We start from the raw sequence: 72,089 nt of genomic DNA, 5'->3' as shown, positions 1-72,089 counted from the left end.
ACTAAGCTAACCACTTCATCCCAAATTTAAATGATGGCTATAGACCTATCCAACACTTTGTGAGTCTGAGTTGTCCAAAGAATTGCCAGTAATAAATGGACTAAGTACATTTGGGCTGAAGAAACTTCACATGGGCAGAGCAACTGTGTCTCTTGCTGATAGTCCACATTTATGTTAGGATGACCTTGTCTACCTTGTTTTAATGATTTAACAACCATTCAACAAGAACAACTGATTCCTCAGGTTCTCTGTCAGGAGCTGTGGTGAGGGGCACTTATTTTTGCATTGTATTTCTATTCGTTAGTCTTACTTTTCAGTTACATTTGACAGGTTTTATTATGTACTTATGCTCAGCACCATAGTGGTTGCTGAACAAGATAGAAGAAAACCCATGGTGAAACAAATACAAAGCTAGTCTTGGCTTCCTAGGGATATAAACGGTATTTTAGGTAACTCTGAATACTAAAAATATAGCCTAGTTCTTCCTAAGTAAAGGATACATCTTTATTTTTTTTTAAATTATTTTTAACGTTTATTTATTTGTGAGACAGAGAGAGACAGAGCATGAACAGGGGAGGGTCAGAGAGAGAGGGAGACACAGAATCTGAAATAGGCTCCAGGCTCTGAGCTGTCAGCACAGAGCCCGACGTGGGGCTCGAACTCACGGACTGCGAGATCATGACCTGAGCCGAAGTCGGACGCCTAATTGACTGAGCCACCCAGGCGCCCCAAGGATACATCTTTAAATAAAAGGTGGATCTTTAATCTCCTATTTTGGAAGAGTTAGCTAAAAATTGTTTTATCTTCCTTCCAATAAATGATGCTGAAAAATTTGTAGGGATACAATATAGATGTTGATACAAGAAACCATTTATGTATAATACATTGTATTTCCATGTAAGTCTCTTCTATTGCTGAATTGCCTACTTCAAGTGGTCACAGGTTTATAAGTAATTATTTTTGCTTTAGGCCTATCATTTGGGAAAGTTTGTTAATGTATTGTTTGTTTTCTTTGTGTATGATATTTCTAGATTTAGAATGATCTATTACCTACTACCCCTCAGTGTGTTTACACTTTAACTTAAGTTTCATGTTTAGACTGAATATCAAGTGTATGTGTCATCCAGTAAATAAGACAAGCTCTATAAACTCCAGATTGACACAAAAATAAACATCCTACGTTATAGAACCAGCATCATTCAGGATGGTCAACATCTTGGGCATTCAAACCACAAAATTCATGATTTCAAAAGGATTTTTCCAAAGTTTCAAATATGTGTAATTTGAAGGCACAGATATATGGGTAAACATTTTCCATCTGCAAGAGAAACATTTTTGCTAACTTCGTGAATATGCAGTGTGTATCTGGAAAAAGTAAACCAACTGACAGAAATTAGTTAACTACCTGCAAACACCTGGATTTCAGAAAGGTATCATTCACACTAGTAATTGACATGACAGTTTTTCTATTGCTAATCTAGCCATACTCAGAAACTCTGAATCCAGGTTGATACAAAAGCACTTGTCTGGGTAGCTGGCATAGGGCAAATGTGGTCTGGCATTGAAGTGAATCACAATTCATGTATATTTAACACATGCGTGCACGTGTGCACACACACACACGCACACACACACACACACACACGGGTAGGAAACAACCTTTTATCCAAATGCTTTAAAAAAGATTTAATACCCATAGCTCTATTTTCTACTGTTGTTTTGACAGGCCAACGCATCACTTATATTTGATGTTTTGAGGCAATTATTTTTATGGCTGCTAATGAAAAATGGGTTGAAAACACACGAGGGAGCACAGCTCAGAGGCATAATGTTAATGGAAAATCCAAACGAAGGGGATTAACTTGTACGTATCCAGTGTTCATGTCTCCTACCTTACTTGAGACAGCTGAAGGACATGTCATTGTTCAATTATTGTAGTCCCTTGGACACTGCGCCTTCCAAGTCTCTTCCCCTACCTGGAAGTGATGGGTCTTCTGGGAGCAACTTGTAGGGTTAGCACATTTTTAAATCAACAAAAATGCTGACCCACTCAGAAAGGAGACTAAGTATTTCCTATAAACTGTGGTTCTTTATTAGGTCAGGTGCTTTTGCAGTAGAAATGGTTTGAAAATTATGCTGGTCTCATCAGAGGCAACCTGAAAAATGTTCTTTTCTCAGCAGTAGCATCCTGACCTATAAACCCATTGTTAGCACAGCTTCAAAATCTTCTGTTTTCTGGCCATTTATGGATAGTAGCAAGCTTCAAATAAGGCTTCTTTTTACCCCTTTGAGCCTCACTTGGCCTCATGCAGCTTTAACAAGATCCCTGAAGAACCCAATTCAAAGAGATAAAAGGATGTATATATGCACATCTGTTTTATGAGTAGATGAGAGTCAGAGCCAAAGTGTTTTCTAAATATTTTAAGGGAAATTAAACAACAGGTATTGTTTCCTGCTGAGTCTTTATTGCAAAGTGCAGGCATTTGGGGAATCTATGTATACAAAAACAATTAGATAGTTGTACTGTAAAATGTGTCAAATCCGTAACCATAAAACCCAAACCATAAAACATCTGACAGCATTTCCAGACATCCTTGAAAAATACCTTTCCCAACTTAATCTCTTAATTCTTTTTCTGTAAGCCATTAGCTAATAGGAGGGAATTTACACTTCAGAAGATTTATTGTATCCCATCCATCTATTGTGGCTGTATCTTTGACCACCAAAGACTAAATTAACCATAAAAATATGGAGTGAATGAGTAGAAAAATATGAGTAGGAAAAGTACACAAGTAGTGTTAGCAACATCTGTATCATTAATTATGTTTACACCTCATGAGTGGTAGAAAACAAAGAAGATATATTCATGGAGAAGGGCGCCAAGTCTCCTCTTTTATGAATAATTATTATGACTATTTCATTTCTGGCACATTTATCATAAGTTTGGAAAGAAAACATGGTTTTAAGTGTTGATCTCTCCAAAGAAGAGAAATAAGTGATTCTGAGGCCCCTGATATATGTTCTGGCTGAACTAAATGTCCACTGAGACAGACAGAAGGCAGATCAAGGCTGAGAATATTTTCAAGATGTTTGAGAAACAGAATAAATATGTGGGATTATCTTGGAGTGGAGCCTCCGACGTGGCAGTGAGTGACACATATATGGGCAGAGATGAAGACAATCCACTTAATTGTAGGCGCTGAAGAGCTTATATTCTGATATACCCACTGAGATAGGGCAATGGATTAAGGGGACAGATGCTATTTCATCTATTTGTAGTCTGTTCAGATTTAGAATGTATTACTTGAACGCAAGTAAGAAAACCCTATGGCTGATAGGATGTGCACCAGTTATGAATTATTGCCTCTCAGCTCTCTCTGCACCCTTCCTTGTCCTGGTGATACTGGAATATTTCTCCTGTAACGGATGTCACAGTGTCAGTAGAAGGTTCTGGAAGGAGATTAGAGGAGAAAGGAGAATCTTCTGGTTTCCTCATGCTTCCCTTCCCCCTTGTTCTCATGGCATTGAGCTGGTGCACCTGTGTCCAGGTTCTCGGGGCATTGAGCTGGTGCACTTGTGTCCAGGAGAGCTTTGTCTTAATGTTTCAGAAGCACCACTGGTGGTTTCATGAGATCCATGGACAAACCCAGCTGGCTTCCAGTGGCTTCTGGGTGATGACTTTGTACTTAGTTATGGAAATGGCCTGCCCAGTTTCCCAGAAAGTTCAACACACATCCTCCCCTCCAGCCCCATAGGCAACTCCCTGGTGAATGTCACTGGCATTCTGGCAGGCTGTTCCCAGACCACCAGCCTTAGTCACCAAATATGGGTGAGCTCTGGTCCGGAGCAAGCCAGCAAACTCTGTGGCCAGTCAGTGGGCTGCACACACGATCTCAACAATGTCTGAATCCCAGGCATCCCTTTCTATGTTTGTTCTTCCCTGTATTGATTTACTTGGGCTACAGTAATGAAATACCGCAGACTGCGTGGTTTAAACAACAGATGTTTATTTTTGCACAACTCTGGAGGCTGAAAGTCTAGGAGGTAGGTTCCTGCACATCTGGTTTCTGGTACGGGCTCTCTCCCTGACTTGTGAATGGCCACCTTCTCACTGTGTCTTCACAATGGCCTTGCCTCTGTGCAAGAGCATATCCCTGGTTTCTCTTCCTTTTCTTCTTCTTCTTCTTTTTTTAAATATTTATTTATTTTTGAGAGAGAGAGAGAGAGAAAGAATGAGAAAGGCAGAGAGAAAGGGAGACAGAGAATCCCAAGCAGGCTCCTAGCTATCAGCTCAGGGGCTCAAACTCACAACCATGACCTGAGCCCAAATCATAAGTTGGACGCTCAACCAACTGAGCCACCTAGATGACCCTGTCTTCTTCTTTTAAGGACATCAGTTATATGGCATTAAGGTCCCACCCTTATGAGCTTACTTAGCCATAATCAACTCCATAAGGGCCGTATCTGCAAACACAGTCACATGGGGGGTTGAGGTTTCAACATATAAATTTGGAGTGGGGGGAGGGACACAATTCAGTCCATTATAGGCACTCACCTTTACTATAGAGTATTCTTTACTATTCTCTTTTATTCCCATTTGCTAAATAATTTCCTCTGAAGAATAACTCCTTATATATTAAGTATTTTCCATATAAATTGCTGTGTGGTCTCTGCCTGCTGACAGCACCTGCTTCATGTAGGAGATAAGGAGATTGAACAGGCCCAAATCCCCCTTTCCTGATAACACTTTAGTGTATAGACATGAGCCTTTGTTTTGCTCCCTTTTTGATATCCCACCTAGTTACCCTAAGTGCCTTGGCTTTAAGCTACACCTGAAGACTTGGTTTCATATATTATTTATATCTATTTGCCTTTCCTGAGACTGGATTAAACCACATATGGGAAGATACCTGAACATTCCCTGATGAAGTCATTGCCATGGTCTCTGTGACCTAGAATCCTTTAATCTTTGCTGTGGAGCCTAAGTAAATTCAACACAGTGGCCAGTCACCACAAAATGAATTTCCAAATATGATGACTGTTGAGAAATTTGAAATCCCATGCTCTTGTTGCCTTACTGATTGCTCCAAAAATCATTTAAGAATTAGAACCAGTGTGTGTCTCTCTCAGAAATCAGGATGCTAGGATTTCCTTCCCTGATGAAATTGCTGTAAAATAACTCCACTTTTTTGTGATTATGTCTGACCCTGCTCTGTGTTATGAGGTTGCTTCTTGGCCAACTCAATTAAGGGAGAATGCCATGAACCCACTGCTACCTGCTGGTTTGCGAGTTTAACTGCTACCTTCAATTCCGATTTAACCAGGTTTACGAAGGAGGCAATTTCTGGCTTTCTAATGCCTCGTGTTGAGATCATATAGAAAATACAATCTGTGTCCCTCTCCACTACCCCAATTCCAGCTCCTGAATTTATACTAAATAATTGAGGTGCTTCACACACTGGCATAAATATTGCCTATCATATCATAACCCCAAATTCCTTCCTTCCATCCCTCTCTCTTTCCTTCCATCCCTCTCTCTTTCCTTCCCTCTTTCCTCCCTCTCTTTCACTCCCTCTCCCTCCCTTCTTTCCTTCATTTTTTCTTCCTCCCTCACACCTTTCCTTCCTTCCTTCCTTCCTTCCTTCCTTCCTTCCTTCCTTCCTTCCTCCCCTCCTCCCCTCCTCCCCTCCTCCCCTCCTCCCCTCTCTCTCCTTCTCTCCCTCCCTTCGTTCCTTTATTTTTTTTTTTATTACTATTTCAAACAACGGTGGGCTGCACTAACTAGGGGCCCATTCTAAGGTCTAAGCATGGGTATGAAAGTTTGGAGGATCTGGAATAGAATGAAATCCCCTATCATAGAAAAGAGTAAATTGGGACAGAGAGGACAAGGTTTACATCCAGGAGCTACACAGGTTGGCGCGGTGAAGCGGGAGCTTCAAGGGGAAAAGGAGGGTCACTAGGCTCCATGCCTGCATCCACTCACGCAGTAATGTTGCCGGAGTCTTGGGAGAAGAAACACAACCATGGAGGAATTTGAGGTATCTTTTAAAAGTCTTTTGGGGCGCCTGGGTGGCTCAGTCGGTTAAGCGGCTGACTTCGGCTCAGGTCATGATTTCGCGGTCCATGAGTTCAAGACCCACGTCGGGCTCTGTGCTGACAGCTCGGAGCCTGGAGCCTGTTTCAGATTCTGTGTCTCCCTCTCTCTCTGACCCTCCCCTGTTCATGCTCTGTCTCTCTCTGTCTCACAAATAAATAAATGTTTAAAAAAATGCTTAAAAAAATAAAAAAACGTTTACAAAAATTTTTTTAAATAAAAAAATTAAAAAAAATAAAATCTCTCTTCTACCTTGCCTTCTCAATCTTCGGCAAATGCTGTCTTGCTCACTAGCTTTTAGAGCCATCTTGGAACCATGCATTGTGGTACTGAAATCTGCTTTGGGTATTGGCACTGGATGGAAAGACTGCAGCCGAGGCTCACCCCACATCCGGGAGCATAGGATACCCAACACTCTCAAGATCCAGGAGTCAGAACTCTAACTGGTCCTGACACTTGAATGCTGATAGGGCAAGTGGCTTAGCCCCTCTGTGCCTGTTTTAGTTTTCTCTTTCATGACATGAAGACAATAATCATCATGACCTCAGAGTTATGAGGATTGAATATCAATACTTACAGTCAAAAAGACACCAACACGTAATAAACAGGCAACAGATGTGTCTATTTTTAGTTTGCATGCTTTTGAAAGATATGGTTGTTTGACTCCAGGCATTAATCTCTCCCAAAATATATGTTCTCTTTTTAAGGACATTTGTTGGTTTGACAGATTTATGCATAAAACACAAAGTTATAAAGCAAAGAAATGCTATCTTTACCAATGAACCCAATTTCTGTGTACTAGTTAAGTCACTTAAAAACGTAATATAGTCCGGGCACCTGGGTAGTTCCATCATTGAAGCGTCTGACTTTGGCTCAGGTCATGATCTCATGGTTCATGAGTTTGAGCCCTGCATCGGACTCTGTGCTGACAGCTCAGAGCCAGGAGCCAGCTTCAGGTTCTGTCTCTTCCTCTCTCTCTCTCTGCCCCTGCCCTCCTTGCACTCTCTCTTTCTCTCTCAAAAAAATAAAATAAAATAAAATAAACTTTAAAAAACCCTGATACAGTCACAAGTTCATTTGTTTAATTCAATGAGACTTCTCTCTGGGCCTAATATCTTGATACTTTAGTCACTATTATAATATCATTAAGTCAGAGTATGTTTCTTGGAAATTGCTCTGATGATTGTATGAAATGAAAAAATAAGTGAAATCTTAACTAGAATTCCCTCAGTTTTGCTAAGTTGGGAAAATCCAATTTGGTAAAACCAATACTGAGAAATTCATCTTGTTAGAAAAAGAGGAAAGAAACTAACACAGGAGTACCTTATAATGTTTACATGAAACCTAATTTAATCCAGTCCTCATGTGGAATAAATAAAACATTATCACATCTATATACATTTAAGAAAATTGGTTTTTAAAGCTGGTTTTAAAAGGAGGGAATCTGAGGGGCACCTGGGTGGCTCAGTCGGTTAAGCATCCGACTTCGGCTCAGGTCATGATCTCGCGGTCCGTGGGTTCGAGCCCCGCATCGGGCTCTGTGCTGACCGCTCAGAGCCTAGAGCCTGTTTCAGATTCTGTGTCTCCTCCTCTCTCTGACCCTCCCCCATTCATGCTCTGTCTCTCTCTGTCTCAAAAATAAATAAACGTTAAAAAAAATAAATAAAAGGAGGGATCTGAACATTATGCATACATCACCCTTGGAAGTGGATCATTGGGCATATTGGACATTCTCACTAGATTCTTGCTTTTCTTGCTTGTCACTCCAGTCCACTGTTAACCCAGCTTAAGGTCTTGTACCTTCATCTTTTGTTTTCAGGAGTTCCTTCTGTATCCCTGATAACAGACATGTCTGCTCTGGTCTTGCCTCTCTTCTTTCCATCTGTTTCTTCCTGGGTTTTCTGAGTAGCCACGCACTTGAAAAAGCCTCATTGCCACCTCCTTTCAGGAATCAAATCATCTTCTCCCTGGGCTCCATTCAAAACAGGATAGGAAAGATATCAAAGATCATTTTAGAAATATTCATTGTACAGTAATTTTCACTGATATTTTAAAGACAATCCACATGATTAGGTTATCTCTGTCATTATATAATTCGTTTCAAATATCGAAAGACCAAAATATGAGAACCACATGGGCTCTGTTTCACTTAGCAACATACAAATTACTTGTTGGTAAGTTGCCAATGTGTGTGACTAAATAACCAAATAACTTTAGAGAAATTATCTCATTCCCATAAGCACATCTAAGAAGGATGCTTTGTGAAGCTGAAAATGTTCAAAGTCTTGTTTTCATTGAACGTTCAAACCATAGGGAAAACTAAAAAGGAAAGAAAAATACAACAGAAAAACCTCAGCAACATATAATTTCATAACCTTGGTGACAGAAACATGTTAAAAATATCGAGAACATTTATTTATCCCAAGGAAGGTGATATAATCTTCTTGGTCCTACATTCTCCTTCATTCTTCTTTGCTTGGAAGATGATACCCCTGAATTCCTCCTTCTAAATTATTTTAGGAGCACCTGGGTGGCTCAGTCCATTGAGCATCTGATCTTGGTTTTGGCTCAGTCATGATATCAGGGTCATTGTTGAACATGGAGCCTGCTTGGGATTTTCTCTGTCAGTCTCTCTCTCTCCCTTTCTCTCTCTCCCCTACCCCGCTCCCTTGTTCATGCACTCTTTTTCTCTCTAAAAAAATGATAATAATAAATAATTTTATTTCCTGGCTTTATTGAGATTAATATGTAACATTATGTAAGTTTAACCTGCACAATGTGATGATTTGATACACATATAAGTTGTGAAATGATAATGATAGTAAGTTAGTACCACCTGCAAATCACATAATTACAATTTTGTTATTCTTTGGTGAGAAGGAGCATTCAGGATCTATCCTGTTAACTATTTTTAAGCATACAATATGGTACTGTTAACTATGGTCCCTATGCTGTACATTAAATCCAGACTTATTCCTCTTACACTGGAAGATTGTACCTTTTAAACAACATCTCCTTTATTATACCCACCCCCTAACCCCTGACAGCCACCATCAATTCTGTTTCTCTAAGTTCAGATTTTTTAGATACCACACAGAAGTGCATTCATACAGTATTTTTCTGACTTATTTCACTTAGTGAAATGCCTTCAGGGTTTATCTGTTGTCACAAACGGCATAGTTCCTTCTTTTATATGGCAAAATGTTACTGCATTACGCACACACACACACACACACACACACACACACCCACATCCCACATGTTCTTTCTCCATTTACTTGGCAATGGACATTCATGTTGCTTACCTATTTTGGCTACTGTGAATACTGTTGCAGTGAACGTGGGACTGCAGATACCTCTTTGAGACAGGGATTTCATTTCCTTCAGGTATATACCCAGAAGTGGGATTACTGGATCGCGTGGATAGGTCTATTTGTAAGTTTTTGAGGAATCTCCATGCTATTTCTGTAATGAGTGTACCAATTTACAGGCATGTTGACAGCACACCAGGGTTCCCTTTTCATCACATCCTCACCAGCATTTGTTCTCTCTAGTCTTCTTTTTTTTTTTTAATTTTTTTTTTAACATGTATTTATTTTTGAGACAGAGATAGACAGAGCATGAACGGGGGAGGGGCAGAGAGAGAGGGAGACACAGAATCAGAAGCAGCCTCCAGGCTCTGAGCCGTCAGCCCAGAGCCCAACGCGGGGCTCAAACTCACGGACCACAAGATCGTGACCTGAGCTGAAGTCGGACGCTTAACCGACTGAGCCACCCAGGTGCCCCTCTGTCTTCTTATTAATAGCCATTCCAGCAGGTGCAGCATGCTGTCTCATCGGGTTTTGATTTGCATTTCCATGATGATTAGTGATGTTGAACATCTTTTCATATATTTCTTGGTTATTTCTTTAGAAAAGTATGTATTCATGTCCTCTCCCCAGTTTTATCACATTATATGTATTTTGCTATTGGGTTGTATGATTTCCTTACAGATTTTGGATATTAGCCTCTTTTCAGATAGATGGTTTGCAAAATTTTGCTCTCATTCCCTAGCTTGCCTTTTTGGTTGGTGATTGCTTATTTGTGTAGAAGGTTTTTTTTAAGTCTGATACAGTTTCACTTGTGGACTTACACTTTTGTTGCTTGTGCTTTTGGTGTCATAAAAACTCACTGCCAAGAGCAAGGTCAAGGAGCTTTTTCTCTCTGTTTTCTTCTAAGGGTTTTACAGTTTTATGTGTTAATGTTTAAGTCTTTAATCTATTTTGAGTTAATTTTTGTGAGTGGTGTTAGATAGGGTCAATATCATTCTTTGCAGGTGGACATCCAATTTTCCCAGCACCACTTACTGAAGACACTGTCCTTTACTCATTAAGTATTCTTGGCCCCCTTGTCAAATATTGCTTGACCATGTATGTGAGGGTTTATTTCTGGGTTCTCAATTCTGCTCCATTGGTCTATGTTTTTATGCCAATACTATATTATCTTGATTACTGTAGCTTTGTAATGTAGTTTGAAATCAGGAAGTGTGATGGCTCCAGCTTTGTTCTTCTTTCTCAAGATTGCTGTGGCTATTCATTGTCTTTTTTTGGTTTCATCACCTATAGATGGTTTGGAGTAGTACGGACATGTGAACAATATTAAGTTTTCTGATCCATGAACATGGTATAGGCTTCCATTTGATTGTGTTATCTTTAATTTCCTTTAATGTTCTATAGTTTAATTGCCTTTAATATCCTACAGTTTGTGGTGTATAGATCTCTCACTTTCTTGGTTAAATTTATTCCTAAGTATTTTATTGTTTTTGGTGGTATTGCAAATGCGATTGCTCTTTTTATTTCTTTCTCAGATATTTCATTGTTAGGGTATAGAAATGCAGTCAACTTTTGTATATCAATTTTTATCCTGCAAATTTACTGAATTTATTTAATATTTTTCATATTTTTTAAGTTATTCATTTATCTGAGAGATAGAGACACAGCGCAAGCTGGGGAGAGACAGAGAGAGAGGCAAAGAGGCAAGCAGTCTCTGTGCTGATAGCAGGGCTCGATCTCATGAACTGGGAGATCATGACCTGACCCGAAATCAAGAGTCGATGCTTAACCAACTGAGCCACCCAGGTGCCCCTCTAACATTTTTTTTTTTTGATAGAGTCTTTAAAATTTTCTACAGATAAGGTTATGTCATCATCAAACAGAGATCATTTACTTCTTCCTTTTCAATTTGGATAATTTTTCCCCCTTATGTAATTGCTCTGCCTACGTCTTCCAGTACTGTATTAAATAGGAGTGGTGTTAGCAGGCATATTTGTTTTGTTCTTTTTTTTAATGTTTATTTATTTTTGGATCAGAGACACAGAGTGTGAGTGGGGGAGGGGCAGAGACACACACACACACACACACAGAATTTGAAGCAGGCTCCAGGTTCTGAGCTGTCAGCACAGAGCCAGATGCAGGGCTTGAACTCACAAACCATGAGATCATGACCTGAGCCAAAGTCAGACACTTAACCAACTGAGCCACCCTGGTGGACCTGTTATGTTCTTGATCTTAGAGGGAAAGTTTTGAACTTCTCACCCTTGAGTATGTTAGTTGCAGATTTATTGTATATAGCCTTCATTATTTTAATGTATGTTCCTTCCATACCTACATTGCTAAGAGGTTTTATCATGAAAGAATATTGTATTTGTCAAATGCTTTTCTGCATCTATTGAGAGGATAATATGACTGTTCTCTTTCTATTAATGTGGTATATCACATTTATTGATTTATGTGTGTGGAACAATCTATGCATCCCAAGGATAAATCCTGCTTGATCATGGTGTATAATCTTTTTATGATTTTGTTGAATTTGGTTTGCTAGTAATTTGTTGAGAATATTTGCTTTAATGTTCATCAGGGATATTGGCCTGTATTTTTATTTTCTTATAGTGTCCTATTTGGCTTTGATATCAGGGTAATGCTAGTTTCATGAATGAGTTTGGGAGTGTTTTTTCTTCGATTTTTTTTTGAAAAGTATGAGAAGAATTGGTGTTAAGTCTTTAAGTGTTTAGTAGAATTTATCCACAAGGCCATCTGTTCCTGAGCTTTTCTTTGTTGGGAGATTTTGTATTACTAATGTATTCTTCTCACTTGTTATAGTTCTGTTCAGATTTTCCATTTTTGTGTGTGTATGTGATTCAGTCTTGACAGGCTGTAGTTTCTAGAAACTTGCCTAGTTTTTCTAGGTTGTACAAACTGTTGGCATATAATTATTCACAGTAGTGTTTTATGATCCTTTGTATTTCTTTGGTATCAGTTGTAATGTTTCCTCTTTCATTTCTAATTTTATTTATTTGAGTCTTCTCTCTCTCTTTCGCTCTCTCTCTCTTTCCTGATTCGGTAAGTCTGTTAAGGGTTCATCAATTTTGTTTATTTTTTCAAAAAGCAACTCTTAGTTTCATTGATTTTTTTTTCTCATTCTCTATATTTTTATTCTCTATTTCCTTTATTCCTGCTCTGAAATTTGTTATCTCCTTCCTTCTCCTAACTCTGGCCATAGTTTGTTCTTTTTTCCCAGTTCCTTGAGGTTAAAAGGTGGGTTGTTTATTTGAGATACAGTTTTCTTAATATAGGCATTTATGACTATACACTTCTCTCTTGGAAATGTTTTAGCTGCACCTCATTTTTATTTGTATCTTGTATTTCTTCATTTATTCTAAGATACACTTTTTAATTTTCCTTTTGATTTTTTCTTTGACCCGTTGGTTTTTCATGAATGCATTAATTTCCACGTATTTGTGAATTTTCTAATTTTTTCTTCCATTAGTGAGCTAGTTTCATGTCACTATGGTATGAAAGTATACCTGGCATGATTTTAGCCTTTTTTTGATTTGCTGAGACTTGTTTTGTGACCTAACATATGATCTAACCTGGAGAATGTTTAATGCATACTTGAGAATAACATGTATTCTGCTGCTGTTAAATAGAATATTATGTAGTATCTGTTAGGTTTATTTGATCTAAGGTATAGATCAAGTCCATTGTTTCATTATTGATTTTTTTGTCTGAAGGATCTATTCGTTGTTGAAAGTGGGTATTGAAAAACACTAGTATTATAGTATTTCTTTCATTTCTCCCTTTAGATTATCTTAATTAGGTGTTCCAGTGTTGGTGCGTATTATTTATAATTGTTATATTTCTTGATAGTTGGCCTCTATCATTATATAATTACCTTATTTGTCTCTTATGTCCCTTTTGGACTTAAAGTCTATTTTGTCTGATATAAATACAGCTACTCCTGCTCTCTTTTGATTCCATTTTCATGGGATATCTTTCTCCATCCCTTCACTTTGAGCCTGTGTGTGTCATTAAAGTCGAAGTTAGTTGCTTGTAGATAGTGTATAGTTGGGTATTGTGTTTCTATCCATCCAGCCACTCTGTCTTTTGGAGAATTTAATCCATTTACATTGAAAGGAATTATTGATTAGAAGGACTTCCACTGCTATGTTATTAACTGTTGTCTGGCTGTTGTGTAGTCTCTTTGTTCTTTTCTTTCTCTATTGCTATCTTCCTTTGTAATGTAATGATTTTCCCTAGTGGGAAGCTTTCGTTCCCTTCTCTTTATCTTTTATGTATCTACTGTAGGTTTTTATTTTGTGGTTACCATGAGGCTTACAGAGAGCATTTTATACACATGACAGTGTATTTTAAGATGATGACAACTGAACTTTGATTACATACAAAAACTGTGAGTTAGGGCAGAGTCAAGTCCAGTTGGAGTTCAAGTACCCGTGCGAGCAACAATCCAGGCATGGTGAATTCTACCTTTCTTAATTTACCCTTAACCCAGCAACTATGTGCCTAAAGGATGTGGGTCAGATAAAAGACTCTAAAGGATAGACATGCTCCTCACCCCCATTGCTTTCTTGCCCTTTTAGAAGTCAGTCTTTCACTGTACCTGCCGACAGACTGTATGTGTAGGTAGGGATGTATCAAGTAACAATAACATGTAAACCATTAGCTTGCTGCCATTTGTGCCGCTGAGGAGACTTATTTGGAGGCTCTCGCATGGTCTACCAATAGCCAGAAAGGTATACATAAGCTTTACTTAAGCCTCATACTACCAAAAACTATTATTTAGTAGAGCTGAATTTATAGTAGGCCTTCACAAGTCTACCACGTTGCGCTTCAGACTTGTAGTCTGCCTTGTCTCCGAGACAAAATCTCTACCCATTACCTCCGTCAGTCAACTGCATTCCTTTTCCATTACCTCAAGCCTGAACTGCTTTGTCAGCCACTGGCTTACTATCCTAATACTTTTAGGAATGGCCCTCTGTCTTGTTCTCAGTTCTTCCTCCCCTCCTCACCACTGGGAATTGACATCTCATCCATAAAACCCAAACTTGCACTGTGGTTCTTTTGCTTGCTGTTTGATGCAAACTAGCTGCCTGTTTTCACACTGCAGATGGTGCCTAAAGTGAGTATTAGAGGAGGACCAATTTCTAGGCCCCAATGCAAGAAGCTCACCTGGATCCCACCATCAGTCTCTTTCCATATCTCTGTATACAGTTCTGCCTGGTGTTTGAATGTTGCTATTCCCCAATATCTGAACGCACAACTTCAGATTCACGGTGAGCTTGTGTAATTTATTCCCTCATTGTGCATGATATTAACAATCATGCTCTCTATGTTCTAGATAGTCTGTTAGGTATTGTGGATGTAACAGTAAATGAAACATGGCCCTAATTTTTAAGATGTTTCCTTCTAGTTGAAAAGACAGGTAAGTATTAGGCACTGAAAGACAGAATAGTGGTAATTGTACTTGCTATAGGAGTTAGGGCACTGGGGCCTTTGCTAGGAGGGTACTAGGACATTTTATTTCATTCCTTTTTTATTTTTAAATTTTTTATTTAAATTCATCTTAGTTAACACACAGTGTAGTATTGATTGCAGGAGTAGAAGTTACTGATTAATCACTTACATATAACACCCAGTTCTCATCCCAACAAACAGGATCACCCATTTAGTTCATTCCCCCACCCAACACCCCTCCAGAAACCCTCAGTTTGCTGTCTGTATTTAAAAGTCTCTTGTGGTTTTCCCCCTTCTCTCATTTTATCTCATTTTATTTTTCCTTCCCTTCCCCCATGTTTGTCTGTTTTAGTTCTTAAATTCCATGTATTAGTGAAATTATATGTTTGTCCTTCTCTGATTGACTTCTTTCACCCAGCATAATACTCTCTAGTTCCATCCACATTGTTGAAAATGGCAAGATTTCATTCTTTTTGGTCACTGAGTAATATTCCATTGTATATATACACCACATCTTTATCCATTCATCAGTTGATGGACATTTGGGTTCTTTCCATATTTTGGCTATTGTTGATAGTGCTGCTATAAACATTGGGGTGCATGTGCCCCTTTAAATCAGCATTTTTGCATCCTTCGGGTAAATACCTAGTAGTGTAATTGCTGAGTCATAGGGTAGTTCTATTTTTAACTTTTGGAAGAAACTCCATACTGTTTTCCATAGTAGCTGCACTAATTTGTATTCCCACCAACAGTACAAACGTGTTCCCCTCTCTCCCCAAACTCACCAACATCTGCTGTTTCCTGAATTGTTGAGTTTAGCCACTTTGACAGGCATGGGATGATATCTCATTGTGGTTTTGATTTGTATTTCCCTTAGGATGAGTGACGTTGAGCATCTTTTCATGTGTCTGTTAGACGTCTGGATGTCTTCTTTGGAAAAAGTATCTGTTCATATCTTCTGCAATTTCTTATGTGGATTGTTTGTTTTTATGGGGGGTGTTAAGTTTGATAAGTTCTTTGTAGATTTTGGATGGTAACCCTTTAATTTGTCATTTGCAAATATCTTCTCCCATTCTACCAGTTGCCTTTTGGTTTATTGATTGTTTCCTTCACTGTGCAGGAACTTTTTATTTTGATGAGGTCCCAGTAGTTCATTTTTGCTTTTCTTTTGAAACTGTTCCAAAAATAGAAATGGAAGGAAAATTTCCAAGCTCATTCTATGAGGCCAGCAGTACCTTGAGTCCAAAACCAGACAGAGACCCCACTACAAAGGAGAATTACAGACCAATTTCCCTGGTAAACATGAATATAAAAATTCTCAACAAGATACTAGCAAATCGAATCCAACAATACATTGAAAGAATTATTCACCATGATCAAGTGGGATTTATTCCTGGGCTGCAGGTGTGGTTTAATATCCATAAATCAAACCATGTGATATACCACATTAATAAAAGTAATCCTATGATCCTCTCAATAGATGAAGAAAAAGCATTTGACAAAATACAGCATCCTTTCTTGATAACAATCTTCAAGAAAGTAGGGATAGAAGAAACATACCTCAACATCATAAAGACTATATATAAAAGACCCACAGCTAATACCATCCTCAATGGGGAAAAACTAAGGTCAGAAACATGACAGGGATGTTCACTGTCATCACTGTTGTTCAACATAGTACTGGAATTCCTAGCCTCAGCAATCAGACAACAAAAAGAAATAAAAGGCATTCAAATTGACAAGGAAGAAATCAAACTTTCACTGTTTGAACATATCATGATATTCTCTGTGGAAAACCTGAAAGACTCCACCAAAAAAAAAAAAAAAAAAACTGCTAGAACTGATGCATGAATTCAGCAAAGTTGCAGGATATAAAATCAACATACAGAAATCTGTTGCACTTTTCTACAGCAATAACAAAGCAACAGGAAAAGAAATCAAGGAATCGACCCCATTTACAATTGTACCAAAAACCATACGATACCTAGGAATAAACCTAACCAAAGAGGTAAGTGATCTGTAGGCTGAGAACTATAGTTTCTTATGAAAGAAACTGAAGAGGACACAAAGAAATGGAAAATGCATGCTAATGAATTGGAAGAACATTTGTTTTCAAATGTCTCTACTACCCAAAGCAATCTCTACATTCAGTTCAATCCCTATCAAAATAACAGGAACATTTTTCACAGGGCTAGAACAAACAACTCTAAAATTTTCATGGAACCAGAAAAGACCCCAAATAGCCAAAGCAGTCATGAAAAAAAAAAAAAAAAAAGCTGGAGGCATCACAGTCCCGGACTTCAAGCTGTATAAAGAGTTGTAATCATCAAGACAGTATGGTACTGGTACAAAACCAAACACATAGATCAATGAAACAGAATAGAGAACCCAGAAATAGACCCACAAATATATGGTCAACTATTCTTTGACAAAGCTGAAACGGATATCCAATGGAAAAAAGACACCCTCTTCAACAAATGGTGTTGGAAAAACTGGACAGTGACATGCAGAAGAATGAAACTGGACCACTTTCTCACACATACACAAAAATTAATTCATGAATGAAAGACATAAATGTAAGACAGGAAACCCATCAAAATCCTAGAGGAGAAAACAAACAGCAATCTCTTTGACCTTGGCTGTAGCAACTTCCTACTAGACATGTCTCCAGAGGCAAGGGAAACAAAAGCAAAAATGAACTACTAGAACATTTTAAATGTGAATGGAAGTGTGTTCAAAGGGAGAATCTATTGCAGAAGCCAACACAATAAACCAGTTAACTTGGCCAAGGGGGAAAAGGGGGCTGAAACTTAGTCTATTAATGAAGAGATCTTTACCTCACAGCCTTCTTACATACTTCTTACCTGACAGCATCAGAAAGTGGTGATCTCTTGCCTGAATGTCACCAAGGTGTGACTGATAATCTTTACTGTGTCCTACTTGACTTTTTCTCATCCATTGGCCTTTCTTTGTGTCAAAGATTTGATCCTTGGGCTATTGGCATTGGAATAATGCTTTGGAGAGCCCTGGATTTGAAGTCAGGCAGACATAGATTGCAACCTTATCTCTGTCCTTTACTAAGCTTAAATAGTTCCCCCACTTGTTAAACCTCAGCTTCCTCACATTTGAAGGGAAGGTAATAATAATAATATTTATGAGAAAAGGCATCTAAAGTATGTCACATGCTCCTGGATATACAGGATACATAATAATTATTAGTTCCTTTTCTTTTCAAATTAGAGTTGTTGAACAGATGTGCAATCAATTCTTGGAAGTGCTGTTCAGACCAAAACCCCTCCCAGGAGTTCAGACAATAGAGCATCCTTTGACATTAATAGGGCTTTGGGACAGTCTAAAAGGCACAATCTGCAACTTCTCACACTTACCATGTTTTATGCTGCTGTGGTTTTGCATCTGTATTACAAGCAAAGAGCTGTTGTTACTCATGCATCAAGGTTCGGTTTGATCATCAAATCCTCTGAGGTACTTTCCCTAATCTGCCCTTTCTTCCCCAGAGTACGTTGTTCATTTCCTCCCCTGTAATTCACCAAATATGTAGTTCTCAAAATATGGTCCACTTGCATCGTGTATTTGTATATTTGTTTTGTTGCATACGTCAAGCTCTATTTCAGTTATTTTTGTGTCTACATGTGGAAACTGAATTTTATTTCATGCCCATATTTGCAATATCTCGCTTCATGCTTAGTAAATATATGAATAGTTGAATGGGCAAATGTCTAGACAAATAAAGGAATGTTTGAATGATTCAGGAAAATGAATGTTTACTTGGTGCATAACTCTATCTATCTATCTATCTATCTATCTATCTATCTATATACATAGATATCTCTCTGTATCTATCTATCTATCTATCTATCTATAGAGAGAGATATCTATATCTATATAGAGACCTATAGATACCTATAGATATATATATCTTCTATAGCATAACACCATTTACTCTGTTACTCTGGGATAAAGAATGGTACTTAGTTAGTTAACAGGTAGTTAGTTAACATATTATCATAGTGGACCAGAAAACTATTTCAAACTACATGCCCAAATACCTCTTTTATCAATAGACTTTTCTTTTATTACCATTCTCTAGTTAGATCTTAATGACTTCTCATTCAACTGAAGCCAAATTCATCTATTATATATTAAGATACTGTATTTGAGAATGAATTTTAATGAAATAATTAAAAGTGCTGCCAGATATTTTTCTCCACATGTCTTCTAGTAAAATTCTTTTTTTTACATCTTTTTCATAAATCTTGGGGATTCAGATAACATACACTGGTATGTTGAAGACTGATACCCTATTAATTAAATGAATAAAGCAAGACACAATTTGAATTTAGCTTAATAAGCAAACCAATGTGAAAGCAGCTGTGTCCCATTAGCTTCTGATTTTCTGCAAAATAGAGAGGGAATCAGATACACAAAACAAGTGTCTAAAATTGAGCAGCTTGTGGTTATGTTACTATAGCTACCAGAGGTCTTTCTGATGCTTTCCTGGGTTGGCAAAGAAATAGACTGTTTGGAATAGTGACACTAAAAACCCTTATGCACTGAAATGGTGCTGACATTTGACCATGAGTCTTCAGTTCCTCCACAGAGTTAACACGTGGATGTGAAGGGAGAAAAGAAACAGAGAGGGAAAGGAAGGAAGGAAGGAAGGAAGAAAGAAAAATTCAAATTACCTCATGAACATTAGATCATTTTTTCTATTAGCCAAGGAAGTGAAATCCTGCAGTTTAAAAACAAATGTGAGGGTAGGAATATTCCAGATCACTTATATGCTACCTCTTGAAAGTTGATCTGATAGCTCTCAAAAATAAACCCACCTGGGAGGGCATTTAGGAAGTGGAGATGTTAGTGATACACAACATAGAGAACTTAATTTGAAGGAACTCTTTTCCTTAAGGAACTCCTGTAGATGTACACGGCCCAATAAGGAATCTCTTTCCGCTAGTTTGGCTCTGTAGCTGTAATGAGAAATATATCCAAGACGAAATAATCAAAGTGAGGGAGAAAACATAAATTTCCCTTCTCTTTAAAGATAAATGCAGAGGTTAAGTTTTCTGTCGTTGTTTCTTTGTGGTTTTATTTGTTTGTTTGTTTTTGTTTTTTGTATTTTTTGGGGTTTTTTTGTTTTTGTTGTTTGTTTCTTTGTTTTTTGTTTTTGTTTTTGTTTTTTGTTTTTTGGTTTGGGTTTTTTTTTTTTTTTTTTCAGAAATCTTGATACCACCATAGGGTTGATGAAAATTTCCTGGAGGATTATGTCATGACCATAAAGAAATTACACAGATTCCAAGAATACTTGGGAGTTGATTATGTTCTTTTTTAATGGGTACCAGTTACCTCCATCCTTCCATTTGTTCTTATGAGAGAAATACTTTTTCTTTTAAAGTTAAAAGATTAAACAGAAACCTGGAGTAAGCCTTTAAGACTCAAGAGGACTCTAGGGTGGGAAGGGGCAGAGCCCCATGGCTCAGAATTCTTTTCTTTCCAATTTACATAGTCTTGAGTTTTTCTCTTGTAATTAAAATCGCCCAATACCCCATTGCCCCCTCAACAAGCACAGATCACTTTTTAGCACACAGTATCTCCATTAATATTTGTGAAATGACAGAATTGTAAATGACAGCATTCTTTTTCGGGGCAACGGTCTAATGATAAGTCCCATACTGGCATCTACCTGGTTTCTCAGCTGAGAAATTTCTAGCATTTTGGTGACTCACCCAATGTATGGCCTCACCTTTTCCATTTGACATAGGAAGTGTGATTTAATTCTTTTCAGAACCAACAGGGTAAAGAACATTCTACCATCATAGTAATATGCATAGGACAAGAATGACGCCCATATGTAAACAGTAGGGCTCTATCTGTGCATTCTTCTTGTTTGTTTGCGGAGATATCCGAAGCTGTGTGCAGCACCAATAAATGGAGCCACTGCTACTGTCATTCCACAATTGTGAATAAAAAGATAAGGAATGGGATTTCTGTTTTTTTAAGGACAAGATAATGGCAAGTTCATGGTCAAATCCATTTGCCCAGAGCAATTGCAGTGGTGTCCATGTCTTCAATATAACTAATGCAAAGTTTGTCAGCTTTCAGCCAATTAATTTTCTGAGTAAAGATATGATAGCAAAAAGGAAAACAAAAAGAAAACCAAACAACTGAGGTAAAGAATGCCGTGACCGGCGTTACTTTATAAAAACCAAGTAAGCTATATTGGTACAGGACTACCAATTTCTCAATAGACAGATTGTGTGATGCTGGGAAAATTCTTTCTTTCTAATTTTCTCTCTTGCTCTCTCTCTTTCCTTTTCTTTCTCTCCTTCTATCCCCCCCCCATTCCTCTATAATCTAAGAGGAAATAGTCATTTATTGGTTTGCCTTGTTTTTTTTTTTCTATGATCATTTGTTTCTTATGTTCCACATATGAGTAAAAGTCGTATGGTATTTGTCTTTTTCTGACTGACATACTTCACTTAGCGTAATACTATCTAGCTCTAAGAAACAGACTCTTAACTAAAGAGAACAAACTGATGGTTACCAGAGGGGAGATGGATGGGGAGAGTAGGTTAAATAGGTGAAGGAGTGCATTTGTCCTGATGTGCACAAACTTTAAACAATCTAAGAAGAAATAACTTATGTAAATATTTGCACCAAGCCATAGCAGGAATTAGTCAAAACACATATATACACAGATTTTATATACCTCTAACTCGCTTTCTTCCTTTTTGCAAGACAATTTTTGAATAAATCTAATACCAGCAAATTAGTGCAGTTTGTAGATTAAAAGATTCATGATTAAATGGATGCAACATTATATGGAGGCTAATTTTGTCAACATATAGTTGAAGGTATACTTTTGTGCCCAGCTGTGCTACTGGTAACATGTTTATTTGAACATATGCATGGGTGTTGTCTTAATGTGTGGTACTTACTTATCAAATCATCTTTAAGAAACGTGGCAAGACTGATGTAGAAATAAAATATGGGTTTTTCCTTTGCAGCAATATTATAGTTTTTCTGTTGGTGCATAATTTTTCAACAGTGAGTTTTGCTCTGGCAACCTGGTATTTATATGTGAACTACACCACATCATCACATCCTCAGAGAATTTAAATGACTCCAAAATTACAACATAGAAAAATGTGAAAATGAAGATTCAGGGTAACAATTTCCGGGCTTCTAAAACAATGGCTGAAGTAATCACAGTATCAAAAAGGTCTCCATGTTTCACTTCAGAATAGCAATTAAGCAAACCCAGCTTTTCAGCTAAGACAAATAAATAAGGCCAAACAGGCAATTGTAATGTTTGTGTATGGTGTGTGTGTGCATGTGTGTGTGTGTGTGTGTGTGTGTGTGTGTGTGTGTGTGTGTGTGTTGGTAGTGTTTCCTTGATTTTAGTGGAGGCTGTTAGATGACAGAAGCAAGGGATTCAATGTTAATTTTCTTTCAATTTCTTGTCAGTTGTGTTTCAAATACAGAAAGAACAGCTCTACAGGTCTTGGCTGCATCTGTTCCAAACAAGACAGGTATAGGGTTTCTGTTGTTAATTCTGTCCACTCTGCTTTTCTTAAAAAAGGGGACACGGTTACTTTAAATTACCAGGCACATGCAACATTGTTAAAACAACATAATTATGATGTGCTGTTTCTCCTGTCTTCTTTGTTTTTGGAGCAGGTGTGCAGGAAAAAGGGCTGGCAGAGCAGCTATGGTGTTACATTTGGGTTTTGTGTACACAAGTCACCAGCTGTGTGATCTGGAATAAGTGACTGTCTGAATTTTTTTTAATGTTTATTTATTTTTGGGAGAGAGAGAGAGAGAGAGAGACAGTGTGAGTGGGGGAGGGGCAGACAGAGAGAGGGAGACACAGAATCTGAAACAGGCTCCAGGCTCCGAGCTGTCCGCACAGAGCCCGATGCGGGGCTCGAACCCACGAACCATGAGATCATGACCTGAGCCGAAGTTGGACGCTTAACTGACTGAGCCACCCAGGCGCCCCTGAATAAGTGACTCTCCAAAACTTATCTTTAATTATCGGCGTGGAAAAATAAATATTGACCTAAATTTGTCAAATGATGTATATTAAACCTACCTAAGAAAATATAAGTCACTAAGGAAATACAAGCCATCCCTGTCTTTATCGGGTATGTCAAATAAAAAGTGCTTGTCTACAACCCTGTTCGAGGGAAGATATTCTCTTATTGTTCCCCAGTGCTCTCTAGGAATTCACTACTGTATTTTTTCATCAAGTATTTCATGAACACCCACTAATTGTATAGTTCAGTGGAGAATTAAAAAGGTTAAGTTGTGGCAACTCTCAAGTAATTCATGTGAGCATTTTTCACAAACTTCCTCCTATACAAGTGAGGTGTCATATTTACTGCTCTTATCACGTATCTGGAGATAATACATGCTTACAAAAAAATTAAGGACATTAAGAGGTAATGAAGAAGGTGTGTGTGATTTCACAAAAAAGTTCTGGATGTACATCGTCCAGGAGAGTAGCAATTAGCCAGAAGTGGTTATCGAGCACCTGAAATTTGACAACTCCCAAATGAGGTGCACTGTGAGGTGTAAAATCCACACCAGATTTCAAAGACTTAATAAGAAAAGACTGTAGGGGCGCCTGGGTGGCTCAGTCGGTTGAGCGTCCAACTTCCGCTCAGGTCATGATGTCACGGTTTGTGGGTTCGAGCCCCGCGTAGGGCTGTGTGCTGACAGCTCGGAGCCTGGAGCCTGTTTCAGATTCTGTGTCTCCCTCTCTCTCTGCCTCTCCCCTGCTTGAGCTCTGTCTCTCTCTGTCTCTGAAAAATAAATAAACGTTAAAAAAAGTTTTTTAAAGAGAATATAAAATATCTTAATTTATATTGATTTCATGCTGATATGATCATCTTTTGGTTATATTTGGTTGCATATACTATTAAAATTAATTTCAGCTGTTTCATTTTACTTTATAACATATGGCTACTAGCAAATTTAAAATTATATATGTAGCTAGCTTATATTTCTATTGACTGTTGCTATTATAGTACAAGTACTTTTGAATAAGCCAAGAAAAAAAAAAAAAAAAAGAAAGAAACAAAGAAAGAAAACAGGAAAGAGAGAAAGAAAAATCAAGGAGAAGAGGATGGATGAAATGAGGAATTAAGTGGTGTATCTTTGCTCCTCTTATCTTATGCTTTGGGGCTCCTACCCAAATATGAATATGACAACAATCAAATGATCCAAATCTGATTTGTATGAAAATTGAACATTCTTCTTTTCTGCATTTTTGCTATTCTAAAAAACACAAAATTAAAAAAAAATTTAGGAGAGAGGGTATGGGTCATCAAAAATAACCTTTGTTATTAATGATCAATTCATAATTCAGTGCCTTGGCACAGATAGTTTATCCTTTAGACCTTCAGAGTCAGAGACACAGGGCACTAGGGAAGGCCACTGGGAGTTTAATACATTTGGTTTGAGTTCTGGATCTCCTTAAAAGCAGGTGGCAAGGCAAGGATTTTAGTGGAAATGGTTTATTAGGGAGGTGATCCCAGGAACATTTGTTGGTGGGGTAGGAAGTAAGATTGACTAGAGGAAGCCAATGTATCACTGGCTCACCGGAGCTTTTGAGGAGCTCCTGGAGACCTCTAGTAAGTACATGCCCTCCAGCATCCTCCCTTCTAAGGAGTGGAGGACTGAAGTATTTATTCAGGAGAACCTGGGCCCATTGGTGGAGAATAGCTCTGGAGAGGTCTTAGCTCTCTGCCACTTCCACGATGCACAGTGCAGCCTCAGAGAACTTCAGCCAAAATACCATAAATTCTGGGAGCTGAAAGTTAGTCCAGTCTGCCTGGAAAGTCTCTGTGGGATACAGATAAAGCACTGATAATGTCTGCGATAGTTCATCCTGTGTACTGCTCATCCATCCATACTCCAGGTTAGTTGCAATCTCCCCCATGCCATTGTTTCTTCTGTTTGGCAGTTAATTACAGTTTTCAAGGAAAACACGTATTAGGGAGACGAGTTACAGTCTCCGTTTTTGCAGTCAGTGCCAAGACCATAACTAATATTTATTATGTCTGTTCTCTACCATTTATTCATTTCCCTCACACTCAATCAGCATTTACACTGGTCTGGGTTCCTTGCCCAGTGGTTTAACCCCAACCTTCTCTGAGAGATGTGAGATCCTAGTTAGTATGACCTTATCAGGCCATACTTGCTACCACTTCTCCCCCACCCCCACCCCATGTCTGTCACTGGATATGAAAATATAAAGATACCCCAGTGAATCTCCTGAATTTCAGACTTGTGACTTCTTGTCTCCATAGTGTAATAGGAACCCTATTTCCTTTTGATATTTAGCACCCATGATCATTTCTAGTATAGTAGCAATTCCTTTCTTTGCCTGACCTTCTTGATTGAGACAAGAAAATATTTAGGTTAAATAGAACCTTTACCGTGTTCTCTAAGGATGATCCTTGGTGGAAGGGTTTCCCACTTTTGGTGATCAAGACATCTCAACAAAACTGTAGGGCTGGGAAGCACAGGTTCCCCAAGTGGGTCAGGAGGAGTGATGATTGGATGAGCTACTTCTATCTCCATCTTTTCTTTTCTGGATTCATGTCTTCTAGCAATCTGGGACTCTAAACCATGTAATGATGGCTGGTTGGAAAGATACACCACTTCCTGGAGAGTCCCACCCTGTGGGATGTCCTCTCTAAGCTAACACGCAGAACTCCGAGCTTTTGACCTTTTCCTCACTGCCCTACCTTTACTACTGGAGGATTTCTTTTTTGTTGTTGTTTTTATTCACTAAGCTGCCATTCTGAATAAAGGTTTCCATTCTTTTCCTTTTAGAATTAATTCAGAGGGGACTATATATATTTTTTTTAATAAAAAAGTAAGAAGAGCAAGTGAGTAATTTTAACTTGATTCAAAAGACTGATGCAGTCAAGCCAAAGAGGAAAAGGTATCTACCTTTTGATAGATATTTGTGTGAAATTGTTAACAGTATTCTGTGGTACAGTCACACTGAACAAAATCAAAAGGCAGAAACCAACTGGGACTAAAATGTAAGTGTAATATATACAGCCATTAAAAGGTTACATTGTTAATATGTAAAGAATTTTTACAATTTAGTAAAGATACACATCAGCAGGGGAAAAAATGAACAGTAACATAAATAGGCTATTCATAAAGATTATGAAGGTTAGGAAGATTAGGAAGGTAATATATGTGTAAAAAATGTTGATTTTCTTCACCAGAAAGGAAGACTGATTGCAAACAAAATCATTCTCTGTAACTTATACGATGAGAAATACTATCATTTTGAGAACGGTTTAAAATTGTCACTGTTAAACCTAAGCTTTAACCATACAGAGAAAGACAGATACCATATGGTTTCACTCTTATGTGGATCCTGAGAAACTTAACAGAAACCCATGGGGGAGGGGAAGGAAAGAAAAAAAAAAAAAAGAGGTTAGAGTGGGAGAGAGCCAAAGCATAAGAGACTGTTAAAAACTGAGAACAAACTGAGGGTTGATGGGGGGTGGGAGGGAGGGGAGGGTGGGTGATGGGTATTGAGGAGGGCACCTTTTGGGACGAGCACTGGGTGTTGTATGGAAACCAATTTGACAATAAATTTCATATATTGAAAAAAAAAACTAAGCTTTAAAAACATCATTATTTTTAAAAAGAGAAAATTGTTCGGTTTTAAAAACAGGAAGTGGTCCTGGGAAAATTGCATTGGAGAAAAGCATACAAATGCATTTATAAGATCTAAATACATGTACGCTACATTACAGAGTTTTTAGTAGTAGCAACTATTATTAAATTGCTTATTTGTTCTGCAACAAGAACAACACAAACCTAAAATAATTACACACACACACATACACAATGTCTACATAAAATGTAAGACTACAACATAGCTATGAACATAATTATATGTCTTTATTAACAAAGATATGTAATAATGTAGTAAGTGAGAAAAGCAGATTACTCTTAATGCCCAAACCATTTATTTTAGAACCATACTTGGTTAGGAAATGTTTCATGTGTATTTGTCTTGACCACTTAGCAAGTTCAGGAGCTTATGATGCAAGAGAATTTGTTTTATTTTATTGTTATATATATTTTACACCTTACATTCTAAATCATTATAGGAAGTCCAAGTAGACTGAATTCATATAAGTACACGTGTGCGCGCGCACACACACACACACACACACACACACACGTGCATCCCTCACACATAGATACTCTCTTTAGATAGAATAACATTTTATTTCTTCCTAAGTTTTGCTGATGCAAAAGCTATTTTTCCTCTCATAGTTTTGTTTGTGGAAACTTAATTTTCTTTTCCAAAATAAAAAAAGTGAGAAAAACAAGTGAGAAATTATAATTTGATCCAGAAGAGACATGTGATAAAACCAAGTTAATGAGATAGATTCTTGCCAGGCTCTACCACAGGTCTGGTACCTTGCCAGAGGAATGAAGGAAAGATGAGCAATTCTTTTGTGTTAGACTTTAAGAAAAAAAAAATAACTAAACGAAGAAAAAAATAAGCAATGAAATTTTTACTAATGAGGAAATCTGAAGAGGTCCTTAGAGCACATTGGGAAATAGACTTTACAGAGAAGAAGAAGTTGGAGGAGGAGGAAGAGAAGGAGGAGAAGAAGAAAAACATGGAACTCAACATATGGAGTCCTCTGCTGGAGCAGAAGTTACAATTTAGAAAATGAGAGTATATAACTTCCAAAAATCATGACTAGGAGAGCCCAGTACAAGACTGGGTTTTTCTACTGGATGTTCACCTCTATTAAATAAACTATAAAACATAAATTCCCTAAATACCACCAAAATTCCCTGAATACCTACATCATGTGTATGAATTTTGCTGTCGTTAAAGCTCTACTTAACAAACCATTGTTCAATAACTGCTCTCAAACCTACCATTTCCCTTTTACAAGGCTTGGAAATGGGTCTAGAGATCAAACTTTTACAGTAGGAGTAGCTCAAGGGAAATCAGCAGTGTTTTAATGATAATAAATGACCTATCTACAATTTTTTAAATGTTCATTTATTTTTGAGAGGGAGAGAAAGAAGGAGTGGAAGAGGGGCAGAGAGAGAGGGAGACAGAGGAACCAAAGTGGGCTCTGTGCCACCCCATTTGTGGGCCCAAACCCACAAACCGTGAGATCATGACTGGAACCAAAGCCTAACCAACTGAGCCAGCCTATCTACATTTTTTAGAGACTGTTCTGAATCTCAGAAATTTGAGTATTAATGAAAGATTAGTAATATAAAAGAACCTTAGAGCTCAATCTCTTTTCTCTCTTCCCCTCTCTTCTGCCTCTGCCTTCTTCTCCTCTTCCTCCCATCCTCCCTGCCTCCCTCCCTTTGCCCCTTCCTCCTTCCCTACCTTCCTCCCTCCCTTCCTTCCTGCCTTCCTTCTTTCTTTCTCCCCTTCTTTCCCTCCTCCCTCTCTTCCTCCCTTCCTCCCTGCCTTCCTTCCTTCCTTCCTTCTTTGTTTCTCTGCTTCCTTCCTTCCTTCCTTCCTTCCTTCCTTCCTTCCTTCCTTCCTTCCTCTACCTCCCCCTCTTCCTCTCTCTCTCTCTCCCCATCCCCCATTATTTTATTTGACTGGTGAGGCCAACATAATTTGTCTAGGTGTACATGGAGTGATAACTTAGTTTCTGGCTTCTTTCCACTATATCTTGAATCACAATATCAATGAGCTCAAAAATATTTTGGCTGTAATCAAGAAGCTTTTGTTACATAATCTCTGTGTATCCAAAATTGGTCTAAGGGCTATGGAGTCATGTAAGGATGTTAACGCATGACCCAAATTACCCTCAGCGTTGAGATAGCAGAAGAATTGTAGGCGGAAGCTAATCATCTAATCATAATTATCAAAACTGAATAGGAGTTCAAACTATAAAAGTTTTTTACTTCTTTCAAAATTACAATAATACATTTCATTGTGCATTTTATGAAAGAGCGGTAAGCTTAGCTTTTCACATTAACTCCAGGGATAGGATGAAAAAAAATAATAATGAACATAAGTCTGAATTGTATCTGTTGTGAGAGAAAAAGTTAGTTCTTCATCAGTGGTTTTATACATTTCTCTTCACCTTTGTTCAGGTTATAAACAGAGAAATTCTGTGATAATGTGCCTCACAATAAAGCAACTTCTAATAGAATTCGTTTGGCCATCAGATCCTGACCTCTGCCGCTCGTTTTGTTCAGTTATCTCTTTAACCTTATGCTAATATGATTTTCCATTTTACACAATTGAATTTTCTGGACCTTAGTTCGAGTGGTAAGGGGTTATACACTCACCTAGATTCACTTTTGTTGTTTATATGAATATAGTTGTCACTGGTTGTCTTCCTCAGCGTAAAGATTAAAAGCCAGCTCCTCACAGGGAATAATAAACTCCAATTAAACTTGATATTTGAAGCATTTCAAAGTGAGTATAACCCCTAGAAGATTGTGGCCCACATCGTCATCAGTCTGCTGTCATACACCGTGTGGACCCAAGAGCTCATTTTAGTGTTTTGTCTATGTTGGCGACATGACATGCCCCAAAACAGAAGATTGATTGACACTGAAATGCCATTTTAATTCAAAAAAATGTTGCCGGGTTATATTTGTATTGATCTTTTGATTATTTTTTTTCACAACTTAAAAGATGAGTCTTGTCAAATTTCAGGAAACACTGTTGTTTTCAGTAGATAGAAAGGCTTTCTAGAATGGGAACTCAGTTGACACGTATCATCCTTTCCTTTCTGACATGACTGATAATGTTTCTCTATACTCACTGGCATGAGACTAATAAGAAAATCATAGCAGACTATTGATACCAGAGAAAAAACATGAACGAGACTTTCAAAAGGTCCCATTGCAATTCAGTGATTTAGGAAAAGAACACAGTAGAATGACAGATTATTTTCTGATACTTGGAATATATGTGTATTATATAGAAGGTTCTCACTTTTGAGAAAACTTTTTTAAAGTTTATTTATTTATTGAGAGAAAGCGAGCGAGCAAACAGGAAAGGGACAAACAGAGAGGGACAGAGATATCCACAAGCAGGCTCTATACTGCCAGTAAGGAGCCCGATGCGGGACTCAAACTCATGAACCTTGAGATCGTGACCTGACCCGAAATCAAGAGTCAGATGCTTACCCGACTGAGCCACCCAGGTGTCCCTGGAGAAAATTTTTGAAAAGCAATAAATACGTTTCTAAGATATCTGGAGGTCTTATTCTTCATTTTTTGGAGTTCTTATTCTGTTACATAATATATATTGTCTGTTTGACCTTTAAAGTAAGTATCCTTAACTTAATTTACCTGCTGAAAATCTATAGTAAATTACATGAAATCATCTCATATCCTAAGTCAGTGATTGGAATGAAACACATGATCTATGCAAATAGCTGTAAAAGACAAGTTAGAACCTGAAAAAGAAGGAAATTAGGAGAACAAAGTTTTGTATAAGACATAAAATTTTTTTTAAATAATTATAATGAGAAGCAGAATATATGCTGCCACATGGTAATAGATACAAATAAAATGAAAACTCTTGGAGAGACAGTTTATTTTCTTCAACTATCAAGAAAGTATCGGCAGAGGAGTTGAAGTCGAGTTGGATATGGGAATGAGTGGGTTTTCCGATAACAGACGTGTTAGACAGTGACAACTCTTTTGTCCTATCTCAGAATATAAAAGGTGGAATGAGTGTTTGAAGTCATAGGTTGGCAAAGGTGCAGAGAATGTTACATAGTTCCTTAAAACGTCTCACTTGTGTGCGTGTATTTGTGGATATGTGGAATCATCATGTGTGTATGGGGAAGACAAAGACAGTTCTTCTAGACAATTCTGTCCCTGTTCCCTGGTAAAATTCTTTAAAAATTTTTTTTTATTAGTTTCCTTTATTTTTGAGAGGCAGAGAGAGGCACGGTATGAGTGGGGGGAGGGGCAGAGAGAGAGGGAGACCCAGAATCCGAAGCAGGTTCCAAGCTCCGAGCTGTCATCACAGAGCCCGATGCGGGACACAAACTCATGAGAACCGTGAGATCATTACCTGAGCTGAAGTCTGACGCTCAACCAACTGAGCCACCCAGGCGCCCACCCCTGGTAAAATTCTTACTGACTGTTTTGGTTTCAGCATAAGCATTTTGTTCCTGTGATTCATTTATGTAGACTTGACTTTCCCTTCTTGACATTTCTATAGCACGTTTTATGTTTTTTTATAACTTGATATTGTACCTTCATTACATGATTGTACATTTATGTCCCCTGTTGGACTATAATCTCCTGCAGCTAATAAGTGAATGCTATTAATTTCTGTGGGCTCAGAACCAGCCTTATAGCCTGGCACATTGTAAATTTTCATTGAGCCCATTGTTTTTAACTGAATGAAAGAATTGATAAATATAAAGGGGGTTTTAACCTCCTCTCATTATTTTGAATTTTTTTTATGATGGGAGTGCAGGCTCTTTCTTTTACAAGGAATATATTTGTGGCTATAAGTATGTGTTTTATCAAAGGGTCATTTTCCTGACTATATTCTTCCTGAAGCATTTTAAACAACATAATTTTGTGGGATAAAAACAAGAAGGGTTGGGAGACTGTGTAAAACCTCATAAATTGTTTATAGTTATTGAAGAATTTATAAAGAGACAACTTGAACATTTCCTTTTTATTGCTGAGTATTTGAAAAGGTTCTTCTCCCTCTAATATCAGTTATGCATGGAGGAGTACTTTGTAGGTAAGCGAGAGCATCTTATAACATGAACAGCATGTGCAGGAAACATAAATATCTCTTCATATGCAACATTTAGTTATAACAATGTGAAGCTCATTCTCCTCCCACATATTTACATGCCTACTAGAGAAACAGAAATTACTGTAAGTAGACACATGGGTATTTAGCATCAGACCTTTAGGTTACATAATTTTGAAGATAGTGAACTACGGGGTAACAATATAAACTTTAATCACAGAAGTTTTTCACCACTTATAATCTATAAAAATATTTATGACACTTAGATGCTAATTGTGAACATTGATATTGGCTAAACAGTACTCTGATGGGAGATGCCCATTTTATTCAGGAATGAAAAAAGAAAATGGGATATGATTAAAAGGGTCTTTAAAAAGGCAAATAAAGGGTTTCGTGGTTGGCTAAGACTTAGGGATTTCAGTACTGTGGTAATTACACAGCACTATCATAAACTGTAGAAATGATTGTTGGACTGTGCCTCAGTCATACCTTTCAAATTGTTAACAGTAACAGATGGTCCCTTCAGTTTTAACCACAAAGTTGTTCCAATGAATAATCTGTTTTACTTCAAAAAAATTTTTTTTAACGTTTGTTTATTATTGAGAAACAGAGAGACACAAAGCGTGAGCAGGGAGGGGTAGAGAGAGGGGGAGACACAGAATCCGAAGCTGAGCTGTCAGCACAGAGCCCGATGCAGGGCTCGAACCCACAAACTGTGAGAACATGACCTGAGCCAAAGTCAGTCACCCAACCAGCTGAGCCACCCAGGCGCCCCAATCTGTTTTACTTTTAAATTCTCACAAAGAATTCAGGAATTCTTACATTATAAAATATCAATGTATATAATGCAAAACTTAAAAATTCTCTTTTTAAAACCTTCTATGACTTTTTCCACCCAATCCCAGCACTCTCTACAATTTTGTATATCCTTCCAGATAAGTATTCAAATATATACATGCATATATTTATACTTGTGAACATGTGGCATTTATAGTTTATATATTAGTATATGTGCATTATATTTACATTATACACCTGCTTCTTTCACATTAAATCCTTGAGAACAGATAAGTGCAATTATATGTAAGCTTTATTTTATTATTATAAGTGTCTGTAATTCCGAAGTTTGCACCACAAAAGTTTAAAACTATTTCTCGGGGCGCCTGGGTGGCGCAGTCGGTTAAGCGTCCGACTTCAGCCAGGTCACGATCTCGCGGTCCGTGAGTTCGAGCCCCGCGTCAGGCTCTGGGCTGATGGCTCGGAGCCTGGAGCCTGTTTCCGATTCTGTGTCTCCCTCTCTCTCTGCCCCTCCCCCGTTCATGCTCTGTCTCTCTCTGTCCCAAAAATAAAAATAAAAAAACGTTGAAAAAAAAAAAAAAAAAAAAAAAAAAAAAAAAACTATTTCTCTAGTTATGGACATTTAATTTCATCCAATATTTACCTGACCAAAAGTCAAAATTCCTATTCTGGTCATGATAGAATAACAGAAAGATTTAACCTCTCCCCTTACAAAACTAGAAAGCAGAAGAAAATAAATGAAACCACTTTTTCAGATGTTGGACAACAGGAAGGACAGGTGTAGCATCCCTGAGAGAAGGGAGCAGAGCAAGGTAAGCCATAAAATCCACCCTGGCTTTCTGCCAGAGGCACATTATAGACCAGAGTACAGGTGTGGACAAACACTGTTCCAGGACTAGGCTTCCCCAGAGTTGTAAAAGGATCCAGGTCACATCCTGCCCAATCTGCCTTCTTTTTCTTCTTTCCCTCCTAAGCTGACTAGCAGAGCTATACTGCATTCTAGAGAATCTTCCCATCTGCTCCCGTCCCACCCCCGCTGTATCTTTCATAGGTGTTATTCACAGTAAATATTTTGCATATCTATTCTGTCTTCACCAATAATTCTCAGAAACTCAGAAAGACACAGACAAAGAAAAAAGAAAACTTGAGCAACGCCATTAACCAATTTAACTTAATTAACAATCTGGAAAAACTTTAACCAACAAGGGCATTTTGTTCGTTTTCCAATTATATTGAGATAAAATGGGCATGCAGCACTGTGTAAGTGTAGTGATTTGACTTACATATACTATAAAATGATCACCACAATAAGCTTAGTTAGTATTCATCGTATCATATAGATACAAAAATGTGGATTGTTTTCTTGTGATGGAACAGTTAGGATCCACTTTCCAGAACACCATCAATTGGGGCACCTGGGGGGCTCAGTCGGTTAAGCGTCCAACTTTGGCTCGGGTTGTGATCTCTTGGTTCGTGGGGTTTGAGCCCCCAATCGGGCTCTGTGCTGACACCTCAGAGCCTGGAGCCTGTTTTGGATTCTATGTCTCCCTCTCTCTCTGCCTCTCCCCCACTGGCGCTCTGTCTCCCTCTGTCTCAAAAATAAATAAACATTAAAAAAAAACCCATCAACTGGATATAATGGATATCTGTAGACTATTTCATCCAATAACTGATTAAAAATTCTTCCTAAGCTGGAACATTCTGGGCCATAAAGCACACCTTAATAAATTTCTAATAAAGGAAATCCTACATTGTCTACTCTTAGACCACAATGTAATTCAGTAAGATAATAGCAGAAAGATAGCTGCAAAATCCCCAAAAGCTTAAGAAATTAAACAACATACTCTCCAACAGCACATTGGCCAAGAAAAAAATCTCCAAGAAAATTTAATGTATGTAAACTTAAATATAAATTTAAGTGCAACTTATCAAAATTTGTGGTGCAGATTTAGTGATGCAGTGAAAGCAGTGCTAACAGGAAGGTTTTTAGCATTGGATGACTATTTTAGATGAAAAGAAAGATCTAACACAAACAAACCAAAAAGCCATATATGAAAGACCCAATGCTAATGTCATCCTCAATGGGGAAAAACTGAAAGCTTTCCCCCTAAGGTCAGGAACAAGACAGGGATGTACAGTCCCACCACTGTTTTTCAACATAGTATTGGAAGTCTTAGCCTCAGCGATCAGACAACACAAAGAAATAAAAGGCATCCAGATTGGCCAGGAAGTGGTCAAGCTTTCACTCTTTGCAGATGACATGATGCTCTACATGGAAAACCCAAAAGATCCCACCAGAAAACTGCTAGAACTGATTAATGAATTCAGCAAAGTTGCAGGGTATAAAATCAATATACAGAAATCTGTTGCATTTCTATACACCAATAATGAAGCAATAGGAGAAGAAATCAAGGAATCGATCCCATTTACAATTGCACCAAAACCCATAAAATACCTAGGAATAAATCCAGCCAAAGAGGTGAAAAATCTATGCACTGAAAACTGTAGAAAGCTTAAGAAAGAAAATGAAGACAACACAAAAAAATGGAAAAATATTCCATGCTCACAGTTAGGAAGAACAAATATTGTTAAAATGTCAATACTACCTAAAGCAATATACATATTCAATGCAATTCCTATCAAAATAACACCATCATTCCTCACAGAGCTAGAACAAACAATCCTAAAATTTGTAAGGAACCAGAAAAGACCCAGAATAGCCAAAGCAATCTTGAAAAAAAACCAAAGCAGGAGGCATCACAATCCCAGACTTCAAGCTGTACTACAAAGCTGTGATCATTAAGACAGTATGCTACCAACACAAAAACAGACACTCAGATCAATGGAACAGAATAGAGAACCCAAAAATGGACCAACAAACATATGGCCAACTAGTCTTTGACAAAGCAGGAAAGAATATTCAGTGGAATAAAGACAGTCTCTTCAGCAAGTGGTGCTGGGAAAACTGGACAGCGACATACAGAAAAATGAACCTGGACCACTCTCTTACACCAGACACAAAGATGAACCCAAATGTATGAAAGACCTAAATGTAAGACAGGAAGCCATCAAAATCCTCGAGGAGAAAGCAGGCAAAAACCTCTTTGATCTTGGCTGCAGCAACTTCTTACTCAGTAGTCTCCAAAGGCAAACAAAAGCAAAAATGAACTATTGGGACCACATCAAGATAAAAAGCTTCTGCATAGTGAAGGAAACAATCAGCAAAACAAAAAGGCAACTGACAGAATGGGAGAAGGTGTTTGCAAATGACATACCAGATAAAGGGTTAGTATCCAAAATCTCTAAAGAACTGATCAACTCAACACCCAAAAAACAAATAATCCAGTGAAGAAATGGGCAAAAGACATGAATAGACACTTCTCCAAAGAAGACATCCAGATGGCCAACCGACACCTGAAAAAATGTTCAACATCACTCATCATCAGGGAAATACAAATCAAAACCACAATGAGATACCACCTTACATCTGTCAGAATGGCTGACATTAGCAACTCAGGCAACAACAGATGTTGGGGAGGATGCAGAGAAAGAGGATCTCTTTTGCATTTTTGGTGGGAATGCAAGCTGTGGCAGCCACTCTGGAAAACAGTATGGAGGTTCCTCAAAAATTAAAAATAGAACTACCCTACAACCCAGCAATTGTACCACTAGGTATTTATCCAAGGGGCACAGGTATGTTGGTTTGAAGGGGCCCATGCACCCCAAAGTTTATAGCAGCACTATCAACAACAGCCGAAGTATGGAAAGAGCCCAAATGTCCATTGATGGATGAATGGATAAAGAAGATGTGGTGTGTATGTATACACACACACACACAATGGAGTATGACTCGGCAATCAAAAAGAATGAAATCTTGCCATTTGCAACTATGTGGATGGAACTAGAGGGTATCATACTAAGTGAAATCAGTCAGAGAAAGATAAATTTCATATGACTTCACTCATATGAGGACTTTAAAAGACACAGAACAGATGAACACAAGAGAAGGGAAGCAAAAATAATATAAAAACAGGGAGGGACACAAAACATACGATACTCATAAACATGGAGAACAAACAGAGGGTTCCTGGAGGGGTTGTGGGAGGGGGGATGGTCTAAATGGGTAAGGGGCACTAAGGAATCTACCCCTGAAATTATTGTTGCACTATATGCTAACTAACTTGGATGTAAATTAAAAAATAAAATAAAAAATTAAAAGCAGAAAACAAAACAAAAATCTTAGCATCTATTTTAGGAAAATGAGTGAGTTCAATCCAAAATAACAGAAGAAAATAAATAAAACAAAAATTAGAGCAGAAACCAATGAAAGTGAAAACAGGGGCGCCTGGGTGGCGCAGTCGGTTAAGCGTCCGACTTCAGCCAGGTCACGATCTCGCGGTCCGTGAGTTCGAGCCCCGTGTCAGGCTCTGGGCTGATGGCTCAGAGCCTGGAGCCTGTTTCCGATTCTGTGTCTCCCTCTCTCTCTGACCCTCCCCCGTTCATGCTCTGTCTCTCTCTGTCCCAAAAATAAAATAAAAAAAAAAAGAAAGTGAAAACAGAAAATCAGTATAGAAAATCACTTAAACCAAAAGCTGGTTCTTTAAAAAGACCAAGAAAATCAATAAACCAGTAGCCAGGAAAAGAGAGAGAGAACAGTAATATCGTTCTTTAAAAACAAACAAACAAAAAAAGGGTAACAAGGAAATACAAAAAGTTACAGGACTGACTTCCTGATTTCAAAACTTTCTATAAAGCCATAGTAATGAATTGGTGATATATATTTAATTGGTATTGGTGGTATATATTTAATTTGAACAGAATAGAGTGCCCAGAAATACACCCACATAAATATGGCCAACTGATCATTGACAAAGAGCAAAAGCAAACACAGTAAAGACAGTCTTTTCAACCAGTGACGCTAGAACAAGGGACGTCTATAGGCCAAAAAAAAGAAAAAAAAAAAATATCTAGTCACAGATCTTACACCTTTCACACAGATTAATGCTCAAAATAATCATAGTACTAAACTATGCAAGTCCTAGAAGATACATAAGAGAAAATCTAGATGACCTTGAGCTGATGATGACTTTTTAGATAAAACATCAAAGGCATGACCCATGAAAGAAAGCATTGGTAAGGGGGAATTCATTAAAATTAAAAACGTCTGCTCTATAAAAGACAAGGGAATGAAAAGTCAAACTACAGACTGGGAGGAAACATTTGCCACAGACACATCTGATAAAGGACAGTTATCCAAAGCATACAAAGAACTCTTAAAACTCAACAATAGGAAAATAAACAACCTAATCAAAACTGGGCCAAAGCCCTTTTCAGTCTTTGACAAAAAGAAGATATACAGATGGCAAATAAGCATATGAAAGGATGCCTTACATCAGAAAGATGTAAATTAAAATAACAATGAGATACTACTATATACCTATTAGAACAGCCAAAATCCTAAACACTGACAACACTAAATGTTGATGAGCATCTGGGCAACAGGAATTCTCATTCACTGCTGGTGGGAATGCAAAATGGTACAGCCATTTTGGAAGACAGTTCCTTGGGTTCTTACAAAACTAAATATACTCTTACTATATGATCTAGCAGTCACCTCCCCTTGGCTTACCCAAAAAGTGGAAAACTTATGTCTACACAAAAACCTGCACATGGGTGGTTATAGCAACTTTATTCATAATTGCCAAAACTTGGAAGCAACCAAAATGTTCTTCAGTGGATGAGTGGATATGTAAACAATGGTCCATCTAGACAATGGACTATTTTTCAGTGCTAAAAATAAATGAGCTATTAAGGGATTAAAAGACATGGAAGAACCTTAAATGCCTATTACTAAGTGAAAGAAACCAATCTGAAAACTCTACATACTGTATGATTCCAACTCTATGACTTTCTGAAAAATATGAGGACAGTAAAATATGGAGACACTATCCATATATCCCAAATAAGAAGACAGTGGTTATCTCTAGTTAGAAGGGAAGGAGAGGTAAATAGGCATTGCATAAAGGACTTTTAGGGCAGTGAAACCACCCTATTTGATACTACAGTGGTGGATAAATGTCATTATAAATGTGTCTGAACCCATAGACTGTCCAACAGCAGGAGTGACCCCTAATGTAAACTATAGACTCTGGGTGACTGTGATGGGTCTGGGTAGGTTCATCGGTTACAACAAATGTACTGCACTGGTTTGGGATGTTGATAATGGGGGAAGCTGTGTGTGCATGAGGGAGGGGGTATCTGGGAAATCTTTGCCTTCTGTTTAATTTTACTGTGAACTTCAAACTATTCTAAAATAATAAAATAATAAAAAAAATTTCCTGTGCCATAATCATTTGTAGTGTCCTTTATTTTACAAAAGTAACTTTGTGCTTGCCTTAAAAAAAAAAAATTCATGGGGTGCCTGGGTGGCTCAGTCGGTTAGGCATCCGACTTCCGGCTCAGGTCATGATCTCATGTTCTGTGAGATGACAGCTCAGAGCTTGGAGCCTGCTTCAGACTCTGTGTCTCCCTCTTTCTCTGCTCCCCTCCCCCAACTCATGCTCTCTCTCATTCTTAAAGAGTAAATAAACATAATATTTTTAATTCAATCATATTTAGAGAATGGTAGAGAGTACTGGGTTACGTGAAAGAAGTTATTGCTTCATAATTCAATTGAGGAAGATTACACATAATCATAAATTTGGCCAAATCATATAGGACATAAATGCCATGCTCTTTAAAATGTGGTTGGAAGCCTTTGCCAACTGAAAAAGAGGTGTTAAGGGCCATCTGATTCCAGAAAATTATTCTATTTATATGTTCTTATATACGGTTTTCTAAACTAAGTGTGGAATCATGCATGGCTATTAGGAAATATAAAACAGCATGGAAAATAACTTCTGTAAGCAAATTGCCTCCAAACCCTATAATGGCCAAACTTTCATTCGTGTCTTAGCAAAGATAATTGATGGGTAGATAAAAGCCTGTAATGTTTTGTCTATAAATAACAAAGAATGTTACATAGGAAGCAGAACAATTAGCAGATTCTAGAGTTGTTCCAGTTGTGAAACAAAAGAGCTGCTCAAAAGTCTGCTCCCTCCTCTGAAGAGCCTCCCTTGATCTCTGGCACAGCTGTAGTCCAGATGGGGGGGAGTGGGGGGAGATGTATATCCTGCCTTCTTTTCCCTTTGTCTTTGTTACCTCCCTCAATGATAGAACTGCGAGTAGTCTTAGTAACTAGCGGATCACTGAGTCCTGCTCTGTGACAGACACCGTATTAAGCATTGCTTAAAAATTGCTAAGCATTTTACACTCACAGTCTTAAGTACAAACACGTGTCTTGGTTTTTTGTCTTTAAAAAGAAATGAAAAAAAAATGAAGGTTAAGCTATTAAATTAGCAACACAATGCTGACTCAATCCAAGATTGCCAACATCAAACAAAGCATTACTTTTACCCACCATGCCAGACAGGCCATATTTTATTGTATCAGTTACTTGCATGTGTGTTTCAGGCCCTAGCCTAGGACCACAGATCCTATCTTATAGGTGCTCAACAGACATGTAAGAGAACCAATAATTTCCAAGTTGTTTTGAGACAACAAAGGCTCACAAGAAAGCTTTATTTAGGATATACATTATCTAAAGATTCTATTAAAACCTGTCCAGATATTTTAAAAGAAGAAAAAACACAGCCAGCTTTGATTGACGCAGCTGCGATCTAGGTGATCTGCCTTGAACACAGTTAGGACAGAGAATCAATTGGGCTTGTCGTAGGAGTAAAACCTTTCAAGTCAAAGTACTCCAAGTAAGATGATTACATCCTACATGCTGTGTAGGAGTGTTGACTTAGGCATGCCAGCTAAATTACCTGGGTTTATGCCTTGGGATTTCTAGGTGTTTTATATTTTAGTCATAATTAAATTCAAATGCAAGGATGTCTTTTAAATAGTGGAAATGTTAGAATTTAGAGGGCTACATAATATTTCCCAAATTAATGTATTCCAAATGTATAGCCCTGTCTAGATGGTGTAATGGGGTGGGGTGGATTGGTATATGCTTTATATATTCTGACATCTGTGAATTAAAAATAAAAACTTAGTTATCTCATTAAGTACAGAAAAATCATTTCCATGCGTCATGAGAAAAAGACTGTTATAATAGGGCTACTTCCTTTGGTGAGATTCAAGGAGAGAAAAAAATCTGGGAGAAGGGAGGAAGAGAGAAATGGGAGGGAGAGACCTAAGGCTAATACTCAGGCCAAAATAGGTACAAGAATATATTGTATGACAATTGTCTCTCTTAAACCATTAGAATCAGTGACCTATTTAAATGTGTATGTGTTTCCCCCCACTTTCCTAAGGCATTATTAAACTTAGAAGCTGCATTTGAACAGCTTGTATACACAGCTCTGTGCAAATATAGATTAGATGTTCAAATTCTCACGATTAAGGCATGTTTTGTTTGTGGTTTCTTTTTGAGTATTCCGATTGCAGCCACATGTTCAGTTATCTGCAATATGCCATCCTTTAATTATCTCCAATATACTGTGATGAAAGTCATTTAATAGTCTCTTGAATGTCCACAAAAGTAACTGGCTTAAAATATTAAAATAGGGGTGAGTTGCTAAAGTGACCATTTGCGTGGAATTTACGCTTAAATGATTAGTGCATGTCTATTTCTGTTCTCTTAAGCAGCAACTCTCTCTTCTCTGTCTAGACATCTTTGTTTACACACAGGCAATTTAAAAACTTCCTTACAATGTAATGAGTTGGTATTTCCTAGAATTCCCCAAGTTCTATAAAACGGTATATGCTCTTCCTCCTCAATCATCAATATATTACCTAAACAGCCACTAGAAACATGAAAGCCTGATATGGCATGAGATTGTTTTCCAGCAAGTATCCTACTGGCAGGACACCTTACATAAGATGAGGCATTTTTAATTATTTTCTGAGTCAGTATTTTTACTGTGATATATCATAAAAGTCTCTTTAGGTAACAGAAACACATGATTCTAGATCCACAATATATGTACTGTTCCAAGAAACACTGCATTCAGAAAGGCTGGGTTTAGTTATAGGAACATTTTGTATATGTTTCAATGTGCACAGGGAAAATCAACATAAAAGAGAAAATGGGAATTTTACCACCATGGCCGTTTAAAAGCTACAATCCTTGCAAGCAGTGTGCTGAGGAGTATTTTTCCCTAAAATATAAGCTGGAAAAACTGAACAGAAATAGTCTAACAGTGGTTGATTGCTAAGTCACTATCACTTCAGATGCCGTAAGTTTAAGTAACAAAAATTCTAAACTCAAATTGCTTAAACAATGAGAAGGCTTACTTTTTTAAACATTTTTATTTATTTTTGAAAGACAGAGTAGGAGAAGGGGGCATAGAGAGAGAGGGAGGCACAGAATCCGAAGCAGGCTCCAGGCTCCGAGCTGTCAGCACAGAGCCCGATACGGGGCTTGAACTCACAAACGGCGAGAGCACGACCTGACCCAAAGTCTGATGCTTAACCAGCTGAGCCACCCAGATGCCCTGAAGACTTATTTTTACATTTAGGAAGACCTAAGGCAGATTGCCTACAGTGTTGGTTAATTCAGTCACCCAGTGTCATCACCAAGAATGCAAGTTCTTCATTTTACAGTCTCCTACGATCAGTGCTGTTGCCTTTGTCTTTTGTGAGTCCCCTCCTGTTGGAAAGAATCCTGCAAAGTTCTAGGTGGCGTGTGTAGGTCTATAACATCCAACAAAAGAAAGGAGCCTTCCTTTCTCTTCTTATGGATCTCTTTTAATCGGTGAGGATCCCTTTCCCAAAGCCAGTTACACACTTGGCCCATGACTTACTGCTTGATATGGTCACATTTCCATGGTAAGTCAGTCACATCCAAGGGGAATGTGATCACCTATCAGTTAAGCAGATGGCTTCAGGAGTTCCATTGCAAAGGAAGAAGGGCATAAGAATGAATGTTGGAGGAAAAAAGTCTGCGTGTCTCCAATGTTATTCTACAATGTAGGTACCTTGTGAAAGGGTGTTGATTAGATTTCAAATGATGGGAAAACCTAGAATTGCTTATGTCATAATAGTTACCCCCAATACACTGATTGCTAAAATTCACTAAGATGGGAAGTTTATGCAGAAATAACTGAATAACTGGGACATCTTGAGATTAAGATATTCTCTAACAGAACTTCAATTTAAAAAGTCAGCCTCTCCTGGAGTGTCTCAACACTTATCCCTTCTGCCTCTCTGTATTCTACAATCAAGCACTTTGCTTTACACATAGAAAACAACAGCAACAAAACTTCTGTGTTTTTCCGTCTGAAGTTATAGAATCACAAGCAGCCTTTGATTTTCAACAGACTCTTTTCCGTTAGTTTATTATCACAGATAGAAGCTGTTTCATAATCTGGGGACAATTTTGGGCAAATGTGTATTTTTCTAAGCTGAAGCTAACGATGAATAAAATATTTATTATGTACCTTTTATGAGCAAGGACCACAGATCTGTTTAAATTTTCTTTAGAGGACAAAGGCAAATGCCTGCACTTGGACAGTGTTGCTACCATTTCTGCTTGGCTTCATTCCACACTCTTATCTGTTAAACGAGGGGAAAGGAGATTCCCTATTCATAGCCTTTGAAGGCAGTTTTGAAAACCTTTCCCCCAAGTGATATTTGAGCTAAATTCTAGCTATAATGGTCAACCATGATTTTCATTTCACTTCTCGGACATGACTGCATCATAATGTTTACAGACCCCTGCTCCAATATCTTCTCTCTCATAAAGGATATATAATATGAATGACACTATCATTGTTACATCAGAATTTCCATTTTCAGAATCCTGATAGTTCACATATAAAGCTAGTCAACACTGATGTAATTCTACAAAAAGTTTCTCCTTTCTTTCCAATTTAAAATAGTTCAAGAGACATTGTGGCTGGGGCTGACATCTCTAGTTCAGTGGTTGGTGAGTCACAGTATATTCTTTGAGATTGGCGTTCTTAATCAGGAGTAATTTTTTTTTTTTTTAAAGCTCTCACGTTATATTTCAGATATGACTCATACCTTAAAATATATATGCACAGCGTTTTTTCATTAGGTTCTCTCATTTGTCATATCTCAAACAATGAATTAAAGTCATCAGCCAAAATGAGAGGTGTTGCACTGTATTTGGGGCAAATAGAAAGAACGGGATGCTCGGGAAATCCGGTGCCTGCTTATCCCAATAAAGGAACTTTGCATCTTCTTGTGTATTGAAACTGCTAGGCTTAAAATATGTATTTACAGAGGACTTAAACTTTAAACACCCAAGAAAATTATTATTTTTTTAGGATATTTTATTTCTTTGTAAGCATATGTTGTTGCTTTTTACCATAAAGCATTCTGGCTTCGAATAGCCCCTGTTTCTGTTGTGAGGGGAAAAGGAACAGCTGTTTGTCTAGATTATCCACTTGTGAATTTTCACTCTTCTTCTGTTTTACTCATATTGTTAATATAAAAACCACTGTGAACAAAGTATCTAGGCCCTTAGCCAAGACTATCTGATATGAATCACACTAATAAAAACAAAAAGATAGATAAGCATTTGTATTAAAAAGTTATAGGAGACACTAAGCTGTGTTTTTAATGCAAGCATTTTCAGAAAAGCACAAGAATGTTATGCTAATTCCGAACATATTTTCTCCCATGCTTTCAGCATCTTCAAAACATGCATCAGTATTGTTCTCCTTGACATTGTTACTATTCTCATTATTTTGCATAATACAGTGGTAGGTTATCTCAGAAAATATGGAATGAAAAGTAAAAATGAGGAAGTTTGCTGGAAGCCTTCTCATTCTAGAAATGTTCAGTTACCCACTCATGTACTGAAACTTGCATAAAAACCAGTGGCTGGCAAGACCTCATTTCAGGACTTTAATTTTTTGGCTTAAGGGCACTTGAGACAGAAATCACCTAAGATCGTTCCTTGGAATTTTTGTGTGCTCTTAAACTGGCAATATCCAGTCCTCAATCTAATGAACTAGTTCACTAAGCACTGGTGGAGAAAAGAGAAGAAAAATTGCCCAAATGGGACAATGAGGACTTGGAAACTGTTGTTTTCTTCATAAACAGTTTCTTTGTATGGGACTTGAATGGTTGTTTTAAAATGTCTATATTATTTTTAATTGTATTCTAAAAAATATTTTATATCTCATTCTTTTTTTCCTGCATAGCAAAGCCATTTGAATGATTTGTTGGCTAATTTTTCTGTGAAATATTTCAACAACAATGGCTTCTTGACATCAGGGAGTCAGTCAGACATAATAGAGTTTTGCTAACAAGCCTCACAGAAATTAAGAAACAGATAATAAATCTGATGTATAATCTTCACACATAATAAAGTTAAGTTTGGAAAATTTAATTGTCTAACACACCACAGTGTATGTAAACATTAAGAGCTTGATTCAAACAGAAAAACAAAAAGTCAACACATATTAAAACTGATATCCCCTTCTTAAATCACCAGGTCTCTGTGCTGACACATTGGCCATCCTATCTTAGAAACAGAGTACAGAGGCCTAAGGGGAACCAGTGGAACTAGGATAAGTTCTGGAGTTCTTTGGGAAGTTGGCTAGAAAACCAGAAGCCATATTGAGTAGTTCAGGTACAGCTGTGCAGGACATTTCATTAGTGATATTATCAGTCTCTGGTTAAAAGAGTAAATGGAAATCTTACGAATCATTAGTAACCCTGAGCTGGAAATACAGCTGGCACTTTGCCCTGGGTTAGAAGTTTGAGACAGCAAAGAATGACTGAGAGTATTTGTTTCTTTGGCTTTTCAACATATGATGACTTCTGTACTATTAGTGATACTCAGTGTTGAGCCCTTGATACTGATATTTCTAACATCAGTTAGAAGGTTGCCTGTATTCAAGTAATACTCACAATATTATAGAATTTCAAAGTTAAAATTAAATAATGAAAGTAAATAAAAATTTCAGTACTAGGATTATTTTAATTTGCATGATGCTTTTCATCTGACTATCCAAAAATAACTGAATCTCTTTAAAAGCTGATACAAGTCTTTCAAGAAAATGGCTCTTTCAGTATACATTTTCCTTAGCCTGACACTAAAACTTCTAAACTTGTCTTAAATTCAAACCTAGAGTAGTTCACTTAAGAAACCTGGGTGGTGGCTCAGTCAGTTAAGCATCTGACTCTTGATAACTGCTCACGGTCCTGATCTCGTGGTCCTGATCTCATGGTGGTGATATGGAGCCCCGGTCAAGCTCCGCACTGAGCGCGGAGCCTGCTTGGGAATCTCTCTCTCCCTCTCTCTCTGCACCTTCCCTACTTGGGCGCTGTCTCTCAAACATCAAAAAAAAAAAAAAATCAAACATCAAAAAAAAAAAAACCCACAAAAAACCTAACACCTAATGGTTTGTCATAACCAGTAGTCTTTTTTCATAGCATGCAAATAGGGATTAACTTACATTTGTTCAAAATGTTTTAGAGAAGACCAGTAAATGGTCAGTAATGTTGAATATGAATTGGAAACAATTGTTTAGTGTGTGAATATTAGTACTGATCTGTTCCTGTTTACCAACCCATTTCTAATTGCCAATCCGAAGCTATACTGTGTATTGCCAATGTGTTACTTGATTTTTATAAGAAACAGGATATTAAGGAGGAAATGAATGAGCAGAAGATAAACAGTAAAAACAGACCTTCCATTTCTGTGTCTATAAGTGTCTACATTCACCTATGTGTATACATATAGAGTCAAGTCTACCATCATAGAAAAGCTTAGAGAAAGTCATAAGACTCAATTTAGTTTTTCCCATTTTTGTTGTTTCATCATAAAGTATGGAATCCTACTCATCACATTTTAGCAAAGTAGCTAAAAGAATAGACCAGATAATTTTATTTTTTTTCAATATATGAAATTTATTGTCAAATTGGTTTCCATACAACACCCAGTGCTCATCCCAAAAGGTGCCCTCGTCAATACCCATCACCCACCCTCCCCTCCCTCCCACCCCCCCATCTACCCTCAGTTTGTTCTCAGTTTTTAAGAGTCTCTTATGCTTTGGCTGTCTCCCACTCTAACCTCTTTTTTTTTTCCTTCTCCTCCCCCATGGGTTTCTGTTAAGTTTCTCAGGATCCACATAAGAGTGAAAACATATGGTATCTGTCTTTCTCTGTATGGCTTATTTCACTTAGCATCACACTCTCCAGTTCCATCCACGTTGCTACAAAGGGCCATATTTCATTCTTTCTCATTGCCACGTAGTACTCCATTGTGTATATAAACCACAATTTCTTTATCCATTCATCAGTTGATGGACATTTAGGCTCTTTCCATAATTTGGCTATTGTTGAGAGTGCTGCTATAAACATTGGGGTACAAGTGCCCCTATGCATCAGTACTCCTGTATCCCTTGGGTAAATTCCTAGCAGTGCTATTGCTGGGTCATACGGTAGATCTATTTTTAATTTTTTGAGGAATCTCCACACTGTTTTCCAGAGTGGCTGCACCAGTTTGCATTCCCACCAACAGTGCAAGAGGGTTCCCGTTTCTCCGCATCTTCTCCAGCATCTATAGTCTCCTGATTTGTTCATTTTGGCCACTCTGACTGGCATGAGGTGATATCTGAGTGTAGTTTTGATTTGTATTTCCCTGATGAGGAGCGACGTTGAGCATCTTTTCATGTGCCTGTTGGCCATCCAGATGTCTTCTTTAGAGAAGTGTCTATTCATGCTTTCTGCCCATTTCTTCACTGGGTTATTTGTTTTTCAGGTGTGGAGTTTGGTGAGCTCTTTATAGATTTTGGATACTAGTCCTTTGTCCAATATGTCATTTGCAAATATCTTTTCCCATTCCGTTGGTTGCCTTTTAGTTTTGTTGGTTGTTTCCTTTGCTGTGCAGAAGCTTTTTATCTTCATAAGGTCCCAGTAGTTCATTTTTGCTTTTAATTCCCTTGCCTTTGGGGATGTTTCAAGTAAGAAATTGCTACGACTGAGGTCAGAGAGGTCTTTTCTAGATCAGATAATTTTTTTTTAATTTTTTTTAACGTTTTATTTATTTTTGAGACAGACAGAGACAGAGCATGAATGGGGGAGGGGCAGAGAGAGAGGAAGACACAGAATCGGAAGCAGGCTCCAGGCTCTGAGCCATCAGCCCAGAGCCCGACGCGGGGCTTGAACTCATCTACCGCGAGATCATGACCTGAGCTGAAGTCGGACGCTTAACTGACTGAGCCACCCAGGCGCCCCTCAGATAATTTTTAAAAACATGTTGTTTCACAGGCATCAAGCTTTTAACTACTTGTTACTGAGACTTAGGTCAGCAAAACAAAAAGCAAAATGTAAGTTACGCAAAGCTGTGGAGAAAACTGTGTGCAACATTGTTGTAGAAAGTGATGAGCAAAATTAAACCTGACCTCAGGGAGCTCCCACTTTAACAGGAAGAACAAGAAAGGAAAACTGGAGTATGTGAGTACGAATTATAAATCAAATAGAATAGCCACACTTAAGGTTTATTTGTGTTTTTGATGAATAGACTTTCTTAATTTTAGTTAGTTCATTTTACCAATATTTCTGAATAGTGCTTTATGTGTACTGTTAAAAAACCAATTTTCCCTCTGTGACATCATGAAGACTTTTGCTTATTTTAAAACTAGGATGTATTTCATAAACCATAAAATTTATCTTTTAAGATATAAAATTTAGTGGGTTTTAGTACACTTACAGAATTATGAAAATATCACCATTATCTTATTTAAAAATGTTTTCATCACCCCAGAAGAAATCCCATACCTACCGGCAATCAGTCCCCTTCTCTCTCCCTCAGTCTCTGGAAACCTTTCATTTGCCATCTTAGAGATTTTCCTGTTCTGTACACTTCACATGTAATTTTTAGCCTTTTGTGCCCAGATTCTCTCATGTAGAATAATGTGCTCAAGGTTCATCCATGTTGTAGCATTTACAAATACTTCATTCCTTTTTATGGCTAAGTTATATTTCATTGAATGGATACACCAAATTGTGTTCATTCATCCTCAACTAATGGGCATTTCAGACTGTTTCCACTTCAAGCTGTTGTAAGTAATCCTGCTGTGAACATTTGTATGCACGTATATTTTCACTTCTCTCAAGTATATAATTAGGAGTAGAATTTCTGAGTCATACAACTCTAACTTTTCCAGGAACTATCAAACATTTTTCCAAAGTGGTTGCACCGTTCCCATCAGGAATGGATAAGGGGTCTGATTTCTCTCTCTCTCTCCCCCCCCCCCCCCATAGATAGATAGGTAGATAGATAGATAGATAGATAGATGTACATGTATATGTGTGTGTGTGTATATATATATATATGTATATATATACATAATATATATAAATGTATATGTATTTATCTACATCTATATATAAAGATGTATATATAAATATATATATATATATATATAATCATGTCATCTTTATTTTTTTAATTTTTTTAATGTTTATTTATTTTTGAGAGACAGAGCACAAGTTGGGGAAGGGCAGAGAGAGAGGGAGACAGAATCTGAAGCAGGCACAGGGCTCTGAACTGTCAGGACAGAGCCCAGTGCGGGGCTTGAACCCACAAACTGTGAGATCATGACCTGAGCCAAAGTCAGTCGATTAACCACCTGAGCCACCCAGGCGCCCCTCGTGTCATCTTTAAATAAAAATAGTTTTAGATATCCCTTGCCAATCTGAGCACCTATTATGTATTTATTTTTCTTACCTAATTTCCCATTGCTAGAACCTTCAGTGCAGTGTTGAATAGAAATGGTCAGACGGACATCCTTGTCTTGATTTTTATTTATCTTGCTTTTGCCTTGTTCTTGGGGTAAATATATCATCTTTTATCATTAAGTGTAATGATATATGTAAATTTATGTAGATATTTTCTCAGGTAGAATAAGTTCCCTTTTCTTTCTAGTCTGTTGAGTATTTTAACATGAGTATTAGATTGTGTTAAATGCCTTTTTGCATCCATTAGGAGGATATATGGTTTTTTGTCCTTTATTCTGTATGATGTGTTACATTGATTAATTTTTGTTTGTTGAACAAACCTTTATTCTTGGAACAAATCTCAGTTGGTTATAATGTTTAATCGTTTTTTATATGTGGCTGGATCTGAGTTGCTAGTATTTTGTTGAAGAGTTTTGTGCCTATATGCCTAGAAGATATTGGCATTACTTTTATTTTGCTGAAAGGTTTTTATCCTGCTTTGATCCCACAGCAATACTGTCATCATAGGATATTTTGTGACATGGCCTCTCTTCCCTGATGTTTGGAGTTTTGAAGTACTGGTATTAATTCTTTTTTGAACTTTTGGTAGGACTCACTAGTGCATCCATGTAGGCCTGCAGTGGACTTTATGGAATTTTTTGCTTTGTTTTGTTTTGCTTTACTAATTGTTGTCTTTGCAATAGATCCTTTAAATTTTCTTAGTTCATTTCAGTAGTTTGGGACTTTTTTTTTAGGAACTTGTCCATTTCATTTGTTGACTTGCAGTCATTTGTAGTGGTCTTTTATTTATTATTTTTTTAACTTTCTGTGAGATTAGAAATGATTTTTACTTTTCATTTCTGGTTTTAATAATTTTAGTCTGTGGTTAAGAATTTAGCTTGCTCTTATTTTGTTGTTATTTTATGGTAAAACATTACAATATTGACTTGAGATCTATCTTCTTTTTGCTATAAAATTCCCTGTAAACACTCTTTTTGGTGTATCCCATAACTTTTTTGTATGTTTTGTTTCTGTCTTTGTTTTCATTTATTTTCTTGGAAGTGTTTTGTAATTTCTTCCCCCCCCCCGACATTAGTTATTTAGTAGTGTGTTCTTTAATTTCCACAATCTTGTGAATTTTCCTAATTCCTTTTTCTGATTTCTAACATCATCCCTTTGTGGTTTTTGTGTTTTTGAGAACACTGTTTCTCTGATTTCACTCCTTTTAAATTTGTTAAGACGTCTTGTGTTGTGACCTAAATACATGGTCTGCCTTGGATATGTTCCTTGTGCACTTGAGAAAGTAGTATATTCTGCTCTTGGTGGCTGGAGTGTTACAATTTGTGTGACAGTGATAATCCAGTCTTCTATTTCTTTTGTAATCTTCTGTTTGTTCTGTGGATTATCCAAATTGTGATAATGAGGTTTCCAATAGTTATTGTTGAAAAGTCTGTTTTTGTATCACATTTGTCAGTTTTTCCTTTACATATTTTTGGGCTATGCTGTTATTTGTATACATGTTTATAATTGTGTGACTTCATGATTAACCCATTTATCATGAAATATCTCTTTTTTTTGTATCAAGTAGCATTTTTCTTTGTCTTCAAGCCTATTTTGTCTGATATTAGTATAACTACTCCAGCTCTCACTTTTGCTTTTAACTTTTAGAAGCTTAATGATTACTTTGCATACTTAACCAAAAATTCTCTGGAACTGACTTAGTGTATGGTGTGAGACAAAAGTCTTTGTGTGTGTGTATTTTATTTGTTTTTATTTCTATAATTTTCTTGTATGGATTGCCAAATGGCCATGCAACATTATTTTAATTCAGTAATTATTCTTTCCCTATGAATCTGTTGTGCCATTTTTTTCATAATTTAAGGATCCATTTATAGACAGTTCTGTAATTTCACCTTTTCTCTTCATCTATTTCTCTGCCCTTGCACCAAACCCAATATTTCTTACATAATGTGGTTTTTAGGTAAGTCTTTACATCTCTTGTTATTTTCTTTAATAGTTCCTCAGTGATTCTTTCCTCATTGTATTTTTCCATATCAATGTCAGAGTTTTTGTCGCTATCTATGGACAAAATATTCATGATAGTAAAACATGAAATTACAGATTATTATTAGTAGGACTCTCATTTATGTATCTATTTAGTCCATGAAAATAACATTTTTCTAGATTTTTAAAATGATAAAATTTATAAATTTTATATTTAAAGTATTGTATTTATATTTATATAATTTATATTTATAAATAATTTATATTTACACATGTATAAGTTATATATAAAATTTGCAACATATTATGTAATTAATGTTTTGTAATTCTTTTCTAGTATCTTGTATTTGTCAATATTTTTAAAATAAACTTTAATTTTCAGAGCAGTTTTAGGTTCATAGCAAAATTGAGCAGAAAGTAGAGTTACCATTTACCACCTTCACACCCCCACCCTCCCAACACATAACCTCCCTCATTATCAACATCCTGCACAAGGGTGATAAATTTGTTACAGTTGATGAACTGCACTGACACATCATTATTACCAAAGTCTGAAGTTTATACTAGGGTTCATTCTTGGTGCTGTACATTCTATGGGTTTGAACTAATGTATAATGACATGTAATGTCCACTATTACAATATGCGGAGTAGATTTACTACTTTAAAAATTCTCTGTACTCTATTTGTCCCTTCCTCTGCTCCAGCCCCTTATATCAAGATTTTAAAATGATACATTTAAAATTTTATTTAAATTTTATTTAAAATTAGTTTTCATTTAAAACAACTATTTCTTTTTCTTTTGATTTTTCCTGTATCAAACTATTTTGCAAAACTTCCTAAAAATCTATTTGTAGATTTTGGAATTATCATGTTTACAATTATGTCATCTATGAATAATGTTTGCTTTACTATTTTTATTACTCTTATTATGCCATTTATTTATTTTCTTATATTTGTTCACTTGCTGGTACTTTCAGTATGATGGTTGAAGTGATGGTCCCTAATACAGTTCTGTTTTCAAAAAAAGAAACTTTCCAACATTTCACAAATTGTGTATTGCCTTTATAAGATCTAAATATGTGTCATCTAGTCCTTGCTTGCAGAGAGTCTTTATTATGAACATATATGCAGAGAGTCTTTATTATGAACATATATGAATATTGACATTTTGTATCTATTGCAATAACTCTCCTTTAAGTATTTATTAGTGTGTTGGGGCACCTGGGTAGCTCAGTCAGTTCAGCGTCTGACTCTTGATTTCAGCTCAGGTCATGATCTCACAGTTCATGGGACTGAGCCCCAAATTAGGCTCTGTGCTGACAGTGCGGAGCCTGCTTGGTATTCTCTCTCTCCCTCTCTCTCTGCCCCTCCCCCACTTGTGTGTGCTCTCTCTCTCTCTCTCTCAAAATAAATAAAACTTAAAAAAAAGAATGTACTAATATGTTGAGAAATGTTGTGCCCACAGTATTAGGCATTGCATAGTTGCAAACTGAATCCACAGTAAGATATGCAAGAGGGTGCTTAAGCCCAAAAGACTGAGAATGTAAACTCTTAGCCAATATGTGCATAAATGGAAACCTTCATACCCATGTGCATCACCTCTGGAAAATCCTTTGGCATCATCTACATACGTTAAAATACAAATTTGCTAAGACTCATCACTTCCACTCCAGGTACATAACTAACAGAAGTACATCAGGATATGCCCTGAGGGACGTACACAAGAATGTCTATCAGACTATTGCTTGTAATGACTAAAAATGAAACAAAACAAACCCCAAAAACAACAACAACAACAACAACAAAATAAACCATGAATTCCAAGCCAGACGTATTATGCTTAATTCAGCAGTATAATAATATAGAGATTATAAAAATGAATAGACTATATCTACCTCCAATGACACAATTGGTTCCACAAGGAAAATATTGGGTGGAAGAAAAGGAAAAGTAATACACTGAATGATTCCACGTATACAGCAATAAATACCTCTCTATGTATAATATGTATAAATGCAAGCATGCATACAATACTAAAGTGTATTGTGAAGAGATACATGTGATGTGCCTAAACTAAAAACTGGCGGTAGACATGGGGGGCGGAGGGCCAGTGACATAGCTTCCAGGAACATCAAGATTGTAATTTCTTTAGTGCACGGGAGAAAGACACAACAGGAAAGCATCTCAAGGTACTGGCAAACTTCTAGCTCTTGATCTTGGTGGTGGTGACATGGATATTTACATTGTGACGATTTATCAACCTGCAACTTCACGTTTTCTTGCATTTTCTGTATGTGTAGTGTACTCTGCATTTTAAAAAATAGATGTTGTTTGTTTGGGATTTTTTAAAGAAGAAGTAGAACACTTAATGGTTACAGTATTTTTTGTTTTTCTTTCTTAAGAGCAAGACTTCTTTCTGAGTCATCCTGCATCGCCTCAGAGAGGAAGATAAATGCTTGTTGCAGGCTATTACTTGTAATATATGTTTCTCAGCTATTTTTGAGCCTCAGTTCCATATGAACCTTATAAAAATTTAAATTGCTTGGTTACTGTAAAATTTAAATGTTTGGTATAAATTCAAATAAGCATCTCTCAATAACTATTATACTATCTCTCTTCTATATATTGTATGTGGACCATTAGAATATCATTTGGGAGAAAATGTGTCATTAATGAGAAAAATGGGTAGAAGCCATGTGGCAAGGCTTCTGTTCCAATGACAGAATTGAATTTCTTCAGTCCTGAACAAGTCCCAAGGATAACTGGCTGTATTGTCAATGACAGTAGAGTCAGTTGACAATCATCTGTATCAAAGTTCACATGTGTATTGCCTTTTCAGCTTCATATGCAAAGTTATCTGCAATGGGCTGAATGTGACTATTTTGAAAGGTGGTATTTATCTTTTAGGTTTAACACCAAAGCAGGAATTCTGCACAACAAATTCATATTATGCAAACCTATTTTATAAATATTTTTTTCATGTTTATTTTTGAGAGAGAGACAGTGTGAGCAGGGGAAGGGAGGAGAGAGAGGGAGGCACAGAATCCCAGGCAGGCTCCAGACTCCAAGCTGTCAGCACAGAGCCTGACATGGGGCTCAAACCCATGAACCGTAAGATTGTGACCTGAGCCGAAGTTGGGTACTCAATCGAGTGACACCCGGGCTCCCCTAAATTTTAACTCACCTACATTCTTTCATGATTTTGAAAAAAGTATACCTTATAAAATATAATGAACTATTTAAAGAACATGCAAGTTAAAAAATCTGTCTCATTGCCAGAAACTCTGACATACGACATAATCCAGAGAGTGCTCTAATTTCATAGAATATGTATAGGATGAGAAGTCATTGAATAGAACAAGAACTTACTCTCGCTCTTTTTCTGTGGTGAAATTGCTTATCCAATTTGGGTCACAGATTCCTTGTTCATAAAACCAAAGAATAGGACTCCCAATTGTGGTTTTCAAACTATATTCCAAGATTCTTTAGGCTCCCCATAAATGGCTCAAGGACAGCCATAAAGCAACAGGGAACCTAAGTGAGCAAGAATCCTATAATTGATTCAGAAAAGTAGCCCCATTTTTAAAGATTACATATCAGGCTTCATATAAACTCTCACTGGGCTAAAGGAGGTCCTGCTGGCTAAATTAAAACAAATGATAAGAATATCAATGATATTGGCACCTGGGTGGCTCAGTCAGTTGAGCAGCCGACTTCAGCTCAGGTCACGATCTCGCGGTCCGTGAGTTCGAGCCCCGCATCGGGCTCTGGGCTGACGGCTCAGAGCCTGGAGCCTGCTTCCGATTCTGTGTCTCCCTCTCTCTCTGCCCCTCCCCTGTTCATGCTCTGTCTCTCTCTGTCTCAAAAATAAATAAACGTTAAAAAAAAATTAAAAAAAAAACAAACTGCTACCAAGTAATCATTCAATTTTGAACTTTTACCTTAGTCATCTGTAGAATGAAGAGATTGGACTAGATAAAGCCTAAGGTCTCTTTCTGTTTAAAACTTCTGGCTCTAAATCTTGAGAAGAATCCTAATAAATTTTACCAAGTGCCTTACATTAAAAAAAGAATACTAAGCAATTCTCCACTGGATCCACCATGAACTATTTTTTGAACAAACTAATAACCCTTCTTAAAATATTTAAGAACAATACCTCAAGGAGCTTGTGAAGTGATAAGGGAAAGTTCAATAGTACTTCTTTCATTTTCATGAGAGTCAGATTTATTTTTAAATTACATTTACTCAAGCAAAGCATCCAGCACTAATATGGAAGTGACATCTAAAATTCCATCATTTCAGTGCCCAGTATTGAGTTCTGCCTCTCAAATGAAATGTGAGTGCTCAGATTTAAACTACATTGACTTAGAGTCCATCATTCTAAAATAAATGTCTTCAATTTAAAAATATAACCAAATGTTTATTGGGGATTGTGTAGATTCTAAATTGAATTAAAAAGGAACAGAAATTTCGACAAAATCAAAGCTTTTCACATGCTTGTCTTGAAAATATCAGTAGGTATTGATAAAAACCTTCAATAGCCTCAGTTCCACTTTAATTCTAATTAAGACTTAAACATGAAACCAAAACACAATGAAGATGAAATCAAAATAATTTTGTTACTCAATCTGTAGATTAAGCAGAATACAGAAACATCTTTAGAAAATATCAGGTGGATTGGGGCCCCTGGGTGGCCATTTGGAAAAGTGTCCAACTTCAGCTCAGGTCCATAATGTTCATGGGTTTGAGCCCCACGTCGGGCTCTGTGCTGACACCTCAGAGCCTGGAGCCTGCCTGGGATTCTTTGTCTCCCTCTCTCTCTGACTTTCCCCCAACTCACGTTATGTCTGTCTCACTCTCAAAAATAAAATAAACATTAGAAAAGAAAATATCAAGTAGATTCATGATATCTCTGGGAAATATGTTATCCACGGCTGTTACGCGCATGTGCGTTATTATGCACATGAAATTAGGATCTTCATAACCCCCAGTTGTTTTGGTTTCAGTATGCCTTACACCGATACCACATTCTTCAATGCTGAAGGATTTCTGAGATGACAATAATCCATCAGTGCAACTGTCCCTTTCATACACGGGTGCTTGGATGGTCATCTTCTCATGGTCATCTGTGACATCAACATGTAATTGCAAAGGTATTTTCAAGGGTGTTGACATACATGCCCAACTTTAAATATCTTGTCTGTATCAATCCCCTAACCTACCAGTTTTAAACTTACCCATGTCAACTTTAAGTTTCTGAAATTAGCCCATTAACATGAAAACAGAAGTAAATAATAATGTAACTTTATGAAACATCCCTAGGTACAATGTTGATTCATGTCCCTTAAGGGAGCTCATTCGTAATGAGATAATTTCAGGTTATTGTAAAGCTACAGTAATAAAGATAGTTTGGTATTGATGTTGACAGACAAATAGAACCATGGAATACAACTGAGCACAGATATAAACTGACAAATATAACGAGAGCTATTTTTTATAAAGGTATAAAGACAGTTCAGTGATTGAAGAATTTTTTTAAATCAAATGGTGCTGGAACATTTGAATATCCGTGTGCAAAAAAACCAGGAACTTGAATTCATTTTTCACGCCAGATGCAGAAATCCTCAAAATGGATCATCTATATAAATTCAAAACTGAAAACTATAAAATTTCCTGAAGAAAGTAGGAGAAAAATTATGTGATCTTGGGTTAAGCCGGTGGTTCTCCAACAAGGGCGATTTTGTCCCTCAGGGGACTTTCAGAAATGTCTGGAGACATTTGGTCATTATAAGGGGGAGAAGGTGCGACTGGCATTAAATGGGATCCTGCTAAATGTCCAACACGACACAAAACAGCCATGGATGACATAATTATGTGAATGAAAAGACAACAGTGCAACTATTTAGAGACCCTCACTTAGGACCAGTTTTCTCGAATACAACACCAAAAGCACTCTCAATAAAAGAGAAAAAAAAAGACAATCTGATAAAGCAGACTTCATCAAAATTAAGGACTGCCCTTCAAACGACATTGTTAGGAGAATGAAAATACTGACCAAAACTGGAGAAACTTTGCAAAGCATGTCTGATAAAGGATTTAAATCCAGAATCTCCAGATGTCAAAACAATAATGAGCAAATACAAGCAGCTCAATAAAAATGAATAAAATAGATAGACAGGCATTTCATAATAGAAAATGTGGAGATATGAGTACTTAGAAATGTTTACCGTCATTAGTCTTTTTAGGGAAATGAAAATAAAACCGCCATGAAATACAAGTTCACATCTTTTAAAATATTGAACATTTGAAAGAATGACCATACCAAGTTTTGACAAAGATGTGGAAAAACAGGCATGTGCATATACTATTTTGATGATGTAAAATGGCACAGTCACTTTGAAAAGCCGCTTGGTAGACTCTTAAAATGTTATACATATACTTGCCACATGATCCAGCCTTTCTACTTCTACATATGACTCAAGAGAAATGAAAGCATATGTTCACGCAAATACATTGACAAATGACAGAGAACCAACGGAGCGTCGTTGGAGAATTCATGGGTGGGGGATGGATGAAATGGGTGATGAGGAGTAAAGAGGGCACTTGCCGGGATGAGCACCCGGTTCTGCTCCTGAAACCAATACTACGCTGTTTGTTAACTAACTTTAATGTAAATAAATAAATTTAAAAATGCATATGCACAAATGATCATAGAGGCTTTATTTGTAATAAGCCTGAAGCGGAAACCACCCAAGTGTCTATTGTCTGGCGAATGGATATATAAGCTGTGGTATATTTATGCAATGGAATGTTTCTCAGCTATTAAATTAAAAGGAGTATGTGCTACAACATGGATGAATTTTGAAATGAATTTGCTGAACAAAAGGACACAAGCCAAAACACATGTATACTGCAAAACGTTAATCACTAGTTGTCTGGGGATGGGTGATAATCTGGGGAGAGGCAACGGAAAGGACTTCAGAAGGTTTTTCCACGTGATGGATATGTCATTTTTGAGATTGCGCTGATGATGCCACAAGTTTGTACCTATGTCAATCACTTAAGTTGTTCCCTTTAAATATGTGTAGTTTGTTGTATGTCAGTTATACTTTAAGAAACTACCCAAAAAGAGCAAATTAAAGAGCTAAACCAGTATACCAATCTAGAGACATTAAGAATGTAAGCCTGAAGGGCATAATGTTCAAACTAGAAAAACAAAATCTGTTCATGAGTTAAACCCCAAATCAAAAACACATTTTTATATCTTATTTAAGAATTTCAGGGACACTGTAGCAAGTTAGAAAGATTTGATTTAAATTAGAGCTGATTTAAAATTGTATTTATTGAATAAAAGTCAGTTGACTGGAAAAAAAAAAATCTTGAGTGTGGAAAAGCTTAGCCCTTGAATACAATGGGTGAAAAGTGTCACTGTTCATGGTTAACTCCATTTGGCACAAGGCACAGAATTTCACACCTAGAACACTTTAATGTCCTGTGAAAACAAACCAGTGAGTGCTGTTGAGTTTCATGCCCACAACATAATGGAGAAGACACAGTTAAAAATTGTATAACAGATAGAGAGGACTGTGGTTTTAATTTGAAGCAATACCTAACCCTTGTGAATGGGCCCATCCAGACCATCTGCTCCTCCAAGGAAAGTACCGATTATTACAGCTCTGAGTGGAGTTGGTTCCCTCCCATGATAGCAGAAGGTAAGAGGCAGTTTAAAGCATTCAGGGACCTCATGCTTGTTTTTAAAGCTGATGATTTTTCTGTTGACAGTACTGATTCGTGGGCTCCTTCGTGCTGATTAGCAGAGAGACTGCTGAAGACTTGAAGTCTGGGAACAAAGCAAAACAAAAACCACATCTCCCTCTCCTCCCCTCCCCAGCTTCCTACACAGAACATTTCCAAACAAACTTCTGTACCATCTCATGTGATCGCCTAGGTACACAGCAGCGGCTCCAAGCAATGTATTTATAGTGTTTATCCCAACACTGTACTCATGAAACCATTTAAGTAAATATTATTTTGATATTTTCCCTATTTTTCTTTTTGCATTGTCTAATATGGAAAAAAATAAAGGGCTCTCCAGGGAAAGCAATGCAACATTTTAAATTCTCAAATGGGGGGGCGCCTGGGTGGCGCAGTCAGTTGAGCGTCCGACTTCAGCCAGGTCACGATCTCGCGGTCCGTGAGTTCGAGCCCCGCGTCAGGCTCTGGGCTGATGGCTCGGAGCCTGGAGCCTGTTTCCGATTCTGTGTCTCCCTCTCTCTCTGCCCCTCCCCCGTTCATGCTTTGTCTCTCTCTGTCCCAAAAAAAAGCTCTTTAAAAAATAAATTCTCAAATGGGGGCCCATGGGTGGCTCAGTAGGTTAATTGTCTGACTTCAGCTCAGGTCATGATCTCATGGTTCATAGGTTCCAGCCCCGTGTTGGGCTCTGTGCTGACAGCTTGGATCCCAGAGCCTGTTTTGGATTCTGTGTCTCACTCTCTCCCTGCCCCTCCCCTGCTTGTGCTCTATCTCTCTCTCAGAAATAAATAAACATCAAAAAAATTTTTAAAAAATAATGAAATGAAAATTCTAAAATGTAGTTATGGAAGGATTGATCAATGAAATTTTTAATGGCAACCAAGAAAATTAGGCAAAAATTGTGAAATACGGTTGAGAAAGACATTACTTATCCAAACTGGACCTGAAGAGATATTGGCATTGGGCAAGACGCTCAATTTCACTGAACTGTAGTTTCTATACCTCTGTTGTCAGAATAGATGTGAGGATGCCAAGAATTCTACAAAGAAAACACAGTTACTTGCCTCTGCTTTAGGGAGGGGGTGGTATATAATTATACGGTGCAGAAAGCAGAGGTTCTATATAATATTTTATAGCTACAGTGCAAATTCATCATTTCTTCATTTTGTCCTGCACATTGGGGAATGGAATCTCAATTTTTGTTTTGTTTTGTTTTTGAGCCTTAAAATTTAAGTAGAACTTAGTGTGTCTAAAGAGCCAAGAAAAACAGGTTTTCCAAATCTTCACAATATTAGGGCACGAGAAAAATTTTTAGATGTGGCAATCAGCCACCTTCTCTTTCCAGGAAAAGCTTACAAATTACAAATTACAATCATGGGTCATCACAAGGTGATACCAACTGTCTCTGTGATAGTCATCCTTATACAGGGAATAAAATAATTCATTTTTTATTCATAGATATGTTGTTTACATTGATCTGTTTTAATGATGAGTTGAAAGTGAAATCCTTCCAAGGAGACTGAATAGAAAATATCAACATTCTACAGAAAGTAAATTGCCATCCTAAGTAATTCATTCTTTGAAAGTCTCCATTGTTCAGGGTTTATATTTATATTTATTAATTTAATATATGTATATATATATGTGTGTATATAATACACATAAATATATGCCTTACTTCAAAATTAGGGAAGTAGCTTCAGCTTCTTATGTAATTTTTCACAATTTATTTGTCTATTAAAATATTTATGAATAACACATTATGTCTTCTAAACCTGCCACTTAATAACTACTAAATCTTGAACAAATTACTTACGTTATCTTTCCTTCAGTTTATTTTCTCATTTGTGAAATGGCTCAAAGAGATATCCTAAATATTAAATGAGCAAATAGAGGCAAAATACTTAGATTAGTGCCCAGAATACAATACTTTTTCAAGACGTTTAGCTAAATAGCTTTACATATGCCGAACACTGGAGAAACCATGGTGTGATAAGACTAGTGTATCCCTTAGCTTCTCAGAACTTAGAATTCCATGCAAAACCAATAGTAGTCACACATGATTATACTTATTTCATTTAATAATATTTTCATACAAACTATGTAAAAAGGAACAGAGCATTAAAACATATCAACCCCAGTGTCTAAAGGAACACCCAGATACAGATAATAAATAACAAAGCATCATGTGTATAATGAAGGCACAAAATACTGTGGTTTATGGAAAGGGAAAATTTTTGTTCCGTTTGTATGATTATGGAGAATGCAGAGACAAATAATACTTTAACATAATTTCTAAACATGGCCATTGTAGTTCTTTCTAGCCTTAAGATTACAGACCACAGGGAATTCCAAAAACAATACTCCAGTCAAAACTATAGTTCCAGAAACAAAACGATAAAATATCCCAGTGACAACAAGAGAAAGGTCTGAAGGAACAAAGAACTTGTATAACATCGTAAGCAACAAAATGATTATTAACAAATTCAGTGTGATCCACTTTTTGTCCAGGAAGATTAGAGGAAATTTACTCATGGGAGGGAAGGAGGGAGCCTTGGTAAGGTTGATTTCGGCAGATATTTTTTTTTTAATAAAACAGATGCATTAAAGGGACATTCTGTGCGTATGGAAGTATCTTTCCTGATACAGGATGCTTCTCCACCTAACCAATGAAATTCTCGTTTTCTGTGCTGACTAGTTTGTCCTGAGGGTAGTAAAAGCATTCTGCAAACTGTACCTGCTTGTTTACAAGCAATCTTCTGGCCAGTTCAAAAATAGTGAACATGTACTTCTAAGAAAAAAGGAAAAACTCTAGTTATCTATATGGACTGAGTAATTGTTTTTAATTCACGTTTAAGTGTGCTTATATGTATTTAATTGGAAATGGGTATGAGCCCTCATGCTCAGAGGTGCTCTCGAAACACAAGCTAATGAGTCTTGGGAGAACAATGTGAGAGATTACATTTAAAGTGTTAGATCAAATGAACACATGCTCATTTCCTTCTTATCCGGAGGTGGCATTCAGATGCCTAACTGCGGATACATTATTTTTTTCACAGACAAGACATTTGGCTTCTTACACAACTGCTTACTTGGGAAGACTGTTGGGTTGGCAGCTATAGCCAATTCCCATTGTCAGAAATGAATAAAATTGCAAGTTCGAGGATGATTCTTTAAAAAAAAAAGAAAGAAAGTCTTTTTGTTCTTTCACAGACACATATGGATCATTGGGAGAAGAAAGTGTTTTCCTTCTGTCTCTAATTAAGCTTTCATGCATCCCTGGCCTCCATTAACTTAGAAAAGCAGAGACCTTGTGTAAATGAGATTGCAGATGTGAAGATACTTGGAAACTGCAGAACACTATACAATTCTAAGGCATAAACACTACTGTAAATACAACAGGTTCTCCCATCTTTTCCATGAAATCATCACTAACTACCTTACTATGTAATAAGCTTCTTCTTTCAAATCTCGTTACTACAGTCTTGCTAGTCATTCCTTAAAAACAAAAAAGAAGAAGAAGAACTGTAAATTACACTCCACCAAGAATGTGCTCAAACCATTCCATCAACAGGGAACATTCCTTTCTTTATTTTGCCTATATTAAATCCTCTAGCTTACTTAATTTAAAATGCTAACTGATCACCTACTATTCACCAGACACTGTTCTGAGCCCCACAGTACAGCAATCAAAGGGACAGAAATATTTTTCCTTGGGAAGCTTAGTTAGTTTTTCTGTTTTCTCCCCTTGATTTCTTCAAGAAAAAGAAGGGAGGCCAGTAGGCTGGAACATGGTGGGATGAGGGAAAGCGAAACCAGAACAGTTTTCTGTGGTTCTCTACCACGTGGGGAGCCTTGTTGCCATGGTGAGGAATATGGACTTCATTTTAAGTGTGACAGAAATATACAGGAAGGTTTTAAGCAACAGGGAATAATGGCCTGGTGTATGTTTTTATAAGATGATTCTTTTTTTTGCTAGAACTCCCCTTAGACTCCGGCAAGAGAAAGCCACTGCCTTGAGCCCCACCACTTAGAAAACTCTGTATATCAGACACACAAACAATAAATCTATTAAAGATATGCCCTCCTCTGTCATTTGGAACATGACAAGCAGCACTGGCACAGGACAACTTGTCACCATAAATACCAGTTCTTGAGACAAATGGTGTTTAGACCCCAGGGCAATGCTTCTCCACATCTCTGGCCCTGTGTCCTTAATACTAAAGGGGCCTGCATTTGAATGCCATAAAGGTCTATGAGTTATACCCTTGTCAAAGTCAGAAACAGACACCACCCCAGTATGCAAGTAGGATTTGAACAGCAGGAATACTTAGGTAGGAGATAAGACAAAGACATATTTTACATCCATTTTCTCGGATGAGTACTGAAACATTCTTTTCTGGTAACAAGCAGTCACATCCTTGTATCTATTTATTGTCCAATTCATGTTTATGTGTATACTTATGAATCAACACAACTATTTATAATCCAGGAATAGTGTACAATTTTAAATACTTCTTGTTGTTTTTGAATTTGTATACATGTGTACCTAGATCGGAGGTAAGCCAGAACACTACAAAGTTTGTGGGCTAAATTGAGCCCACCTTCTGTTTATGTATGTAAGGCGTTAGCTACCCCCATTTCTTTCTGCGTTTTTTATGCTTGTTTTTGTGCAAGATTGAGTTTTGCTATTAAGACCCCGCAGCCCCAAAACCCTAAAACATATACTACCCAAACCCTTACAGTAAAAGTTTTCTTCCATCCATCTATACATGAAGTGTCATGCTAATTCTTGTATATGCCTAGATGTTGCTTAAGACATAGTGAAACAAAGTGGCTAGCTTTGGAAGTTCACAAAGGTACTTTCCCGAGAGTGGAAAACTATGCCTACACAAAACATACACCATTGGAAATGACAGCTTTACTCATAATATCCCCACACTGGAATAACTCAAATATCTGTTATCAGTTTAATTGATAAGCTCACTGTAGTATGTCCACAAAATGGCATGATTCTCAGCAATAAAAAGAAATAACTTCCACATACACGCAACAGTATGCACAAATTCAAAAATATGCTGAGTGATAAAAAGCAACAAAAAGAATACTTATTGCACAATCCCATTTATTTGGAGTTCTAGAATAAGCAAAACTACTTTACATTTAAAAAGGAGTTCGGTAGTTGCCTGCAGCCACAGGTATAGGGAAAGGAATTGACTGCAAAACTCCCTAAATTTGAAAACTCCTAAAGATCTTTGGACGAAGCTCAAGGACAAAGGAAGCAGATTTGTGGGGATTGGCCTGATTTTATACACAGTGTCTGCAAGCCTGAAAGGAAAGCAGGGTGGCATTTAGCAAGCAGCTATCTACTTTGCTGAAAACCACAGGAAACTGGCTGACAAATTGGAGTCTCCTGCACTCTCTTCACTGGAATAGGAATAAGAACAAACGTGCACGTGACACAGGATCAGCTAATACAAATAATGTGAACACTGTGATTGACCCCGGTGCTCATCAAGATGTCCTTCTAAAAGCCAGTTCACCTATTTTGCACCTTTTGGGACTCGGATCTATTGACTATGACTATGACTATGACTGTTGACTATATGACTGTGATCGTATTGCTAGGTCTGTCCCTGAGAGTTCCACAGAGCCTCAGAGACTTGCATCACCCAAGGTGGTATCTTCTCCTGGAAGGTCATGCTTGGTCAGTGGCTAGCCAGCTGATGCAGGGACATGAATCCTGTGGTCCCTTGCCTTGTCATGAAGCATCGATCAAGGACCAAGTTTGGAGCTCCCCATAGGATCCATAGTTTTAGCTGCTCTCCGTGCTCACTACTTTTGACGTAACTTTCTAATAAGAATATTTTTTGAAAAAAATTTCCAGAAATCTCCCATCTTAGTCTACCTCCAAGAAACTCAGTTTAAGAGAGTGCCAGTGGTCTAAGGAAGCGGATTCTAAATGGGGTTTTGGTGCTGGATCACTCCACATGGCAAGTCTGCTTCTCTCTCTGCCCAGTCCTGCTTTTCTAATCTCCTTACAGATGTACCTTCTGAATATACTCCCAGTAAACCTACTGCAAGCAATTCACCATCTGGGTATCTATTTTCAGAGAACTTAATCTAAGACAATGATACAACTTGTGACTAAGATCTTCGGCCAAATGCACAGAGGGACAGAAACCACAAGATTAAATTTAACAGAGCTAAACATATTCTTAACTTTTAGTTAAATACTGAATTTTGAGCATTTATACTTTTACCTCCATCCAAAACTGTCACTAATGTCACAATTAAGGAATTCTTAAAAATGCATGACACCACCACAAAGTCAAAAAGAATGAGAAACAACAAGAAGAAACGTGCACAAAATGTTGGAAATTATAAACTCAATGGATGAATGTTACCTGACTGAGGAAGGATGAAAAGGGGGAAACCCATGCCAGCAGGAAATGAAGTCAGTATTAAGCAAGTTGATTTGCATCCCAGAAATCTGGAGGCTCACAGGTTAAACATGCCACCACCACAGTTGGCAGGAACATAGATTGAGTCTGAAAGCTCAATGATTAGATACTTTATGAGGACCAACTAATGTGTAAGGTCCCTTCTCCCACCCTGTCGATTAGAAGAGTGCTCTGTCAATCCCAAGAGCAGGCTAAATATTTAACCTATGTACCAGTTTAATAAATAAATTCTGGATGCAGAACACCAGCCGTGGGTAAAGGTGGAGGTGAGGCATTTATACTACATTATGAACTGTGAAACCATTTAGAGTCCCTTCCTCTGTTCTACCCTCAGAGCCTTCTGTCTTCGTTTTAGGTCTCACTGTTAAAGATGGAAATGTAAATTTAGTAAAGCACTTAAAAATAAAACATACAAAAAATGAGAATGTAGAAACCAAAGACAATGCATGGAACAGAGGAATATTTCAAAATAAATATAATCAAATATACTCATTGAGTTAAAAGAAATATTAATATCTCCCAAAATAAACACTAAACTAGACAAACAGGAAATTCTAAAAACAAGGAAAATCTATTGGAAATGAACAGTAACACCCCAGAAACAAAATTCAGTAATAGTTAGAAGACAAAGTCAAGAAGAAAATCTCACAGAATATACTTCAAAGTATCAAGGGGAATTATTCCAGGAGATGCAAAATCCAAATAAGATCTGTAGAAAGAGAACATAAAATATGAAAGGAAATAATATTATTCAAAAATAGTAAAGAATAATATTATTCAAAAAAAGAACCCAGAAAATTCCATCTCCACTTGGGGAAATAGGACACAAAGGACACTGCTCTTCACACAGACCTCGACAGTATAGCCAGATAATCTGCAAAAGCATAACTTTCCTTGAGCCTATCGGAGAATTAAAGTCAGATGGTACACAAGAAAAATCAATTCCAAAGTGGGTCAGTGCCCTCCTAGGAGAGATACATCACAAAAACTGCTTTACTGTCGGCAGAACGAGGAAGGAACAAGAAGCAACTCTTTAAATTAGATCTAGCAGAAAGAGCGAGCAACCCAGGACATTTTAGCTAAGATGGAAACTGTGAAAGGGGCAAGTGAACACGGTAGGAAAAAAACGTGTTAAAAAAGTTGGAGGGTTTCTCTTAAGGCTTATCAACACCACTAGACCAAAGTGTAGACATCAAGCAAATTCAAGGAAAAAAATGGTGTGTGCATTTGTGGGGCACCCATCTTCCAAGAATGATGGGGCAATAGCAAACAGTGTAAGAAAAGTGTAATATAGGTATAGAATACATAGGGGGTTGGTTGAAAATGTTCCAGGATTAGTAAAAGACATTAATCCCTCAATCCAAAAAATTCAGAGAACCCAAATCATGGTAAAGACAAAAACTCACATCATAGTCAAAATGCTACAACCAAAGATAAAGTCTTGAAGATTAACAGGAAGAGAAAGAGACAGATACACAGAAATGGGGAGAGAGAAAGAGGAAAAAGAAAAATTGCAAGGGAGGAAGGCAGGGCGTAAGGAAGAACTACTTACAGAGAAAAAATGTAAGAAATATACCATGCTTCTCTGAAACTATGCAAGTCAAAGAAAATGGTGGGAAATAACTGGATGAAGAAAAAACACCACCCAAACCAAGAATTCCATATCAAGTAAAAATACCTTTCAAAAGTCAGCCCCCTCCCCTCAACAATAACAACAACAAAAAGAGTTTTCTAAAAAAATAAAAGTTGAGAAAATTCACTGGGAGCAGGCTTGCTTCACGAACTAAGATGACAGATGGAAATTTGCAGTTACCCACAAATTTTTTTGAAAACTCCACTAATAATGGCAAAAATAAAAGAAAATGCAGAAGACATATTTCCTTATTTTTAATCTCTTTAAAATATAATTGTCTAAAGGAGTGGTCAGCAAACTACCTGCAGGTCAAATCCAGTCCACTCCCTACTTTAGTGAACAATGTTTGATTGGAACATAGACAGACGCAGTCATCCATGAATTGTCCCTACCTGCTCTCAACCTGTTAAGAGCAGCACTGAGGAGTGACAGAAATACTATGCCCTGTAAGGCCAAAAATATTTACTCTCTGGCCCTTTACAGAAAAGTGAACTGATTCTTGACCTAAAGAAGAATAGTGCCAAGTTCTAGCAGAGTCAAAATATTTATAAAAATAAAATATATAAAAAATATAGCACAAATGATGGGAAAGATGAATTACAAGGATATTTTTGCAAGGTTCTTGTACTACGCATGCAGTGGTAGAATATGAATTAAAAAGTTGTGATAAAGATGCCTGTTGCAAATGTTAGGTACCCACTAAAATTAATTAGAATTAGTTGTAATTAACATACTCTTAATACAGGTGAATTAAAATAATAGAAAATCTGTCATTATTTCTTAAATAGGCAAAATAGAAAACAAAATAACAGGTAGAATAGAGAATACACAGCAAAATGGTAGATTTTAATCAAATATACAGCTGACCTTGAACAACAGGGCATTAGGGGTGCCAACCCCCCCCCAACATATGCAATTAAAAAATCCATGTATAACTTCTGACTTGCTAAAAACTACTAGAACCTATGGTTGACGGGAAGCCTTACCAATAATATAAACAGTTGATAATACTTATTTTGAATATGTATTCTATAGTATTCTTACTTGTAATCTAGAGAGAGAAAATGTTATTGAGAAAATCGTAAGTGGGGCACCAGGGCAGCTCAGTCGGTTAAGCATCAGACTCTTGATTTCGGCTCAAGTCATGATCTCAACAGTTCATGAGATCAAGCCCCATGTCGGCTCTGCACTGACAGCACAGAGCCTGTTTGGGACTCTCTCCGTCTCTCAATCTGTCTCTCTTTCTCTCTCCCTCTCTAAATAAATAAATAAATAAATAAATAAACAAACAGACCTTTTTTTTAAAGAAAATTGTAAGGAAGAGAAAATGCACTTATAGTACTGTACGTGTCAACTGTGTGGTAATTCCATTAAATATAAAGGATTGAAACAGACACTTAAAAGACAGATGTGTCAGACTAGGAGGAAAAATGTCAGACCAGGCTCTATGCTGTGTTTAACAAATCTTCTTTAAGTGTAAAACGTAAGTACGACAAAGGTAAAAGATTTAAAATGATTTCTGTTCCAGGCACTAATACAAGGCACTTGGAATGGCTGTATCAATATCAAACAAAATGTAGTACACAACAAGGGATGTTACTGGTGATAAAGAGGGCCATCACATGATCATTAAAGGGCTAGTTAACCAAAAAGACGTAACTGAATCTGTATGCACCAAACAGCAAATATACCTGAAGAAAAACTGAGAAAACTCGAGAGAGAGAAAACAGGCCACTACAGTAACAAAATCTAACAGATTTGAAGGACATGGATTTCCAAGGAGATGAAGGAAGATGGGGGAGGGGAGGAGGAAAAGAAGAGTCCCAGGTCACATCAATATGAAATTTCAGAATATTTATGATAATAATTTTTAAAAACCTACAGTTTGCAGACAGAGGGGGAAAAAAGCAGAAATAAAAGATCGGATGAGCGTCGAATTCATTAAAACAATACTGGAAGCGGTTGAAGGAAGATGGCGGCGTAGGAGGACGCAGGGCTCACAGCGCGTCCTGCCGATCACTTAGATTCCACCTACACCTGCCTAAAGAACCCAGAAAACCGCCAGAGGATTAGCAGAAGGGAGTCTCCGGAGTCAAGCGCAGACCAGAGGCCCACGGAAGAGGGGAGGAAGGGCGGCGAGGCGGTGCGCGCTCCACGGACTGGCGGGAGGGAGCCGGGGCGGAGGGGCGGCTCGCCGGCCAAGCAGAGCCCCCGAGTCGGGCTGGCAAAAGCGGAGGGGCCGGACGGACTGTGTTCCGACAGCAAGCGCCACTTAGCGTCTGGGAGGTCATAAGTTAACAGCTCTGCGCGGAAAGCGGGAAGGCTGGAGGACAAAGGGAGGGAGAGCTGCTGAGCCCCCGGACGGCAGAGCTCAGCTTGGCGGGGAACAAAGGCGCTCGCCAGCGCCATCTCCCCCGCCCATCCCCCAGCCAAAATCCCAAAGGGAACCAGTTCCTGCCAGGGAACTTGCTCGCTCCGCGCAAACACCCAACTCTGTGCTTCTGCGGAGCCAAACCTCCTGCAGCGGATCTGACTCCCTCCCGCTGCCACAGGGCCCCTCCTGAAGTGGATCACCTAAGGAGAAGCGAGCTAAGCCTGCCCCTCCAGCCCCCGTGCACCTTGCCTACCCACCCCAGCTAATACGCCAGATCCCCAGCACCACAAGCCTGGCAGTGTGCAAGTAGCCTAGACGGGACACGCCACCCCACAGTGAATCCCGCCCCTAGGAGAGGGGAAGAGAAGGCACACACCAGTCTGACTGTGGCCCCAGCAGTGGGCTAGGGGCAGACATCGGGTCGGACTGCGGCCCCGCCCACTAACTCCAGTTATACACCACAGCACAGGGGAAGTGCACTGCAGGTCCTCACCACGCCAGGGACTCTCCAAAATGACCAAACGGAAGAATTCCCCTCAGAAGAATCTCCAGGAAATAACAACAGCTAATGAACTGATCAAAAAGGATTTAAATAATATAACAGAAAGTGAATTTAGAATAATAGTCATAAAATTAATCGCTGGGCTTGAAAACAGTATACAGGACAGCAGAGAATCTCTTGCCACAAAGATCGAGGGACTAAGGAACAGTCACGAGGAGTTGAAAAACGCTTTAAACGAATTGCAAAACAAAATGGAATCCACGATGGCTCGGCTTGAAGAGGCAGAGGAGAGAATAGGTGAACTAGAAGATAAAGTTATGGAGAAAGAGGAAGCTGAAAGAAAGAGAGATAAAAAAATCCAGGAGTATGAGGGGAAAATTAGAGAACTAAGTGATACACTAAAAAAAAATAATATACGCATAATTGGTATCCCAGAGGAGGAAGAGAGAGGGAAGGGTGCTGAAGGGGTACTTGAACAAATTATAGCTGAGAACTTCCCTGAACTGGGGAAGGAAAAAGGCATTGAAATCCAAGAGGCACAGAGAACTCCCTTCAGACGTAACTTGAATCGATCTTCTGCACGACATATCATAGTGAAACTGGCAAAATACAAGGATAAAGAGAAAATTCTGAAAGCAGCAAGGGATAAACGTGCCCTCACATATAAAGGGAGACCTATAAGACTCGTGACTGATCTCTCCTTTGAAACTTGGCAGGCCAGAAAGGCTTGGCACGATATCTACAGTGTGCTAAACAGAAAAAATATGCAGCCGAGAATCCTTTATCCAGCAAGTCTGTCATTTAGAATAGAAGGAGAGATAAAGGTCTTCCCAAACAAACAAAAACTGAAGGAATTTGTCACCACGAAACCAGCCCTACAAGAGATCCTAAGGGGGATCCTGTGAGACAAAGTACCAGAGACATCACTACAAGCATAAAACATACAGACATCACAATGACTCTAAACCCATATCTTTCTATAATAACACTGAATGTAAATGGATTAAATGCGCCAACTAAAAGACATAGGGTATCAGAATGGATAAAAAAACAAGACCCATCTATTTGCTGTCTACAAGAGACTCATTTTAGATCCGAGGACACCTTTAGATTGAGAGTGAGGGGATGGAGAACTATTTATCATGCTCCTGGAAGCCAAAAGAAAGCTGGAGTAGCCATACTTATATCAGACAAACTAGACTTTAAATTAAAGGCTGTAACAAGAGATGAAGAAGGGCATTATATAATAATCACAGGGTCTATCCACCAGGAAGAGCTAACTATTATAAATGTCTATGCGCCAAATACCCGAGCCCCCAGATATATAAAACAATTACTCATAAACATAAGCAACCTTATTGATAAGAATGTGGTCATTGCAGGGGACTTTAACACCCCACTTACAGAAATGGATAGATCATCTAGACACACAGTCAATAAAGAAACAAGGGCCCTGAATGATACATTGGATCAGATGGACTTGACAGATATATTTAGAACTCTGCATCCCAAAGCAACAGAATATACTTTCTTCTCGAGTGCACATGGAACATTCTCCAAGATAGATCATATACTGGGTCACAAAACAGCCCTTCATAAGTTTACAAGAATTGAAATTATACCATGCATACTTTCAGACCACAATGCTATGAAGCTTGAAATCAACCACAGGAAAAAGTCTGGAAAACCTCCAAAAGCATGGAGGTTAAAGAACACCCTACTAACGAATGAGTGGGTCAACCAGGCAATTAGAGAAGAAATTAAAACATATATGGAAACAAACGAAAATGAAAATACAACAATCCAAACGCTTTGGGATGCAGCGAAGACAGTCCTGAGAGGAAAATACATTGCAATCCAGGCCTATCTCAAGAAACAAGAAAAATCCCAAATACAAAATCTAACAGCACACCTAAAGGAAATAGAAGCAGAACAGCAAAGGCAGCCTAAACCCAGCAGAAGAAGAGAAATAATAAAGATCAGAGCAGAAATAAACAATATAGAATCTAAAAAAACTGTAGAGCAGATCAACGAAACCAAGAGTTGGTTTTTTGAAAAAATAAACAAAATTGACAAACCTCTAGCCAGGCTTCTCAAAAAGAAAAGGGAGATGACCCAAATAGATAAAATC

General features: G+C 37.6%; 1 long non-coding RNA gene across 1 annotated transcript; it reads left to right on the top strand.

Moving 5' to 3' along the window:
- Positions 1-30,991: 30,991 nt before the first annotated feature.
- On the top strand, positions 30,992-59,279 carry LOC122240570. Its single transcript, XR_006220351.1, has 2 exons — positions 30,992-31,032; positions 59,016-59,279. It is a non-coding gene; the product is annotated as an uncharacterized LOC122240570 (long non-coding RNA).
- The last annotated feature ends 12,810 nt before the right edge of the window (positions 59,280-72,089 follow it).

The sequence above is a fragment of the Panthera tigris genome, chromosome B4 (genome assembly GCF_018350195.1).
Source record: "Panthera tigris isolate Pti1 chromosome B4, P.tigris_Pti1_mat1.1, whole genome shotgun sequence".
Lineage (NCBI taxonomy): Eukaryota > Metazoa > Chordata > Mammalia > Carnivora > Felidae > Panthera > Panthera tigris.
The sequence above is the reverse complement of the archived record's forward strand: the minus strand, read 5'-3'. Positions and strand labels throughout refer to the sequence as shown.